Raw genomic sequence first — 72,089 nt, 5'->3', positions numbered from 1 at the left:
AGATGGGACAAAGTAAGTGTCGGACACATGAGATATTTCTCAGCAGCTTTGCTGGTGCTAAGGGCTTTCTGGAGTCGCCATTCGCCATCATGTAAATAACCTGCAGGTACCGGATCAATAGCTGCACTTAGCGGGCTCAATATCACAGCTGGTAACCTCGCTATAGATGTCACATTGCGTGCACTCCAGTGTAAATGCCACCGACACAACGCTTAAAATCATCATGGTGTCTCCAGAGCTGGAAGGAAGGCGACGCACATCAGGATCAGTAAATAAGAGATGAGCGTTTCAGAAGTTCACGTATAATTAATATCTGCGCGGGGGGGCGGGGGGGGAGGTAATCAGTGACTGCACCAGACGGGGGGGGGGGGGGGTTTGTGACCATACGCGGGGGCCGCCAGAGGTGATAAACATGTAGAACAGGACATAAATTATCCGCACCACGCCCGGTATTATATGGATGATTTTCTTACTGCAAGAATTCTGCACGTTCTAAAGGGTTAAAAGTCTCTGCCCCACCAAAAGATTAAAGGCGTTATCCAATTAGGTAAAATACATGCTGACATCCCCCCTCCTGGAGACAAAAAATTCCTTCCATACTTGTCATTATCCTATATGTCTCTTTCACCCAGTTCAGAGCTGCTGCTTTTTGCCGAAGACACAAAAAACTGTACATGAGCTGCTCTCTTTGTCTCCCCCAGGATGGCTGATATAAACAATACACCGTGCGAAGCCGGGAGGGTAATTTGAGGTTGTATTACTTGCGACCTTACTGTGATTATCCCCTCCTCCTGTACAGAGAGCAAAAAACATCTGTCCAGGAAGCTGTTTACATGAGCCGTCTCGGGAGTGGGAGACAGAGAGAAAAGCTCATGTACAGTTTTTTGTGTCTTCAGCAGAAAGCAGCAGCTGGGAACTGGGAGGAGACTGATAAAGTAATGACATGTATGGAATTAATTGTTAGTCTCCAGGAGGGGGCGATGGTTCAGCATATACACAGATGGGGAAGAATGGGATATACTGTGTTGTCTCCTGCATCAGGCTGGACTAATCTAACATGAGCCCCCAGGTGAGAGCCCCCACCTAGGGTTGGGTGATGGGGCCAAAAAATAAAATCTAAATTTTACCTATCCCTGACCTTCCCTACAGTAACCCCCCCAGCAACCCGGGTAGGGTAGCACCACACGGCTGGACATCAGGCTGGAGGGTAGCACACTTGTCATGGTAGCCAGGAGTGGGACCAGCTGGCCACCCCTGGATACACTCGCTCGGCTCCACACACTATTGAGCCTTGTAGTTGCTGCTCTAGTGCAAAGCAGTGAGCCTTGCACAACTTCAGGTGTTGGTGCAAGTAATACCAGAGGCACAGGTCAGTTCAACCAAAAATACTTTACTGTATCGCTTTTAAGGACAGTACAAAATCTCACAACTTCTGGAATCCAAAAGCCTCTTGTTCAAGGCGGCCATCCCTCCCGTAGGCGGCAACGCTGATAAAGGTTCTCACCCGCTTAGACAGATGCTGAGTCCACACAATACTCATAGGAGTATTAGGAGTTGAGATACACTTGAGAATATAGCAGCTGAGTTGGATACACATAGGAATACGCTGGTAGCTAGTTAGCATTGGTCATTAGTTGAGATAGACTTTAGTTGTAGAACGTGGGTGACTTGGGATACTGAGGGCTACGGAATCGGGGCCTATTCAGACACAGTGGTTCAGCTGGGGCTGTTAGAGACCTGAGTGCAGGTCCACCTAGTGGAAGAGCTAGCTGCCTGGTTGACCCTCTAGGGACATGCTGGCAAGTTGCAGTAGAGACTCGGCCTTTGCACTTGGCTAAACTACTGACTCGCTTGGTACCTAAACACACTTTAGAATCTTTCAGAGGTAGCAGAAGTAGAGAAGACAGTCCCCCAGCGTGAATAGGCCAGTCCCTTCTATGATAGGGCAGAGCTCATGAGGTAACTAGCTCAGGGATTGGTTATACACAATCAGTAATAGAGACTATCAGCCATGCAGTAAAGCAGTGACACCTAGTGGTGGGAGTTGCATACTACAGACTACAGTCTAAGAGGTTGCACATAATACTGTACCGACCTATACTAGGCCCCCCATACTGTATACCCCCTCTGTAACTAGGCCCCCCATACTGTATACCCCCTCTGTAACTAGGCCCCCCATACTGTATACCCGCTCCCTCCTCTGTAACTCGGCCCCCCCCATACTGTAACCCCCTCCCTCCTCTGTAACTCGGCCCCCCATACTGTACACCCCCTCCCTCCTCTGTAACTCGGCCCCCCATACTGTATACCCCTTCCCTCCTCTGTAACTCGGCCCCCATACTGTAACCCCCTCCCTCCTCTGTAACTCGGCCCCCCATACTGTACACCCCCTCCCTCCTCTGTAACTCGGCCCCCCATACTGTATACCCCCTCCCTCCTCTGAAACTCTGCCCCCCATACTTTATACCCCCTCCCTGCTCTGTAACTCGGCCCCCCATACTGTACACCCCCTCCCTCCTCTGTAACTCGGCCCCCCATACTGTATACCCCTTCCCTCCTCTGTAACTCGGCCCCCATACTGTAACCCCCTCCCTCCTCTGTAACTCGGCCCCCCCATACTGTACACCCCCTCCCTCCTCTGTAACTCGGCCCCCCATACTGTATACCCCCTCCCTCCTCTGAAACTCGGCCCCCCATACTTTATACCCCCTCCCTCCTCTGTAACTCGGCCCCCCATACTGTATACCCCTTCCCTCCTCTGTAACTCGGCCCCCATACTGTATACCCCCTCCCTCCTCTGTAACTCAGCCCCCCATACTGTACACCCCCTCCTTCCTCTGTAACTAGGCCCCCCATACTGTACACCCCCTCCCTCCTCTGTACCTTGGCCCCCCCATACTGTATACCCCTTCCCTCCTCTGTAACTTGGCCCCCCATACTGTATACCGCCTCCCTCCTCTGTAACTAGCCTAAACTAGCCCAGATGTCGGTTATCTAAGTGTCGCAGAATTCCAAGATTACCAGCTGCCTTGGACTGCGCAGTAGGATATGTAGACCTTTACTTTTGGTAGCTGTGTCCTACTGGGGTCAATTCCTCTTACTTTCAAGAGATCACCCTGCACATTTTTGAGAGGTTCCTGCCGTGGGGTAGGGTGATCCTAGGTGGCTTCTCTCCCCTACTTGGAACTTAGCACTGCATAACTTTAGTAAATGCTTGTATAAAAAAAAGTCTCACTTAGAGCTAGTCTCTTTCACATCTGTCACCTTGGACCTCCAACAACTAACTCCCTGTACTTCCTCCCACACGGAGCTTACTCCTCCTACAGGGCCATTTGTGTACTGTTCTGTGAGTGGTGGGGCTGAGTGTGTGTAAGAGAAGAAGAAGGAGAAGAGGATAGGACAGAAGGAAAGAGCACCTGTAACTGGTCAGCAGAGAAAACACATGACATAAACAAGCAACCCATTATCCTACAGCTGTGCATAGTAGACACAAAACAGTGGAGACATCTAGTGGGGAAAATAGAATACTTCATCCCCCACCTGTGTTACTGGGGTGCATACACAACACCCGTGGTGGAACACCACATATACCCCCTCCCTCCTCTGTAACTCGGCCCCCCATACTGTACACCCCTCCCTCCTCTGTAACTCGGCCCCCCATACTGTATACCCCCTCCCTCCTCTGTAACTCGGCCCCCCATACTGTACACCCCTCCCTCCTCTGTAACTCGGCCCCCCATACTGTACACCCCTCCCTCCTCTGTAACTCGGCCCCCCATACTGTACACCCCTCCCTCCTCTGTAACTCGGCCCCTCATACTGTATACCCCCTCCCTCCTCTGTAACTCGGCCCCCCATACTGTACACCCCCTCCCTCCTCTGTAACTCGGCCCCCCATACTGTACACCCCCTCCCTCCTCTGTAACAAGGCCCCCCATACTGTACACCCCTCCCTCCTCTGTAACTCGGCCCCTCATACTGTATACCCCCCCCTCTGTAACAAGGCCCCCCATACTGTACACCCCTCCCTCCTCTGTAACTCGGCCCCCCATACTGTATACCCCTTCCTCCTCTGTAACTCGGCCCCCCATACTGTACACCCCTCCCTCCTCTGTAACTCGGCCCCCCATACTGTACACCCCTCCCTCCTCTGTAACTCGGCCCCCCATACTGTACACCCCTCCCTCCTCTGTAACTCGGCCCCTCATACTGTATACCCCCTCCCTCCTCTGTAACTCGGCCCCCCATACTGTACACCCCCCTCCCTCCTCTGTAACTCGGCCCCCCATACTGTACACCCCCTCCCTCCTCTGTAACAAGGCCCCCCATACTGTACACCCCTCCCTCCTCTGTAACTCGGCCCCCCATACTGTACACCCCCTCCCTCCTCTGTAACTCGGCCCCCCATACTGTACACCTCTTCCTCCTCTGTAACTTGGCCCCCCATACTGTATACCCCCTCCCTCCTCTGTAACTTGGCCCCCCATACTGTATACCCCCCTCCCTCCTCTGTAGCTCGGCCCCCCATACTGTATACCCCCTCCCTCCTCTGTAACTCGGCCCCCCATACTGTATACCCCCTCTCTCCTCTGTAACTCGGCCCCCCATACTGTACACCCCTCCCTCCTCTGTAACTCGGCCCCCCATACTGTATACCCCCCCTCCTCTGTAACTTGGCCCCCCATACTGTATACCCCCTCTCTCCTCTGTAACTCGGCCCCCCATACTGTATACCCCCTCCCTCCTCTGTAACTCGGCCCCCCATACTGTACACCCCTCCCTCCTCTGTAACTCGGCCCCCCATACTGTATACCCCCCCCTCCTCTGTAACTAGGCCCCCCCATACTGTACACCCCTCCCTCCTCTGTAACTCGGCCCCCCATACTGTATACCCCCCCTCCTCTGTAACTCGGCCCCCCATACTGTACACCCCCTCCCTCCTCTGTAACTCGGCCCCCCATACTGTACACCCCCTTCGCCCTCTGGGGGGGCAGTTGGACAATGCACCCCCTTCTCCCTCTCCATGATGTCAGTGACGTCACGTGGCTGTAACTAGGGATTATTTTCAGGGTAGATCTTATATCCGCAGTTGCCCGGCCCATTTCACTGCAATGTAAGCTCTATCGGACCCCCTAGACGGCAGGACCCTGTGAGGGGCTGAGACCAGAGGCGTAATCTTTACTTTAATGCTTCATTATTATTACCGGGCTCCTCATACGGGGAAGAGAGACCTTGTGGGCCCCTCAGCTCCCCTTATAGCTACATCCCTGGCTGTGGCCCCCAGTAACAGCAGGGCCGAGAGCAGTGATATCCGCCATGTGGCTCTGCAGCCATCTGGGCATGATGGGAGTTGTAGTTCTAGGACAGCCACAGGATTATGACTCTAGGCCCCATTGTGACTGGGGGCCATTACAATGTTGGGGGTCACAGCCCACCACAGGGTCCTCCCGCCACCATCCATGCTTTCTACGTTTCTGAGAACCTGTGGTATTAGAAGGGTTAATGCAGAGACCCCCAGTCGGCTTTATCGGAGGTCTTCACGTCGTCCTCACAGGTCCAGGCCGTGAGTAATCAACAGCGTAAAGAGGACGCAGCGGAATCGCGGGCATCTGACCATCCAGCCTGTTGCTATGGAAACTACCTGCAGTATCCAAGATCCTTACGTATCTGAAAACAAGAGGAGATGAAGAGACTATGACAACTCTGCCTGCCAGAGAGCGGGGACAGCAATGCGTCAGGAGAGGCGCTCAGGGAAAGCTGGGTGATGTCCGCCAATACAGGCCAGGAGACCCAGTGGTGCAACGCTGCCACTCAGGGTTCCAGGAAAGCAGAGTGTCTGCTCGCAGCTGAGGTTTTGTTATAATCCTTTGTGAGGAATACATTGTAACAATGTAACATTACTGGGTCTGGGGGTCCTGTATATTGCGGTGGTATTTCTGGGGTTGGGGGGTTCTGTATATTGCGGTGGTATTTCTGGGTCTGGGGGTCCTGTATATTTCGGTGATATTTCTGGGTCTGGGGGTCCTGTATATTTCGGTGATATTTTTGGGTCTGGGGGTCCTGTATATTGTGGTGGTATTACTGGGTCTGGGGGTCCTGTATATTGCAGTGGTATTACTGAGTCTGGGGGTCCTGTATATTGCGGTGGTATTTCTGGGTCTGGGGGCCCTGTATATTGCGGTGATATTTCTGGGTCTGGGGGTCCTGTATATTTCGGTGATATTTCTGGGTCTGGGGGTCCTGTATATTGCCGTGATATTTCTGGGTCTGGGGGTCCTGTATATTTCGGTGATATTTCTGGGTCTGGGGGTCCTGTATATTGCAGTGGTATTTATTACTGGGTCTGGGGGCCCTGTATATTACAGTGCTATTACTGGGTCTTAGGGCCCTGTATATTGTGGTGGTTTTTCTGGGTCTGGGGGTCCTGTATATTGTGGTAGTATTTCTGAGTCTGGGGGTCCTGTATATTGTGGTGGTATTACTGGGTCTGGGGGCCCTGTATATTACAGTGCTATTACTGGGTCTTAGGGCCCTGTATATTGCGGTGGTATTTCTGGGTCTTGGGGTCCTGTATATTGCGGTGGTATTTTTGGGTCTGGGGGTCCTGTATATTGTGGTAGTATTTCTGGGTCTGAGGGTCCTGTATATTGTGGTGGTATTACTGGGTCTGGGGGTCCTGTATTTTGTGGTGATATTCATGGGCCCGGGGACCCTGTATATTGCAGTGATATTTCTGGCCAATATCTCCTGTACGTCACCCGTCTTCTTTCTCCTCTATACTCTTTACCGTCATCCCCTCCCCCCCTCCAGTAAGACGCAGTGAGAGGACATGGAAGTCACCAGTTACCATAGCAGCCAGGTGTCTGATGAGATCTCTGCCACCGCCAGCACGCTAATGAGAGCAAAGATATACCAGAGCCCAGGGCCCACAACATAGAGATACCACAGCTGGGGCCCCAATATAGAGATACCAGAGCAAGGGGCCCCCAACATAAAGATACCAGAGTCGGGGGCCTCAAACAGAAGGATACAAGAGCTGGGGCCCCAACATAGAGACACTAGAGCCTGGGGCCCCCAACATTCAGATACCAGAGTCTGGGACCCCTAACATAGAGATACCAGAGCTGGGGGAAGGGGCACCAATATAGAGATACCAGAGCCCAGGGCCCACAACATAGAAATGCCAGAAACGGGGGGCCCCATCATACTGATGCCAGGGCCCCAACATAGTTATACCAGAGCTAGAACCCCAACATAGAGATACCAGAGCCAGGCTTCCAACAAAGAAATACCAGAGCCAGACCCCCAATATGGAGATATGAGAGCCCTAACAGAAATGATGTGCTACTCTACCACTGTCCTCTCTAATGTACAATGTACTGTACCACTGTCCTCTCTAATGTACTGTACCACTGTCCTCTCTAATGTACTGTACCACTGTCCCCTCTAATGTACTGTACCACTGTCCCCTCTAATGTACTGTACCACTGTCCCCTCTAATGTACTGTACCACTGTCCCCTCTAATGTACTGTACCACTGTCCTCTCTAATGTACTGTACCACTGTCCCCTCTAATGTACTGTACCACTGTACTCTCCAATGTACTTTACCACTGTCCCCTCTAATGTACTGCACCACTGTCCTCTCTAATGTACTGCACCACTGTCCTCTCTAACGTACTGTACCACTGTCCTCTAATGTACTGTACCACTGTCCTCTAATGTACTGTACCACTGTCCTCCCTAATGTACTGTACCACTGTCCTCTAATGTACTGTACCACTGTCCTCTCTAATGTACTGTACCAATGTCCTCTATTGTACTTTACCACTGTCCCCTCTAATGTACTGCACCACTGTCCCCTCTAATGTACTGCACCACTGTCCTCTCTAATGTACTGTACCACTGTCCTCTCTAATGTACTGTACCACTGTCCCCTCTAATGTACTGTACCACTGTCCCCTCTAATGTACTGTACCACTGTCCCCTCTAATGTACTGCACCACTGTCTTCTAATGTACTGTACCACTGTCCTCTAATGTACTGTACCACTGTCCTCTCTAATGTACTGTACCCCTGTCCCCTCTAATGTACTGTACCACTGTCCTCTCTAATGTACTGTACCACTGTCCTCTCTAATGTACTTTACCACTGTCCCCTCTAATGTACTGCACCACTGTCCTCTCTAATGTACTGTACCACTGTCCTCTCTAATGTACTGTACCACTGTCCCCTCTAATGTACTGTACCACTGTCCCCTCTAATGTACTGTACCACTGTCCCCTCTAATGTACTGTACCACTGTCCCCTCTAATGTACTGCACCAATGTCCTCTAATGTACTGTACCACTGTCCTCTAATGTACTGTACCACTGTCCCCTCTAATGTACTGTACCCCTGTCCCCTCTAATGTACTGTACCACTGTCCCCTCTAATGTACTGTACCACTGTCCTCCCTAATGTACTGTACCACTGTCCTCTAATGTACTGTACCACTGTCCTCTCTAATGTACTGTACCACTGTCCTCTATTGCACTTTACCACTGTCCCCTCTAATGTACTGCACCACTGTCCCCTCTAATGTACTGTACCACTGTCCTCTCTAATGTACTGTACCACTGTCCTCTAATGTACTGCACCACTGTCCTCTCTAACGTACTGTACCACTGTCCTCTAATGTACTGTACCACTGTCCTCTAATGTACTGTACCACTGTCCTCCCTAATGTACTGTACCACTGTCCTCTAATGTACTGTACCACTGTCCTCTCTAATGTACTGTACCACTGTCCTCTATTGTACTTTACCACTGTCCCCTCTAATGTACTGCACCACTGTCCCCTCTAATGTACTGCACCACTGTCCTCTCTAATGTACTGTACCACTGTCCTCTCTAATGTACTGTACCACTGTCCCCTCTAATGTACTGTACCACTGTCCCCTCTAATGTACTGTACCACTGTCCCCTCTAATGTACTGTACCACTGTCCCCTCTAATGTACTGTACCACTGTCCCCTCTAATGTACTGCACCACTGTCCTCTAATGTACTGTACCACTGTCCTCTAATGTACTGTACCACTGTCCTCTCTAATGTACTGTACCCCTGTCCCCTCTAATGTACTGTACCACTGTCCTCTCTAATGTACTGTACCACTGTCCTCTCTAATGTACTTTACCACTGTCCCCTCTAATGTACTGCACCACTGTCCTCTCTAATGTACTGTACCACTGTCCTCTCTAATGTACTGTACCACTGTCCCCTCTAATGTACTGTACCACTGTCCCCTCTAATGTACTGCACCACTGTCCTCTAATGTACTGTACCACTGTCCTTTAATGTACTGTACCACTGTCCCCTCTAATGTACTGTACCCCTGTTCCCTCTAATGTACTGTACCACTGTCCCCTCTAATGTACTGTACCACTGTCCTCCCTAATGTACTGTACCACTGTCCTCTAATGTACTGTACCACTGTCCTCTCTAATGTACTGTACCACTGTCCTCTATTGCACTTTACCACTGTCCCCTCTAATGTACTGTACCACTGTCCCCTCTAATGTACTGCACCACTGTCCTCTCTAATGTACTGTACCACTGTCCCCTCTAATGTACTGTACCACTGTCCCCTCTAATGTACTGCACCACTGTCCTCTCTAATGAACCGTACCACTGTCCTCTAATGTACTGTACCACTGTCCTCTAATGTACTGTACCACTGTCCTCCCTAATGTACTGTACCACTGTCCTCCCTAATGTACTGTACCACTGTCCTCTAATGTACTGTACCACTGTCCTCTCTAATGTACTGTACCACTGTCCCCTCTAATGTACTGTACCACTGTCCCCTCTAATGTACTGTACCACTGTCCTCTAATGTACTGTACCACTGTCCTCTCTAATGTACTGTACCACTGTCCTCTAATGTACTGTACCACTGTCCTCTCTAATGTACTGTACCACTGTCCCCTCTAATGTACTGTACCACTGTCCCCTCTAATGTACTGTACCACTGTCCCCTCTAATGTACTGTACCACTGTCCTCTAATGTACTGTACCACTGTCCTCTCTAATGTACTGTACCACTGTCCTCTAATGTACTGTACCACTGTCCTCCCTAATGTACTGTACCACTGTCCTCTAATGTACTGTACCACTGTCCTCTCTAATGTACTGTACCACTGTCCTCTATTGTACTTTACCACTGTCCCCTCTAATGTACTGTACCACTGTCCCCTCTAATGTACTGCACCACTGTCCTCTCTAATGTACTGTACCACTGTCCCCTCTAATGTACTGTACCACTGTCCCCTCTAATGTACTGTACCACTGTCCTCCCTAATGTACTGTACCACTTTCCCTCTAATGTACTGTACCACTGTCCCCTCTAATGTACTGTACCACTGTCCCCTCTAATTTACTGTACCACTGTCCCCTCTAATGTACTGTACCACTGTCCAGGGCCGGCCTTAGGGTAAATGGCGCCCTGTGCAAAACCTTTTTTCGGCGCCCCCCCCCCTCCCCCCCCCCCCCCCCTTAATGTAACATAAAGCTCCTTCAGCCTCCCCCCCCCCCCTTAATGTAACATAAAGCTCCTTCAGCCTCCTCCCCCCCCCTTAATGTAACATAAAGCTCCTTCAGCCTCCTCCCCCCCCCTTAATGTAACATAAAGCTCCTTCAGCCTCCTCCCCCCCCCCCCGCCATTCACACATCTACCACCCCCAGCCCCCCCAAACAACTAACATAACGGTAACGATAATTATGACACGCCCCTTTTAACAAGCCACACCCTTTTTTGCAAGCCACATCCACTTAGCCATGCCAAAAAGGAACTTACTGAGCATCAACACAAGGCCGTGCTATTTAGTCTATAGCCATTATTATTATTGGTTATTATTAGGGGGTCTCAGCAGAAACCTGGATGAATATATACACAGGTATACAGCTATGCTCACACTACAGGAGTGTATATACAGGTATACATCCACTACAGGACATGTATATACAGGTATACAGCCACTACAGGACATGTATATACAGGTATACAGCCACTACAGGACATGTATATAAAGCTATACAGCCACTACAGGACGTGATACAGTTATGCAGTACATAGCTGTATACCTCTACATACAAGTCCTGTAGTGTGTACATAGCTGTATACGTATATGTACACATCCTGTATTGTACACACTACAAGCCGAGTATTTACATGTATACACCCATGTACACACTACAGCTGTAGGAGCAGTGCAGACTAGGAAAGCTGAGTGACTACCTCTGTAGAAGCAGTGCAGACTAGGAAAGCTGGGTGACTACCTCTGTAGGAGCAGTGCAGACTAGGAAAGCTGGGTGACTACCTCTGTAGGAGCAGTGCAGACTAGGAAAGCTGGGTGACTACCTCTGTAGGAGCAGTGCAGACTAGGAAAGCTGGGTGACTACCTCTGTAGGAGCAGTGCAGACTAGGAAAGCTGGGTGACTACCTCTGTAGGAGCAGTGCAGACTAGGAAAGCTGGGTGACTACCTCTGTAGGAGCAGTGCAGACTAGGAAAGCTGGGTGACTACCTCTGTAGGAGCAGTGCAGACTAGGAAAGCTGGGTGACTACCTCTGTAGGAGCAGTGCAGACTAGGAAAGCTGGGTGACTACCTCTGTAGGAGCAGTGCAGACTAGGAAAGCTGGGTGACTACCTCTGTAGGAGCAGTGCAGACTAGGAAAGCTGGGTGACTACCTCTGTAGGAGCAGTGCAGACTAGGAAAGCTGGGTGACTACCTCTGTAGAAGCAGTGCAGACTAGGAAAGCTGGGTGACTACCTCTGTAGGAGCAGTGCAGACTAGGAAAGCTGAGTGACTACCTCTGTAGGAGCAGTGCAGACTAGGAAAGCTGAGTGACTACCTCTGTAGGAGCAGTGCAGACTAGGAAAGCTGGGTGACTACCTCTGTAGGAGCAGTGCAGACTAGGAAAGCTGAGTGACTACCTCTGTAGGAGCAGTGCAGACTAGGAAAGCTGGGTGACTACCTCTGTAGGAGCAGTGCAGACTAGGAAAGCTGAGTGACTACCTCTGTAGGAGCAGTGCAGACTAGGAAAGCTGGGTGACTACCTCTGTAGGAGCAGTGCAGACTAGGAAAGCTGGGTGACTACCTCTGTAAGAGCAATGCAGACTAGGAAAGCTGGGTGACTACCTCTGTAGGAGCAGTGCAGACTAGGAAAGCTGGGTGACTACCTCTATAGGAGCAGTGCAGACTAGGAAAGCTGAGTGACTACCTCTGTAGGAGCAGTGCAGACTAGGAAAGCTGGGTGACTACCTCTGTAGGAGCAGTGCAGACTAGGAAAGCTGGGTGACTACCTCTGTAGGAGCAGTGCAGACTAGGAAAGCTGGGTGACTACCTCTGTAGGAGCAGTGCAGACTAGGAAAGCTGGGTGACTACCTCTGTAGGAGCAGTGCAGACTAGGAAAGCTGGGTGACTACCTCTGTAGGAGCAGTGCAGACTAGGAAAGCTGGGTGACTACCTCTGTAGGAGCAGTGCAGACTAGGAAAGCTGAGTGACTACCTCTGTAGGAGCAGTGCAGACTAGGAAAGCTGGGTGACTACCTCTGTAGGAGCAGTGCAGACTAGGAAAGCTGGGTGACTACCTCTGTAGAAGCAGTGCAGACTAGGAAAGCTGAGTGACTACCTCTGTAGGAGCAGTGCAGACTGGGAAAGCTGCGTGACAACCTCTGTATGAGCAGTGCAGACTAGGAAAGCTGGGTGACTACCTCTGTAGGAGCAGTGCAGACTAGGAAAGCTGGGTGACTACCTCTGTAGGAGCAGTGCAGACTAGGAAAGCTGAGTGACTACCTCTGTAGGAGCAGTGCAGACTAGGAAAGCTGGGTGACTACCTCTGTAGGAGCAGTGCAGACTAGGAAAGCTGGGTGACTACCTCTGTAGGAGCAGTGCAGACTAGGAAAGCTGGGTGACTACCTCTGTAGAAGCAGTGCAGACTAGGAAAGCTGCGTGACTACCTCTGTAGGAGCAGTGCAGACTAGGAAAGCTGGGTGACTACCTCTGTAGGAGCAGTGCAGACTAGGAAAGCTGGGTGACTACCTCTGTAGGAGCAGTGCAGACTAGGAAAGCTGGGTGACTACCTCTGTAGGAGCAGTGCAGACTAGGAAAGCTGGGTGACTACCTCTGTAGGAGCAGTGCAGACTAGGAAAGCTGGGTGACTACCTCTGTAGGAGCAGTGCAGACTAGGAAAGCTGGGTGACTACCTCTGTAGGAGCAGTGCAGACTAGGAAAGCTGGGTGACTACCTCTGTAGGAGCAGTGCAGACTAGGAAAGCTGCGTGACAACCCCTGTAAGAGCAGTGCAGACTAGGAAAGCTTCATTTAATATATCAGCTCAACTATCTCAGTGTGTGTGTGTGTGTATATATATATATATATATATATATATAGATAGATAGATAGATAGATAGATAGATAGATAGAGAGAGAGAGAGACGCTCATCTCAACAAAGCTAAGTGCTTGGCTTGCTCAGCGCTCTGCTCATCAAGCCGTTTGCCTGTCAGCGCTGCTCTGCTCCCGGCCACCCCTCCCAGGAAAAGCTGGATCCAATCCTGGGAAAATTCTCTTAGTTTTTCAGGATTGGATCCAGCTTTTCCCTGGCACCCAGCGTGAAGCAACGGGGAGCGGAGCAGCGCTGAATTGGCTTGATGAACAGAGCGCTGCGCCAGCAATTCGCTCATCTCTAATAAATATATACACACAGTATATACACATACATACAGTATATACACATACACACAGTATATACACATACACACAGTATATACACATACACACAGTATACACACAGTATATACACATACACACAGTATATAGACATACATACAGTATATACATGATGTGTGTAGAGGCCAGGCTTGTATATAAGGCCCCAGGCCTCCCCATCCCCCTGTTGCTGGGCCTCTCCCCTCCATCCATCCAGGCACAGCTCTGCTCCTCTATGAGAGGACGTCACATCACACACATCATGGCCGCCCTCAAAGTGATGTCCACACACACATCATACATAACACTGTCCCCAGCATCCTCCTCAGGGGGTAAGGGGAGCACTGCTGCATCACATTCAGGAGGCTGGGAAAGCTGGGTGACAGGTAATGATCAGCCAATATCCTCCTATATACACTCTGCCTGGTTGTTTAGTAAGAAAGGAACAACAGAATGGCCGTACAGAACACTAGGAAAGCTGGGTGACCGGCAGGAGTGGTCAGCAGACCCAAGAGAAAACATAGTATAGTAATTACTAGATGGATTTCATATTTCCTTCTCATATCTCAGCATGCCTGCAGCAGCCTGTATCTCAGCTTCCTCAGGCCTGCAGCAGCCTGTATCTAAGCTTCCTCAGGCCTGCAGCAGCCTGTATCTCAGCTTCCTCATGCCTGCAGCAGCCTGTATCTCAGCTTCCTCATGCCTGCAGCAGCCTGTATCTCAGCTTCCTCATGCCTGCAGCAGCCTGTATCTCAGCCTCCTCATGCCTGCAGCAGCCTGTATCTCAGCCTCCTCAGGCCTGCAGCAGCCTGTATCTCAGCCTCCTCATGCCTGCAGCAGCCTGTATCTCAGCTTCCTCATGCCTGCAGCAGCCTGTATCTCAGCTTCCTCATGCCTGCAGCAGCCTGTATCTCAGCCTCCTCAGGCCTGCAGCAGCCTGTATCTCAGCCTCCTCATGCCTGCAGCAGCCTGTATCTCAGCCTCCTCATGCCTGCAGCAGCCTGTATCTCAGCCTCCTCAGGCCTGCAGCAGCCTGTATCTCAGCCTCCTCATGCCTGCAGCAGCCTGTATCTCAGCTTCCTCATGCCTGCAGCAGCCTGTATCTCAGCTTCCTCAGGCATGCAGCAGCCTGTATCTCAGCATTCCTGCAGCAGCCTGTATCTCAGCTTCCTCAGGCCTGCAGCAGCCTGTATCTCAGCTTCCTCATGCTGCAGCCCTACCAGGGTGAGCTCCATCTCCTCCCTCCAGAACATGACTGTAGCGCCCCCTATGGGCCCGAGGCTCCTCCCCCACTGAGGATGGTGTACCTGGTGCTGAGCTGTGCAGTGCTGGGCACAGTGGTCCGTTGTTAGGAGCCCAGGCTGTGTGTATGGAGCGCTGATCCCCTCCTCCTGCCTCCTCACAGGAGGATGAGAGAGACATGATGCCGCCCCCGGCCTGCCACACACTGCCCCCCTGTGGTGGACACTCACTGCAGCTTCTGACACAGAGACCCGAGGCTGGGAGCTGTGCAGTGCAGCTCTCTGCCGGAGCGCCCCCTGCTGGCCGGGAGTGAGGCGCCCTGTGCAAGCGCACAGGTCGCACACCCCAAAGGCCGGCCCTGCCACTATCCTCTCTAATGTACTGTACCACTGTCCTCTAATGTACTGTACCACTGTCCCCTCTAATATACTGTACCACTGTCCTCTCTAATGTACTGTACCACTGTCCTCTAATGTACTGTACCACTGTCCTCTCTAATGTACTGTACCACTGTACTCTATTGTACTTTACCACTGTCCCCTCTAATGTACTGTACCACTGTCCCCTCTAATATACTGCACCACTGTCCTCTCTAATGTACTGTACCACTGTCCCCTCTAATGTACTGTACCACTGTCCCCTCTAATGTACTGTACCACTGTCCTCTAATGTACTGTACCACTGTCCTCTCTAATGTACTGTACCACTGTCCTCTCTAATGTACTGTACCACTGTCCTCTAATGTACTGTACCACTGTCCTCTAATGTACTGTACCACTGTCCCCTCTAATGTACTGTACCACTGTCCCCTCTAATGTACTGTACCACTGTCTCCTAATGTACTGTACCACTGTCCTCTAATGTACTGTACCACTGTCCCCTCTAATGTACTGTACCACTGTCCCCTCTAATGTACTGTACCACTGTCCTCCCTAATGTACTGTACCACTGTCCTCTAATGTACTGTACCACTTTCCCTCTAATGTACTGTACCACTGTCCTCTCTAATGTACTGTACCACTGTCCTCTACTGTACTGTACCACTGTCCTCTCTAATGTACTGTACCACTTTCCCTCTAATGTACTGTACCACTGTCCTCTCTAATGTACTGTACCACTGTCCTCTACTGTACTGTACCACTGTCCTCTCTAATGTACTGTACCACTGTCCCCTCTAATGTACTGTACCACTGTCCTCTAATGTACTCTACCACTGTCCTCTCTAATGTACTGTACCACTGTCCTCTAATGTACTGTACCACTGTCCCCTCTAATGTACTGTACCACTGTTCTCTAATGTACTGTACCACTGTCCTCTAATGTACTGTACCACTGTTCTCTAATGTACTGTACCACTGTCCTCTAATGTACTGTACCACTGTCCTCCCTAATGTACTGTACCACTGTCCTCTAATGTACTGTACCACTGTCCTCTATTGTACTTTACCACTGTCCCCTCTAATGTACTATACCACTGTCCCCTCTAATGTACTGCACCACTGTCCTCTCTAATGTACTGTACCACTGTCCCCTCTAATGTACCACTGTCCCCTCTAATGTACTGTACCACTGTCCTCCCTCATGTACTGTACCACTGTCCTCTAATGTACTGTACCACTTTCCCTCTAATGTACTGTACCACTGTCCTCTCTAATGTACTGTACCACTGTCCTCTAATGTACTGTACCACTGTCCTCTCAAATGTACTGTACCACTGTCCCCTCTAATGTACTGTACCACTGTCCTCTAATGTACTGTACCACTGTCCTCTCTAATGTACTGTACCACTGTCCTCTAATGTACTGTACCACTGTCCCCTCTAATATACTGTACCACTGTCCTCTAATGTACTGTACCACTGTCCTCCCTAATGTACTGTACCTAGTGGTACCACTGTCCTCTAATGTACTGTACCACTGTCCTCTCTAATGTACTGTACCACTGTCCTCTATTGTACATTACCACTGTCCCCTCTAATGTACTGTACCACTGTCCCCTCTAATGTACTGTACCACTGTCCCCTCTAATGTACTGCACCACTGTCCTCTAATGTACTGTACCACTGTCCTCTCTAATGTACTGTACCACTGTCCTCTAATGTACTGTACCACTGTCTCCTAATGTACTGTACCACTGTCCTCTAATGTACTGTACCACTGTCCCCACTAATGTACTGTACCACTGTCCCCTCTAATGTACTGTACCACTGTCCTCCCTAATGTACTGTACCACTGTCCTCTAATGTACTGTACCACTTTCCCTCTAATGTACTGTACAACTGTCCTCTCTAATGTACTGTACCACTGTCCTCTCTAATGTACTGTACCACTGTCCCCTCTAATGTACTGTACTACTGTCCTCTCTAATGTACTGTACCACTGTCCTCTCTAATGTACTGTACCACTGTCCTCTAATGTACTGTACCACTGTCCTCTATTGTACTTTACCACTGTCCCCTCTAAAGTACTGTACCACTGTCCCCTCTAATGTACTGCACCACTGTCCTCTCTAATGTACTGTACCACTGTCCCCTCTAATGTACCACTGTCCCCTCTAATGTACTGTACCACTGTCCTCCCTCATGTACTGTACCACTGTCCTCTAATGTACTGTACCACTTTCCCTCTAATGTACTGTACCACTGTCCTCTCTAATGTACTGTACCACTGTCCTCTAATGTACTGTACCACTGTCCTCTCTAATGTACTGTACCACTGTCCCCTCTAATGTACTGTACCACTGTCCTCTCTAATGTACTGTACCACTGTCCTCTAATGTACTGTACCACTGTCCTCCCTAATGTACTGTACCACTGTCCTCTAATGTACTGTACCACTGTCCTCTAATGTACTGTACCACTGTCCTCCCTAATGTACTGTACCACTGTCCTCTAATGTACTGTACCACTGTCCTCTCTAATGTACTGTACCACTGTCCTCTATTGTACCTTACCACTGTCCCCTCTAATGTACTGTACCACTGTCCCCTCTAATGTACTGTACCACTGCCCTCTAATGTACTGTACCACTGTCCTCTCTAATGTACTGTACCACTGTCCTCTAATGTACTGTACCACTGTCCTCTAATGTACTGTACCACTGTCCTCTCTAATGTACTGTACCACTGTCCTCTAATGTACTGTACCACTGTCCCCTCTAATATACTGTACCACTGTCCCCTCTAATATACTGTACCACTGTCCTCTCTAATGTACTGTACCACTGTCCTCTAATGTACTGTACCACTGTCCTCCCTAATGTACTGTACCACTGTCCTCTAATGTACTGTACCACTGTCCTCCCTAATGTACTGTACCACTGTCCTCTAATATACTGTACCACTGCCCCCTCTAATGTACTGTACCACTGTCCTCTAATGTACTGTACCACTGTCCCCTCTAATGTACTGTACCACTGTCCCCTCTAATGTACTGTAGCACTGTCTCCTAATGTACTGTACCACTGTCCTCTAATGTACTGTACCACTGTCTCCACTAATGTACTGTACCACTGTCCCCTCTAATGTACTGTACCACTGTCCTTCCTAATGTACTGTACCACTATCCTCTAATGTACTGTACCACTTTCCCTCTAATGTACTGTACCACTGTCCTCTCTAATGTACTGTGCCACTGTCCTCTCTAATGTACTGTACCACTGTCCCCTCTAATGTACTGTACCACTGTCCTCTCTAATGTACTGTACCACTGTCCTCTAATGTACTGTATCACTGTCCTCTAATGTACTGTACCCCTGTTCTCTAATGTACTGTACCACTGTCCTCTAATGTACTGTACCACTGTCCTCTCTAATGTACTGTACCACTGTCCTCTCTAATGTACTGTACCACTGTCCTCTAATGTACTGTACCACTGTCCCCTCTAATATACTGTACCACTGTCCCCTCTAATATACTGTACCACTGTCCTCTCTAATGTACTGTACCACTGTCCTCTAATGTACTGTACCACTGTCCTCCCTAATGTACTGTACCACTGTCCTCTAATGTACTGTACCACTGTCCTCTCTAATGTACTGTACCACTGTCCTCTAATGTACTGTACCACTGTCCCCTCTAATGTACTGTACCACTGTCTCCTAATGTACTGTACCACTGTCCTCTAATGTACTGTACCACTGTCTCCACTAATGTTCTGTACCACTGTCCCCTCTAATGTACTGTACCACTGTCCTTCCTAATGTACTGTACCACTGTCCTCTAATGTACTGTACCACTTTCCCTCTAATGTACTGTACCACTGTCCTCTCTAATGTACTGTACCACTGTCCTCTCTAATGTACTGTACCACTGTCCCCTCTAATGTACTGTACCACTGTCCTCTCTAATGTACTGTACCACTGTCCTCTAATGTACTGTACCACTGACCTCTAATGTACTGTACCACTGTCCTCTAATGTACTGTACCACTGTCCTCTAATGTACTGTACCACTGTCCTCTCTAATGTACTGTACCACTGTCCCCTCTAATGTACTGTACCACTGTCCCCTCTAATGTACTGTACCACTGTCTCCTAATGTACTGTACCACTGTCCTCTAATGTACTGTACCACTGTCCCCTCTCATGTACTGTACCACTGTCCCCTCTAATGTACTGTACCACTGTCCTCCCTAATGTACTGTACCACTGTCCTCTAATGTACTGTACCACTTTCCCTCTAATGTACTGTACCACTGTCCTCTCTAATGTACTGTACCACTGTCCTCTCTAATGTACTGTACCACTGTCCCCTCTAATGTACTGTACCACTGTCCTCTAATGTACTGTACCACTGTCCTCTAATGTACTGTACCACTTTCCCTTTTAATATACTGTACCACTGTCCTCTCTAATGTACTGTACCACTGTCCTCTCTAATGTACTGTACCACTGTCTTCTCTAATGTACTGTATCACTGTCCTCTAATGTACTGTACCACTGTTCTCTAATGTACTGTACCACTGTCCTCTAATGTACTGTACCACTGTTCTCTAATGTACTGTACCACTGTCCTCTCTAATGTACTGTACCACTGTCCTCTTATGTACTGTACCACTGTCCCCTCTAATGTACTGTACCACTGTCCCCTCTAATGTACTGCACCACTCTCCTCTTTAATGTACTGTACCACTGTCCTCTTTAATGTACTGTACCACTGTCCTCTAATGTACTGTATCACTGTCCTCTAATGTACTGTACCCCTGTTCTCTAATGTACTGTACCACTGTCCTCTAATGTACTGTACCATTGTTCTCTAATGTACTGTACCACTGTCCCCTCTAATGTACTGTACCACTGTCCCCTCTAATGTACTGTACCACTGTCTCCTCTAATGTACTGTATCACTGTCCTCTAATGTACTGTACCCCTGTTCTCTAATGTACTGTACCACTGTCCTCTAATGTACTGTACCACTGTTCTCTAATGTACTGTACCACTGTCCCCTCTAATGTACTGTACCACTGTCCCCTCTAATGTACTGTACCACTGTCTCCTCTAATGTACTGTATCACTGTCCTCTAATGTACTGTACCACTGTCCTCTAATGTACTGTACCACTGTTCTCTAATGTACTGTACCACTGTCCCCTCTAATGTACTGTACCACTGTCCTCTCTAATGTACTGTACCACTGTCCTCTCTAATGTACTGTACCACTGTCCTCTCTAATGGACTGTACCACTATCCCCTCTAATGTACTGTACCACTGTCCTCTCTAATGAACTGTACCACTGTCCTCTCTAATGTACTGTACCACTGTCCTCTAATGTTCCGTACCACTGTCCTCTCTAATGTACTGTACCACTGTCCTCTCTAATGTACTGTACCACTGTCCTCTAATGTTCTGTACCACTGTCCTCTCTAATGTACTGTACCACTGTCCTCTCTAATGTAATGCACCACTGTCCTCTCTAATGTACTGTACCACTGTCCTCTAATGTTCTGTACCACTGTCCTATCTAATGTACTGTACCACTGTCCTCTCTAATGTAATGTACCACTGTCCCCTCTAATGTACTGTACCACTGTCCCCTCTAATGTACTGTACCACTGTCCTCTAATGTACTGTACCACTGTCCCCTCTAATGTACTGTACCACTGTCCCCTCTAATGTACTGTACCACTGTCCCCTCTAATGTACTGTACCACTGTCCCCTCTAATGTACTGTACCACTGTCCCCTCTAATGTACTGTACCACTGTCCTCTAATGTACTGTACCACTGTCCTCTCTAATGTACTGTACCACTGTCCTCTCTAATGTACTGCACCACTGTCCCCTCTAATGTACTGTACCACTGTCCCCTCTAATGTACTGTACCACTGTCCCCTCTAATGTACTGTACCACTGTCCCCTCTAATGTACTGTACCACTGTCCTCTAATGTACTGTACCACTGTCCCCTCTAATGTACTGTACCACTGTCCCCTCTAATGTACTGTACCACTGTCCCCTCTAATGTACTGTACCACTGTCCCCTCTAATGTACTGTACCACTGTCCTCTAATGTACTGTACCACTGTCCTCTCTAATGTACTGTACCACTGTCCTCTCTAATGTACTGTACCACTGTCCTCTAATGTACTGTACCACTGTCCCCTCTAATGTACTGTACCACTGTCCTCTCTAATGTACTGCACCACTGTACTCTCCAATGTAAAAAGTATGATAAAAGTATAGTCCCTGATAAGGGATCTGGCCTAAGTCTGGCCGGCTTAGTCACCGCAGCAGGAACTCTGGTCTCCGGTCTGTCTCACTTAGACACAAACTCTGAAGAAGTGAAGAACTAATGCATGACAGGAAATCCCTACCTTATATAGGGTGGTGTGACAGGAAGTGAGAGAGAGGGGTAGACGTGTACAGAGTGTCCGCATAGCTAAACCTTTTACATACACTGCAGCAGTGCACATAGAGAGTGAGACACCTAGTGGCTGCAGAGGAAATCACATAGTGAGACATCTAAGAGAGGTCCTTATATTTTTTTTTTTATTGTATTTTTATTAGACATTTTATACAATACAAACATTTAGAGAAAACTAACAGTCAGAAGGCAGAGGAAACAATGCCCGTAATTCAATCCTGCAAACAATGTATTGCATTGTTAACTCGAAGGCACCATAAGATTGTTTTTAAAAATCTAAAAATGAATTTAATCTCAAACATTGTGTGTTTAACGAACAGTAATAACAAAAATAAAATAAGGAAGACAAGGGGTGGGGAGACAAGACAAGAGATCCTGGATACATAAGGGAAGGGAATGGCACAACGGGTCATACCCTCTATGGCTGCCCGGCCCGTGGGACCCTAACATGAGCTGACTCTCTTTCCGCCCAGTATATGTCCCATAGAGACCAGACCTGTGTAAGATAGTCCAACCTGTTGTTGAGCATAGCAGTCAGCTGTTCCATATTCCTAACATCTAGAATACGAGTATACAGGTCATTCCTGGTGGGCACTACTATTCTCTTCCAGAATCGGGCCGCCATGCCTCTTGCCGCTGTGAGGATATGGAGCAGTAATTTCATGGTCTTGCGACCAGAGGACACGTCCAATATATATGTTGGAGAGCGCCCACTCCCCCTCCGCACCTCCAGCATGTCTTGGGTAGTGGCGGATTCATGGCATGTAGGACTTCGGCCGTGTGCTACCAGAATAAGATTAGCTTGTATTGGTTCTCTTTATAGGTCGTACATATAGACGTCTTGGCTGCCCTGTCCCATATCACTTGCCAAACAGATTGGGGCAATCGCCTCCCACCGCGACACATATGGATATCTAACGTCATCATGGGGGGGGGGACCCTTCAGGATGCGATAAATGTCGGAGATAAAACCTTTAGTGGAAACTCCTGCCTTGCATAATCTCTCAAACGCTGTAGGTAGGGAGACCGTAGTGGAAGAGAAAAGTGTAATCATATGGAGATACTGATACTGCGCTGCGGGAGGTAGCTCATGATCGGAGCTTAAAGAGGACCAATCACCTAAATTTAACTGTCCCTGTTGTAAAAGTTCCTCTCTCCCTAAGTCTATCTCTGAAGATACAGACTGTCTTTACAGTCTGTATCTTTCTAATTTACCTAATCCACCCTAGCGGCGCAGTAAGGCCGGGCGCGGCCATCTTGATTATGTCCCTTGCGATCCAATGGTGCGTTCCACCGTCGGACCGCAAGTGACGTCATCAACATGGCGCCCGGCTTTACAGCACCGCTACAGAGGACTGGGTAAAGTATAAGATACAGACTGCAAAGGCAGTCTGTATCTTCATAAAGTCTATTCCTGAAGATACAGACTGCTTTTGCAGTCTGTATCTTATACTTTACCCAGTCCTCTGTAGCGGTGCAGTAAAGCCGGGCCCCATCTTGATGACGTCACTTGCGGTCCGACGGTGGAACGCACCATTGGAACGCAAGGGACATAATCAAGATGGCCGCGCTCGGCCTTACTGCGCCGCTAGGATGGATTAGGTAAAATATAAGATACAGACTGCAAAGGCAGTCTGTATCTTCAGAGATAAACTAAACTGTCAGTTAGGACATTCATACACAGTGATCTCGCACTGTATAGCGCGGGATCACTGTATTTACAGAGCCGCGGGCAAAGGCTCATGGGAGCCCTTCCCGCCGCTCGGCATGCCGGGAGTTTCCTGTCGCGCGCCGGCTCTTTTGAAAAGAGCCGGCGCGCGACAGTGAACGGAAATGCAAATATATTAAAAACCCGGCAAAAAAATTGATTAATTATATTTACAAAAATGTATTAAAAATTAAATGTTATTAAATGGAGCAATAAAAAAAAAACAACATTTGCCCGTGATTGGTTCTCTTTAAGGTTGAGAATGGTAGGAGGGTTCTTTACCTGGCTGGTATAAGAACTTAGGGAACCACCTGTGGCTGGACACTTATTCTGTATTTATATACAGTGCACAGTACCACTTCTCCTGTCCTGTATACAGTGGTGCCTTGGATTACAAGCATAATTCGTTCCGGGGTGGCGTTTGTAATCCAAATCCACTCTTAAACCAAAGCAAATTTTCCCATAAGAAATCACTGATCTGCAGACAATTGGTTCCACACCCTAAATATAATGATTATTATTCTGAATAACATGTAGAAGAGATAAAACAATGAAAAGCAGATGGATCTGTGATATTATAAGTTACTGTACAGTATAGCAGCATGTGGTGTATAATATATAGTAACTGTATAACCCTGATAACACAGCAGCTGGATATGTGATATATAAGTTACTGTACAGTATAGCAGCATGTGGTGTATAATATATAGTAACTGTATAACCCTGATAACACAGCAGCTGGATATGTGATATATAAGTTACTGTACAGTATAGCAGCATGTGGTGTATAATGTATAGTAACTGTATAACCCTGATAACACAGCAGCTGGATATGTGATATATAAGTTACTGTACAGTATAGCAGCATGTGGTGTATAATATATAGTAACTGTATAACCCTGATAACACAGCAGCTGGATATGTGATATATAAGTTACTGTACAGTATAGCAGCATGTGGTGTATAATGTATAGTAACTGTATAACCCTGATAACACAGCAGCTGGATATGTGATATATAAGTTACTGTACAGTATAGCAGCATGTGGTGTATAATGTATAGTAACTGTATAACCCTGATAACACAGCAGCTGGATATGTGATATATAAGTTACTGTACAGTATAGCAGCATGTGGTGTATAATGTATAGTAACTGTATAACCCTGATAACACAGCAGCTGGATATGTAATATATAAGTTACTGTACAGTATAGCAATCAGCATGTGGTATATAATGTATAGTAACTGTATAACCCTGATAACACAGCAGCTGGATATGTGATATATAAGTTACTGTACAGTATAGCAGCATGTGGTGTATAATATATAGTAACTGTATATAACCCTGATAACACAGCAGCTGGATATGTGATATATAAGTTACTGTACAGTATAGCAGCATGTGGTGTATAATATATAGTAACTGTATATAACCCTGATAACACAGCAGCTGGATATGTGATATATAAGTTACTGTACAGTATAGCAGCATGTGGTGTATAATGTATAGTAACTGTATAACCCTTATAACACAGCAGCAGCAGGATATGTGATATATAAGTTACTGTACAGTATAGCAGCATGTGGTGTATAATGTATAGTAACTGCATAACCCTGATAACACAGCAGCAGCTGGATATGTGATATATAAGTTACTGTACAGTATAGCAGCATGTGGTATATAATTTATAGTAACTGCATAACCCTGATAACACAGCAGCTGGATATGTGATATATAAGTTACTGTACAGTATAGCAGCATGTGGTGTATAATGTATAGTAACTGTATAACCCTTATAACACAGCAGCAGCTGGATATGTGATATATAAGTTACTGTACGGTATAGCAGCATGTGGTGTATAACGTATAGTAACTGTATAACCCTGATAACACAGCAGCTGGATATGTGATATATAAGTTACTGTACAGTATAGCAGCATGTGGTGTATAATGTATAGTAACTGTATAACCCTGATAACACAGCAGCTGGATATGTGATATAAAGGTTACTGTACAGTATAGCAGCATGTGGTGTATAATGTATAGTAACTGTATAACCCTGATAACACAGCAGCTGGATATGTGATATATGTTACTGTACAGTATAGCAGCACGTGGTATATAATGTATAGTAACTGTATAACCCTGATAACACAGCAGCTGGATATGTTATATATAAGTTACTTTACAGTATAGCAATCAGCATGTGGTATATAATGTATAGTAACTGTATAACCCTGATAACACAGCAGCTGGATATGTGATATATAAGTTACTGTACAGTATAGCAATCAGCATGTGGTGTATAATGTATAGTAACTGTATAACCCTGATAACACAGCAGCTGGATATGTGATATATAAGTTACTGTACAGTATAGCAGCATGTGGTGTATAATGTATAGTAACTGTATAACCCTGATAACACAGCAGCAGCTGGATATGTGATATATAAGTTACTGTACAATATAGCAGCATGTGGTGTATAATGTATAGTAACTGTATAACCCTGATAACACAGCAGCAGCTGGATATGTGATATATAAGTTACTGTACAGTATAGCAGCATGTGGTGTATAATGTATAGTAACTGTATCACATGACAGCAATGGGGAAGGGGGTGTGTTCAGCATGCACCAATCAGGAAGTGAGAATCACAGAGCTGTGCAGGAGGATAGTGACAGAAACTTTTCTATACAGCAGTGTGAATGGCTGTGTGTTTTATGAAGGCACATTATAGCAGCAGTGTAAATAGCTAAGTGTAAGTGCAGGCACATTATAGAAGAAGTGTGTATAGCTGAGTGTAAGTGCAGGCACATTATAGCAGCAGTGTGTATAGCTGAGTGTAAGTGCAGGCACATTATAGCAGCAGTGTGTATAGCTGAGAGCAATTGTAGGCACATTATAACAGCAGTGTGTATAGCTGAGTATAAGTGTAGGCACATTATAGCAGGAATGGAGAGGATGGGAAACACAAGGACTGACAGAAACTGCAGGGAGCATGAAGGAATGAGCAGGACAGATGTGGGCACAGTATAAGAGCACGTTATAGCTATAAAAATATTACCTCTACAGTCCTGTCCCCTGATGTAAGCCCCAGCCTGAAGCGGATCTGCTATGATTTGGAAGGTGAGGGAGACTTCCTGGGTCAGAATACAGGGTTGTAGACCCTGATATGCAGACTGCGCCACAGGCAATAAATAATGTAGAGGAGTTTAAGGAGTGGAGCTGGGATGTGCAGAGCCGAGTGCACCTGCTGGTCAACACATCATACATACACACAGTGTGAGGATACATACACATCATACAGATACACACAGTGCAAGGACACATGTACACATCATACATACACAGTGCGAGGACACTTATACACATCATACATACACACAGTGGGAGGACACATATACACATCATACATACACACAGTGGGAGGACACATATACACATCATACATACACACAGTGGGAGGACACATATACACATCATACATACACAGTGCGAGAACACATATACACATCATACATACACAGTGCGAGGACACAAACACAGAACCTTTCGGATCGGCACAAAAAGCTGCAAAAATGAAGAAATCACCACTCCGTAAGGGACCGCATGTTACGCTACGGGCGTAAGTTACGGAATTTTCGTCCGCAAACAATGGTCTGGTTCATTTTTTACGGCGCCGCTTACGATCCGGGCGTAAGTTCTTACATAGTGTGAACTGTGCAGCCGTACTTCGTATACTTTCCATTATACGCAAACTACGTAAGTCTCCGGCCGCTTATTCACGGAACGCACTACGGCCGGAAACTTACGTAGTGTGAACATAGCCTTAAAGTAAAAAACAGACACACATAGTCAAAGACCAATGACCATACATGCGGCTTCATGCTGGTTTATATGGAGTCTTGTGTTTGTGATCAGCGAGTGTGAGTGATTTCTGGTCTGATCTCCGGCCGTGTACGCGGGTGATGTCCTCATCTCTTCCTCCTCGCCCCTCAATCATCTTCTTCCATATTGGAAATCAGTCTCAGCATTCGCCTTCAAAGTGGCATTTGGCCACACACCGGGTGGTGCAATGAAAGGGGGGGGGGGGGGGGCTGATGGTTTGTCGCCTGGACCCCCCTCACCCCAAACCTTATCCCAGAATACAGAGTCAATGGGGGCAGATCCGGGACCTCATCATTAATGGCGCTTTAACCCCTGTCATCTGTTATGCATGGAAATTACTCCCCCTCCCCCAAAAAAGTATTGGCTACTAGACACAGCAAGGGAGGGCAGGGCTTAGTGAGTGCAGAGACTAAACACAGAAAGGGAGGGTGGGGCTTAGTGAATGCAGAGACTGAACACAGGAAAGGAGGGTGGGACTTAGTGAGTGCAGAGACTAAACAGGAAGGGAGGGTGGAGCTTAGTGAGTTCAGAGACTAAACACAGGAAGGAAGGGTGGGGCTTAGTGAGTGCAGAGACTAAACAGGAAGGGAGGGTGGAGCTTAGTGAGTTCAGAGACTAAACACAGGAAGGTAGGGTGGGGCTTAGTGATTTCAGAAACTAAGCACAGGAAGGGAGGGTGGAGCTTAGTGAGTGCAGAGATTAAACACAGGAAGGAAGGGTGGAGCTTAGTGAGTGCAGAGACTGGACACAGAAAGGGAGGGTGGGGCTTAGTGAGTGCAGAGACTAAACACAGGAAGGGAGGGTGGGGCTTAGTGAGTGCAGAGACTAAACACAGGGAGGGTGGGGCTTAGAGAGTGCAGAGACTAAACACAGGAAGGTAGGGCGGGGCTTAGTAAGTGCAGAGACTAAACACAGGAAGGGAGGGCGGGGCTTAGTGATTTCAGAAACTAAACACAGGAAGGGAGGGTGGGGCTTAGTGAGTGCAGAGACTGGACACAGAAAGGGAGGGCGGGGCTTAGTGAGTGCAGAAATGTATGATGAGTGTATAATGAGTGTAAAATGTATAGTGAGTGTATAATGTATGATGAGTGTATGATGAGTGTATAATGTATAGTGAATATATAATGTATGATGTATGATCAGTGTATAATGTATGATCGATCAGTGTATAATGTATGGTGAGTGTATGATGTATGATCAGTGTATAATGTATGATCTGTATAATGTATGATAATGCTGTATGATGATGATTTTATGTTTAGCTCACAAAGCATTGCCTAGACTGTAATAGAGGAGAGTGAACATGGCGGAGGACGGGCGCTTCACCTCCCGGGGCCATCGCTCTCAGGCTGGGTGACACCTTTGCACAGGTATGTGGGGGTCGCTGTGTCTTGTGTCACTTTCGCTCCGGGCAGCCGTCCATGACACAGGAGACACGTTCCAGCCTCGTCATCTGGGCTTTGGCTTCCTGGGAGCAGGAAGTCTGGGAGTACACAATGTCTCGGCCGTCACCTCCTCCCCTGTTTATAGTGAGAAGGAGCTGGGAAAACGGCCGTCTAATCTAAACCCTTCACCCGCCGTGAGAAAGTGGTTGTGACACGAGAAGCAACGTCAGACCTGTGAGGAGGGAGGGGGAGAATCCCGGGCCAGTGCACACATGGAGCTGCCCTTTAAATAATTTAACAGCTGTAGAAATCGCGGCTAAGGGACATGATAAACATGTCCTCCTTAAAGGGGACACACACTATTAAAAGGGGAAATCCACAGGTCTTTTACTGAGGAGGCAATCTCCTTCCCTGGAGGGTCCAGGGTTTCACGACTGCCCCCCCCCCCCCTCCGTGCACACGCCCGAAAACTCTACAACCTTGTTGGGACGCTGTGTTCTCATTGGTCCTCTCTGTCATCGAGGCTCCGCCCCTCTCTAAGAAACACAGCAAAGACAATAAAGATGCAGACGACTCAACTGTATCAACAATTTATTGCAATAAAAACAGCAGTAATATATGATAACTGTTTCAAGTGCCTCTCAGCCCCGCCCCCCTGACAGTTACACAATTTAACCCCTTCAATGGCGGAGGTTTTGCCCCAAACACAATTAAGAGGTACAAGGAAAATAAAAAGCAGTAATATAACGGTCAGATCCAAAGCAATGTCACGCCGACTCTGGCTCCGCCCCCTGCCCGCATTATCTGCAACCAGCCCTGCGACGCAGCTCCAGCATGACGGAAGAGGTGAACACTAGCACCAAAGTCGTATCAAAAAGAGTGCTTGTCCGTGAACTTCACCTTGTGCAAGATTTGGAGCGGTTCTCCAGCGCACGTCCTGCAAAAGTAAAGGCCCCGGCAGGGTTGTTCGCAGCTCGAATCTCATTGTCCATGTATATTACGCTTTCATAGACTTATAAAGAACAGCCAGAGTGTTATAATGGATGCAGAGCAGACCTACTGTATAAGAGACGGGTGTAAAGATATAGAGACTGCGGCCCCTTACAGATCTATGAGAGACGGGCACCAAGATATAGAGACTGCGGCCCCTTACAGATCTATAAGAGACGGGCACCAAGATATAGAGACTGCGGCCCCTTACAGATGTATAAGAGACGGGTGTAAAGATATAGAGACTGCGGCCCCTTACAGATCTATGAGAGACGGGCACCAAGATATAGAGACTGCGGCCCCTTAGAGATCTATAAGAGACGGGCACCAAGATATAGAGACTGCGGCCCCTTACAGATCTATGAGAGACGGGCACCAAGATATAGAGACTGCGGCCCCTTACAGACCTATAAGAGACGGGCACCAAGATATAGAGACTGCGGCCCCTTACAGATCTATAAGAGACGGGAGCCAAGATATAGAGACTGCGGCCCCTTACAGATCTATAAGAGACGGGAGCCAAGATATAGAGACTGCGGCCCCTTACAGATCTATAAGAGACGGGCACCAAGATATAGAGACTGCGGCCCCTTACAGATATATAAGAGACGGGCACCAAGATATAGAGACTGCGGCCCCTTACAGATCTATAAGAGACGGGCACCAAGATATAGAGACTGTGGCCCCTTACAAATCTATGAGAGACGGGCACCAAGATATAGAGACTGTGGCCCCTTACAGATCTATGAGAGACGGGTGTAAAGATATAGAGACTGCGGCCCCTTACAGATCTATAAGAGACGGGCACCAAGATATAGAGACTGCGGCCCCTTACAGATCTATAAGAGATGGGCACCAAGATATAGAGACTGCGGCCCCTTACAGATATATAAGAGATGGGCACCAAGATATAGAGACTGCGGCCCCTTACAGACCTATAAGAGACGGGCACCAAGATATAGAGACTGCGGCCCCTTACAGACCTATAAGAGACGGGTGTAAAGATATAGAGACTGCGGCCCCTTACAGACCTATAAGAGACGGGCACCAAGATATAGAGACTGCGGCCCCTTACAGATCTATGAGAGACGGGCACCAAGATATAGAGACTGCGGCCCCTTACAGATCTATGAGAGACGGGCACCAAGATATAGAGACTGCGGCCCCTTACAGATATATAAGAGATGGGCACCAAGATATAGAGACTGCGGCCCCTTACAGACCTATAAGAGACGGGCACCAAGATATAGAGACTGCGGCCCCTTACAGACCTATAAGAGACGGGAGCCAAGATATAGAGACTGCGGCCGCTTACAGATCTATAAGAGACGGGCACCAAGATATAGAGACTGCGGCCCCTTACAGATCTATGAGAGACGGGCACCAAGATATAGAGACTGCGTCCCCTTACAGATTTATAAGAGACGGGCACCAAGATATAGAGACTGCGGCCCCTTACAGACCTATAAGAGACGGGCACCAAGATATAGAGACTGCGGCCCCTTACAGACCTATAAGAGACGGGTGTAAAGATATAGAGACTGCGGCCCCTTACAGACCTATAAGAGACGGGCACCAAGATATAGAGACTGCGGCCCCTTACAGATCTATGAGAGACGGGCACCAAGATATAGAGACTGCGGCCCCTTACAGATATATAAGAGATGGGCACCAAGATATAGAGACTGCGGCCCCTTACAGATCTATGAGAGACGGGCACCAAGATATAGAGACTGCGGCCCCTTACAGACCTATAAGAGACGGGCACCAAGATATAGAGACTGTGGCCCCTTACAGATCTATAAGAGACGGGCACCAAGATATAGAGACTGCGGCCCCTTACAGATATATAAGAGACGGGCACCAAGATATAGAGACTGCGGCCCCTTACAGATCTATGAGAGACGGGCACCAAGATATAGAGACTGCGGCCCCTTACAGATCTATGAGAGACGGGCACCAAGATATAGAGACTGCGGACCCTTACAGATCTATGAGAGACGGGCACCAAGATATAGAGACTGCGGCACCTTACAGATCTATGAGAGACGGGCACCAAGATATAGAGACTGCGGACCCTTACAGATCTATGAGAGACGGGCACCAAGATATAGAGACTGCGGACCCTTACAGATCTATGAGAGACGGGCACCAAGATATAGAGACTGCGGACCCTTACAGATCTATGAGAGACGGGCACCAAGATATAGAGACTGCGGCCCCTTACAGACCTATAAGAGACGGGCACCAAGATATAGAGACTGCGGCCCCTTACAGACCTATAAGAGACGGGTGTAAAGATATAGAGACTGCGGCCCCTTACAGACCTATAAGAGACGGGTGTAAAGATATAGAGACTGTGGCCCCTTACAGATATATAAGAGATGGGCACCAAGATATAGAGACTGCGGCCCCTTAGAGATCTATAAGAGACGGGCACCAAGATATAGAGACTGCGGCCCCTTAGAGATCTATAAGAGACGGGCACCAAGATATAGAGACTGCGGCCCCTTAGAGATCTATAAGAGACGGGCACCAAGATATAGAGACTGCGGCCCCTTACAGACCTATAAGAGACGGGCACCAAGATATAGAGACTGCGGCCCCTTACAGATCTATAAGAGACGGGCACCAAGATATAGAGACTGAGGCCCCTTACAGACCTGTAAGAGACGGGCACCAAGATATAGAGACTGCGGCCCCTTACAGACCTATAAGAGACGGGCACCAAGATATAGAGACTGCGGCCCCTTACAGACCTATAAGAGACGGGCACCAAGATATAGAGACTGTGGCCCCTTACAGATCTATAAGAGACGGGCACCAAGATATAGAGACTGCGGCCCCTTACAGATATATAAGAGACGGGCACCAAGATATAGAGACTGCGGCCCCTTACAGATCTATGAGAGACGGGCACCAAGATATAGAGACTGCGGCCCCTTACAGATCTATGAGAGACGGGCACCAAGATATAGAGACTGCGGCACCTTACAGATCTATGAGAGACGGGCACCAAGATATAGAGACTGCGGACCCTTTCAGATCTATGAGAGACGGGCACCAAGATATAGAGACTGCGGACCCTTACAGATCTATGAGAGACGGGCACCAAGATATAGAGACTGCGGCACCTTACAGATCTATGAGAGACGGGCACCAAGATATAGAGACTGCGGACCCTTACAGATCTATGAGAGACGGGCACCAAGATATAGAGACTGCGGACCCTTACACAGATCTATGAGAGACGGGCACCAAGATATAGAGACTGCGGACCCTTACAGATCTATGAGAGACAGGCACCAAGATATAGAGACTGCGGCCCCTTACAGACCTATAAGAGACGGGCACCAAGATATAGAGACTGCGGCCCCTTACAGACCTATAAGAGACGGGTGTAAAGATATAGAGACTGCGGCCCCTTACAGACCTATAAGAGACGGGTGTAAAGATATAGAGACTGTGGCCCCTTACAGATATATAAGAGATGGGCACCAAGATATAGAGACTGCGGCCCCTTACAGATCTATAAGAGACGGGCACCAAGATATAGAGACTGCGGCCCCTTAGAGATCTATAAGAGACGGGCACCAAGATATAGAGACTGCGGCCCCTTAGAGATCTATAAGAGACGGGCACCAAGATATAGAGACTGTGGCCCCTTAGAGATCTATAAGAGACGGGCACCAAGATATAGAGACTGCGGACCCTTACAGACCTATAAGAGACGGGCACCAAGATATAGAGACTGCGGCCCCTTACAGATCTATAAGAGACGGGCACCAAGATATAGAGACTGCGGCCCCTTACAGATCTATGAGAGACGGGAGCCAAGATATAGAGACTGCGGCCCCTTACACATGACTGTAAAATACGACCGGTATACTGTTCGCAGACAGTATCTATGGACCAATGCAGTGGATTCCACTCCTGGACCACAAAATGAACAGCCATGTTCTCATACGGAGCGGATTTGCCGTCTTTTCCTATTGGCCCCGAGTTTCATCTACGCAGTATGGATCCGTGTGCAGGAGGCCTTAAAGTGATACACCTCCATTTAGCGAGATGAGGGATGAGTGACAGGAGGCGACAGTCATGTCTGTCAGTCTGGCTGCTCCACCAAACACAGACGTTCTAGTACAGATGGGACTTCCCTAGCAACCACTTTGATGACTAGGGGGCTATTTACGTCACGTTTTGGCTCTACGCCCCGGGGATGTGTTGAGTATTATGACAGATTTGGCTCTATCATGTTACTGTAACGTATGGCAAAAAGATCCGAATACCTCGTTTTACATACATGATGTAAATAGTGCCCAGAATAAGTGACAGAACGGGTAGGTTGCTATGGGCAACAGCGGTAAAAAGAAAACTAAATGGAGGCTGAGCTCTAATAACTTGGTATGGGTAACAAGGTTTATAGCGTACCTGCCAGCACAGCCTCTGCTGAACGTCTCTTTATCCGGAACGTCGGGTATCCATGGTTACGAACCACATGTGAAGGCATTTCCATCACTGGCAGGTGTGCTTTAAAAATAAAAAACTGTTCTCTGGTTGCTATGGGCAACAAAACTGTAAGTGAAGGCCAAGATCTTATTGGTTCCAAGGGAGGAACTGAAGCCGAGTTCTGATGCGGCCATTTTGAAACCCTACTTCTCCCATAGTCCATGACATAGCATCCATTATGAATACCCAGGCTGTTTTTTATAGTGTCCACCATGTTAGCAGCCATGTAAGCCCTGACTATTATAGACACAGTCCACCATATAGCAGCCAATTGACATCCTGACTCTATTATGACAAAGAGTCCATCATAGCAGCCTTTTTTTTTTTTTTAATCATGACTTTGTCCGCGTAAATCGCTGTCGCAGGTAAGCAACGCATGACATCATCACCATTGTTATTATAGGAGCAGCTTTCAGAATCCATTTTAGATATTGAAGCAAGACCACTGGGGGTTGTAGTTCAACAATGTACGTTGCTTACATGCGACTTAAAGCTTGGGTAGGAATGCACCATGAAAGACGCTCCGCAAATCATCTCAAGAAACTCAAGATTATCTATACGAATCCACTTCATATAGCTACGAAATCGCCCCCCAACCCACATGGTCCCGCACCCCCCTCCATTTTATACAATAAATCTGTACTGTAAATCCTGAGCCATGCAGATAACATATTCAGTGCTATTTAAAGTGTACACACACTGGTAGCTGCCATTTTGTGAGCATTCACGTCACATGATGCCATTTTAAAGCAATGACCGCAACAAACGGCACGGCTGTGATACAAGCGAATGGGGCATCTATTCCCACATCATGGCGGAAAGCAGAGACAGAAGTAGCAGTCACTTTCTTGCTGACTTATTTAGGCTGAATATGGCTCCTGCTCACAAAATGGCTGCCCCTTATGGTCTGTAGAGGACAGAATCCCTTAAAGGGGATCTCCACTGGATCCCACCAGCATTGTGAACACATAATACAGTCCCGTTTGCTTCATTTATTAAAGAAAAAGATATATATATATATATATATATATATATATATATATATATATATATATATATATATACACATCATCTAGAATCGTAAGGAAGAACATAGGAGTGCAGGATATTGTGACCATCTCAGCAGCTCGGAAGGATATATATAAATATATATATATACACACTTACACACACACATACACAATGCAACTCAAAATGGTGGACAAGAAATCAAATAGCAGAAAAATCTTTCCTGAAATTAGATATATGAAAATAAACCACTGGACCGACACCATCGCGAGGGGTGACCCTGCCGCCATACCAGTCCTCTAACTTCAAAAACAAGCAGAAACATGGACATAAGGGACTGAGGGCGACCTACTACAAGTCCCAGCCTGCCCTACATGTGCCCCCATTAGCTTGGGGGCCGTCCCAGAATGCACTGGGGCAGAGCCTAGACCTGAATATGCAGGATATGCAGAAGTCGCACAGAAATTTGGCACTCACTTTTTAAAAAATATTTTTTATTACAGAACTATGGGGGCCAGGAAGGTGACTATTCTTATTTAACCTCTTCATCACCGATCAGCCCCTCCCCCCCATTTTCTGGTCATCCCCAGCATCGGATACAATGTATCAAATCTATAACATCTTAAAGAGACAGCTCCTCCAAAAATATTCAAAAGAGAAAGGGGAGGGTTATAGCACATGCATACAGGAAGTAAACCGTAAAAAAAACTATATAACAAAGTGGCCTGCTGGCGCAGAGAACGGGTGAGACCAGAGCAGGAATACAATTGTCTTTCTCTTAAAAAAAAATACAAATGATAATTCTCTCTCCTTTAAGTTCCTTTTTTTTTTTAACAAAACAATAATCAAGGAACACGCGATATTGCACGGCTAAAAAGAATTCCATTCGTCAAAGAATGTCACATGTCAAAACGATATTTGCATGCAAAGGTGCACAGTTTGTCACATATATATGTATCTATATATGTTCATTTTTTGCAAGATTAAATCATGTAAACAGTATTTAGAGCGGAGCAGTTGGGACGGCGACCCTCCCCGCGCTCCGCCAGGAAATCACACATACAATGTTACTAACAGCAGGTTCACGTTGATTTTTTGTTTTGGGTCAGGATTAAAATCCTGGGGCGCCCGGGAGGCGTTCTGGCGGTTCGGAGCTGCGGCTGATGAGCGTCACCATTCACAATGGGGAGAAAAATGCCTGTGATGATGGGAAGATTTTCCAGGGATATTAACCCTCGTGTAAATGGAATGACCAGCCGACGCATAACAGGGGCCCCGTGCAGGAGGAGATGGACGACAGTTTTAGGCCTTATTCCCACGTTTTGTGCAAACACCATGTATACGGATAATCAGAACTCCCGGCATCATGTATCATTATGATGTCGGGAGCACCGAAACAGATTAAATCTTTGTGGTACTGTACCGACACAGCCGCACGGCCATCATAATGATAGGTGATGCCAGGCGCTGGGACAATCCGATGCACACCACCCCTATATTTGGTGTGTGCTCGGAAGGCAAGGCCTTACTCCGGGCTGCTTCTTGCCGCTGTCTTTACCCTACTGCTTTTACTCCTTCTAACAGTAAAAAAGATGGAGGCCTATAGTTGTCATGACTACCGCACCCCCTAATTTCAGAGGTTTTGGGTATTGGTTAGGGGCCGGGGTGTATTACACTTCTACCTGTCTCTACAGGGATGTAATCCTGTGGCCCCTCACCCTAATACTGCCCCCTAGCTACAATTTTTATGAATCACTAACGTTAGTCGTCCAAATGTTGGAAAACCAGTGGGTTTTTTTTTTGTAGAATGTGTCGGTCTTGAGGACATGCTGAAACTTCTCGGTCGGTCTTCATTGTTGGGGGTCCATTCTGTGGTGGACATTAGATGACTACACTGTCTAACCCCCTTGTGTTGTGAGATCAAAAACCTACTGGACCCATCAAGGTGTCAGCAGAAAACCAGACCCTCCCAAGATAAAAACGTCCCTTTTGACCAACTGGGTCTTAATATGTGCGCCTTGATCATTGGTCTGGAGTGCAGAAGAATTCGGACCTGTGATCCCAGTGACTTGTGATGAGGCATTGGTACTCGCTGTATGAACCGATGGCCTGTCCACAAAGGAGTACCATTATAGAAGGTGTAATATCCGCTGTGTTATCGGCCCGTCCACATAGGAGTACCAATGTCCGCTATGTTATCGGCCCGTCCACATAGGAGTACCATTATAGAAGGTGTAATATCCGCTGTGTTATCGGCCCGTCCACATAGGAGTACCAATGTCCGCTATGTTATCGGCCCTTCCACATAGGAGTACCATTATAGAAGGTGTAATATCCGCTGTGTTATTGGCCCGTCCACATAGGAGTACCAATGTCCGCTATGTTATCGGCCCGTCCACATAGGAGTACCATTATAGAAGGTGTAATATCCGCTGTGTTATCGGCCCGTCCACATAGGAGTACCTTGATAGGAAGAGTAATATCCGTTGTGTTATTGGCCCGCCCACATAGGAGTACCATTATAGAAGGTGTAATATCCGCTGTGTTATTGGCCCGCCCACATAGGAGTACCTTGATAGGAAGAGTAATATCCGTTGTGTTATTGGCCCGCCCACATAGGAGTACCATTATAGAAGGTGTAATATCCGCTGTGTTATTGGCCCGCCCACATAGGAGTACCTTGATAGGAAGAGTAATATCCGTTGTGTTATTGGCCCGCCCACATAGGAGTACCATTATAGAAGGTGTAATATCCGCTGTGTTATTGGCCCGCCCACATAGGAGTACCTTGATAGGAAGAGTAATATCCGCTGTGTTATTGGCCCGCCCACATTTAAGTACCTTGATAGGAGGAGTAATATCCGCTGTGTTATTGGCCCGCCCACATTTAAGTACCTTGATAGGAGGAGTAATTTCCGCTCCACAATCTCTGGGATCTACACTAATTTGGCACTGTGAAAAAAATAAATAAAAATTCACAAAGTGAAGGATCCAGCATAGGAAGGTCCTGAAGGTGATGGAGACTTCATCCGAGAGTGGAAATAATAGTGATCTGCCCCCAATGATGATGAGGGTGACGCTCAGCTGTTGCCAGGTGTTTAGTGTCCTGGTCTACGTCCCCTTCATCTCTTATCGTTCTCCCAGGACCCCTCCCCCCCTCAGATAAGTTCTTTGATGGTCCAGGATGAGCAGTAATGTTGTTGATGGCAGCCGCAGATCCGCTTTATGGGGTTGATAGGTTGGGCGGTAAGATCCTTGAAGGGTGCAGACGTGGAGGTTTACACAGCAGGTGGAGCTTTCTCGGACATTGTGAGAACGGCTTCAATCCGCTCGTCTTCTATCACCACTGTGGAGACAAGGACACGTTTAGAGCAATGGCGCAACTCAAGGAAAGACAGAAAGACGGATATAGTATGCCGTCCGCTAGGGCCAGGATACACAAAAATATTTACTAGAAACCACAATATACATAGTTATTGATAATCATTGGCTGCTGATGACACCATTTACAACCAAGAGAGGCTGATGACATCATATACAACCGTAAGAGGCTGATGACATCATATACAACCAAGAGAGGGTGATGACATCATACACAGACAAGAGAGGCTGATGACATCATATACAACCATAAGAGGCTGATGACATCATATACAACCATGAGATGCTGCTGATGACATCATACTTAATCATTACATGTCAATGACATTACATAATGCTGGGAGCTTCATATATGAATCGGGAACAGATAAAATCCTCTATAGGCTGAAATCTTATGTAACAGTGTTCTCACTAAATATAGGAGCAGGCAGTGATATTATGGGGTACACATCGCTGTATATAGGAGCAGTGATATTATGGGGTACACATCACTGTATATGGGGGCAGGCAGTAATATTATGGGGTACACATCGCTGTATATAGGGGCAGGCAGTAATATTATGGGGTACACATCGCTGTATATAGGAGCAGTGATATTATGGGGTACACATCACTATATATAGGGGCAGTAATATTATGGGGTACACATCACTGTATATAGGGGCAGGCAGTGATATTATGGGGTACACATCACTGTATATAGGGGCAGGCAGTAATATTATGGGGTACACATCACTGTATATAGGAGCAGTGATATTATGGGGTACACATCACTATATATATGGGCAGTAATATTATGGGGTACACATCACTGTATATAGGGGCAGGCAGTGATATTATGGGGTATACATCACTGTATATAGGGATAGGCAGTAATATTATGGGGTACACATCACTGTATATAGGGGCAGTAATATTATGGGGTACACATCGCTGTATATAGGGGCAGGCAGTAATATTATGGGGTACACATCGCTGTATATAGGGGCAGGCAGTAATATTATGGGGTACACATCGCTGTATATAGGAGCAGTGATATTATGGGGTACACATCACTATATATAGGGGCAGTAATATTATGGGGTACACATCACTGTATATAGGGATAGGCAGTGATATTATGGGGTATACATCACTGTATATAGGGATAGGCAGTAATATTATGGGGTACACATCACTGTATATAGGGGCAGGCAGTGATATTATGGGGTACACATCGCTGTATATAGGGGCAGTAATATTATGGGGTACACATCACTGTATATAGGGGCAGTAATATTATGGGGTACACATCTCTGTATATAGGGGCAGGTAGTGATATTATGGGGTACACATCGCTGTATATAGGAGCAGTGATATTATGGGGTACACATCACTATATGGGGGCAGGCAGTAATATTATGGGGTACACATCGCTGTATATAGGAGCAGTGATATTATGGGGTACACATCGCTGTATATAGGGGCAGTAATATTATGGGGTACACATCACTATATATGGGGGCAGGCAGTAATATTATGGGGTACACATCGCTGTATATAGAGGCAGGCAGTAATATTATGGGGTACACATCGCTGTATATAGGGGCAGGTAGTGATATTATGGGGTACACATCGCTGTATATAGGAGCAGTGATATTATGGGGTACACATCACTATATGGGGGCAGGCAGTAATATTATGGGGTACACATCGCTGTATATAGGAGCAGTGATATTATGGGGTACACATCGCTGTATATAGGGGCAGTAATATTATGGGGTACACATCACTGTATATAGGGGCAGTAATATTATGGGGTATACATCGCTGTATATAGGGGCAGGCAGTGATATTATGGGGTACACATCACTGTATATAGGGGCAGTAATATTATGGGGTACACATCACTGTATATAGGGGCAGGCAGTGATATTATGGGGTACACATCACTGTATATAGGAGCAGTGATATTATGGGGTACACATCACTGTATATAGGGATAGGCAGTAATATTATGGGGTACACCGCTGTATATAGGGGCAGGCAGTGATATTATTGGGTATACATCACTGTATATAGGGGCAGGCAGTAATATTATGGGGTACACATCACTGTATATAGGGGCAGGCAGTAATATTATGGGGTACACATCACTGTATATAGGGGCAGGCAGTGATATTATTGGGTATACATCACTGTATATAGGGGCAGGCAGTAATATTATGGGGTACACATCACTGTATATAGGGGCAGGCAGTGATATTATGGGGTACACCGCTGTATATAGGGATAGGCAGTAATATTATGGGGTACACATCACTGTATATAGGAGCAGGCAGTAATATTATGGGGTACACATCACTGTATATAGGGGCAGTAATATTATGGGGTACACCGCTCTATATAAGGGCAGTATTTTTATGGGGTACACATCACTGTATATAGGGGCAGGCAGTAATATTATGGGGTACACATCACTGTAAATAGGGGCAGGCAGTAATATTATGGGGTACACATCACTGTATATAGGGGAAGTAATATTATGGGGTACACATCACTGTATATAAGGATAGGCAGTAATATTATGGGGTACACATCACTGTATATAGGGATAGGCAGTAATATTATGGGGTACACATCACTGTATATAGGGATAGGCAGTAATATTATGGGGTACACATCACTGTATATAGGGATAGGCAGTAATATTATGGGGTACACATCGCTGTATATAGGGGCAGGCAGTGATGATATGGGGTACACATCGCTGTATATAGGGGCAGTAATATTATGGGGTACACATCGCGGTATATAGGAGCAGGCAGTAATATTATGGGGTACACATCACTGTATATAGGGGCAGGCAGTAATATTATGGGGTACACCGCTCTATATAGGGGCAGGCAGTAATATTATGGGGTACACATCACTGTATATAGGAGCAGGCAGTAATATTACATGTGGTGTATGCAGGCAGGATTCAGGGGTACATAGGGCATAAATCTTGGGGGTACATGTGGTGCATATATGTGGTGCAGACAATGTTAGGGTACCCACCTCTCTTGCTACGGCCAATCTGCCCCAGTTTGGGGGGTCTCTTGCCCCCCGCTTGGCCGGAGCTTCCGTAGAAGTTGCCGGTGTCCTGCAGGCGGCAGGTGAGGGGGATCTGTCCGGCCATGTCGCCTCCTCCATCCGCATAGTGCCCCCGCTGCTCGGCCTCGCTGAAGGGCAGCACCTCGGACATGGTGAGACTGGACACCGATCACTGCCCACTCCGGAGGACGCTGATCACTCACCGGGAGACCCCGATCACATCCTCCAGCTGGGGGTGCGGAGGGACCTGGGGGGACAGCAGCCACATGAGGAGGGGGGCTCCTGATATATGGGGGGGGGCAGCGGCCACATGAGAAGGGGGGCTCCTGATATATGGGGGGGGCTCCTGATATATGGGGGGCAGCAAGCACATGAGAAGGGGGGCTCCTGATATATGGGGGGGGGGGCAGCAGCCACATGAGGAGGGGGGCTCCTGATATATGGGGGGCTGCAGGCACATGAGAAGGGGGGTTCCTGATATATTGGGGGGGCAGCAGTTACATGAGGAGGGGGCTCCTGATATATTGGGGGGGGCAGCAGCCACATGAGGAGGGGGCTCCTGATATATTGGGGGGGGGGGCAGCAGTTACATGAGGAGGGGGGCTCCTGATATATTGAGGGGGGGCAGCAGCCACATGAGGAGGGGGCTCCTGATATATTGGGGGGGCAGCAGTTACATGAGGGGGGCTCCTGATATATTGGGGGGGCAGCCACATGAGGAGGGGGGCTCCTTATATATTGGGGGACAGCAGCCACATGAGGGGGGCTCCTGATATATTGGGGGGGGGCAGCAGTTACATGAGGAGGGGGGCTCCTGATATATTGAGGGGGGGCAGCAGCCACATGAGGAGGGGGCTTCTGATATATTGGGGGGGGCGCAGTTACATGAGGAGGGGGGCTCCTGATATATTGGGGGGGCAGCCACATGAGGAGGGGGGCTCCTTATATATTGGGGGACAGCAGCCACATGAGGAGGGGGCGTCTGATATATTGGGGGGGGGCGCAGTTACATGAGGAGGGGGGCTCCTGATATATTGGGGGGGCAGCCACATGAGGAGGGGGGCTCCTTATATATTGGGGGACAGCAGCCACATGAGGAGGGGGCTTCTGATATATTGGGGGGGGGGGCGCAGTTACATGAGTAGGGGGGCTCCTGATATATTGGGGGGGCAGCCACATGAGGAGGGGGGCTCCTTATATATTGGGGGACAGCAGCCACATGAGGAGGGGGCTTCTGATATATTGGGGGGGGGGCTCCTGATATATTGGGGGGGGGGTCAGCCACATGAGGAGGGGGGCTCCTTATATATTGGGGGGCAGCAGTTACATGAGGAGGAGGGCTCCTGATATATTGGGGGACAGCAGCCACATGAGGAGGGGGGCTCCTGATACATTGTGGGGGGGGGGGGCAACAGCCACATGAGGAGGGGGCTCCTGATACATTGTGGGGGGGGGGGCAGCAGCCACATGAGGAGGGGGCTCCTGATATATTGGGGGGAGGGGGTAGCAGCCACATGAGGAAGGGGCTCCTGATATATTGGGGTGGGGGGCAGCAGCCACATGAGGAGGGGGCTCCTGATATATTGGGGTGGGGGGCAGCAGTTACATGAGGAGGGGGACTCCTGATATATTGGGGGGAGGGGGTAGCAGCCACATGAGGAGGGGGCTCCTGATATATTGGGGTGGGGGGCAGCAGCCACATGAGGAGGGAGCTCCTGATATATTGGGGTGGGGGGCAGCAGCCACATGAGGAGGGGGCTCCTGATATATTGGGGTGGGGGGCAGCAGTTACATGAGGAGGGGGACTCCTGATATATTGGGGGGGGGGGGCAGAAGCCACATGAGGAGGGGGGGTCCTGATATATGGTGCAGGAGGAGCAGTATGGTGCAGAGTGACAGGTCTGTGGGAGGTGGTTGTGTTGCACACAGGAGCTGGGGCAGGAGATTGTGTTGCATGAAGGAGCTAAAGCAGGAGAAGGTTGTGATGTCGGAGCTGGGGCAGGAGGAGGTGTTGTGTTGCATGCAGGAGAAGGTTGTGTTGCATGCAGAAGCTGGAGCAGGAGAAGGAGGTCATGTTGCATGCAGAAGCTGGGGCAGGAGAAGGAGGTTGTGTTGCATGCAGGAGCTGGGGAAGGTGGAGAAGGTTGTGTTGCATGCAGGAGCTGGGGCAGGAGGAGGTGGTTGTGTTGCACACAGGAGCTGGGGCAGGAGGTTGTGTTGCATGCAGGAGCTGGGGCAGAAGAAGGAGGTTGTGTTGCATAGAGAAGCTGGGGCAGGAGGTTGTGTTGCATGCAGAAGCTGGAGGAGGTGGTTGTGTTGCATGCAGGAGCTGGGGGAGGTGGTTGTGTTGCATGCAGGAGCTGGGGCAGGAGGTTGTGTTGCATGCAGGAGCTGGGGCAGGAGGTTGTGTTGCATGCAGAAGCTGGAGGAGGTGGTTGTGTTGCATGCAGGAGCTGGGGCAGGAGGTTGTGTTACATGCAGGAGCTGGGGCAGGAGGTTGTGTTGCATGCAGGAGCTGGGGCAGGAGGTTGTGTTGCATGCAGGAGCTGGGGCAGAAGAAGGAGGTTGTGTTGCATAGAGAAGCTGGGGCAGGAGGTTGTGTTGCATGCAGAAGCTGGAGGAGGTGGTTGTGTTGCATGCAGGAGCTGGGGGAGGTGGTTGTGTTGCATGCAGGAGCTGGGGCAGGAGGTTTTGTTGCATGCAGGAGCTGGGGCAGGAGGTTGTGTTGCATGCAGAAGCTAGAGGTGGTTGTGTTGCATGCAGGAGCTGGGGCAGGAGGTTGTGTTACATGCAGGAGCTGGGGCAGGAGGTTGTGTTGCATGCAGGAGCTGGGGCAGGAGGTTGTGTTGTATGCAGGAGTTGGGGCAGGAGGTGGTTGTGTTGCATGCAGGATGATGTTGTGTTGCATGCAGGAGGGGTTTGTGTTGCATGCATGAGCCAGGCAGGAGGTTGTGTTACATGCAAGAGCTGGGCAGGAGGAGGGGTTTGTGTTGCATGCAGGAGCTGGGGCAGGAGGAGGTGGTTGTGTTGCACACAGGAGCTGGGGCAGGAGGTTGTGTTGCATGCAGGAGCTGGGGCAGGAGGTTGTGTTGCATGAAGGGACAGGAGGAGGAGATTGTGATGTATGCTGGGGCAGGAGGAGGGGTTTGTGTTGCATGCAGGAGCTGGGGGAGCAGGTTGTTTTGCATGCAGCAGCTAGGGCAGGAGGAGGTTGCGTTGCACACAGGAGCTGGGGCAGGAGGAGGAGGTTGTGTCGCATGATGGAGCTGGGCAGGAGGTTGTGTTGCATACAGGAGCTGGGGCAAGAGGTTGTGTTGCATGCAGGAGCTGGGGCAGGAGGAGGAGGTTGTGTTGCATGCAGGAGTTGGGGGAGGAGGTGGTTGTGTTGCATGCAGGAGTTGGGGCAGGATGTTGTGTTGCATGCTGGGGCAGGAGGAAGAGGAGGTTGTGTTGCATGCAGGAGCTGGTGCAGGAGGAGGTGGTTGTGTTGCATGCAGGAGCTGGCGCAGGAGGTTGTGTTGCATGTAGAATCTGGGGCAGGAGGAGGAGGCTGTGTTGACATGCAGGAGCTGGGACAGGAGGTTGTGTTGCATGCAAGAGCTGGGGCAGGAGGAGGTGGTTGTGTTGCATTTAGGAGCTGGGGCAGGAGGTGGTTGTGTTGTATGCAGGAGCTGGGGCAGGAGGAGGTGGTTGTGTTGCATACAGGAGCTGGGGCAGGAGGAGGTGGTTGTGTTGCATGCTGTGGAAGAGGTTGTGTTGCATGCAGGAGCTGGGGCAGGAGGAGGTGGTTGTGTTGCATGCTAGGGCAGGAGGTTGTGTTGCATGCCGGAGCTGGGGCAGGAGGAAGAGGAGGTTGTGTTGCATGCAGGAGCTGGGGCAGGAGGAGGTGGTTGTGTTGCATGCAGGAGCTGGGGCAGGAGGAGGTCGTGTTGCATGCATGAGCTGGGGCAGGTGGTTGTATTGCATGCTGGGCAGGAGGTTGTGTTGCATGCAGGAGCTGGGGCCGGAGGAGGTGGTTGTGCTGCATGCAGGAGCTGGGGCAGGTGGTTTTGTTGCATGCAGGAGCTGGGGCAGGAGGAGGTGGTTGTGCTGCATGCAGGAGCTGGGGCAGGAGGAGGTGGTTGTGCTGCATGCAGGAGCTGGGGCAGGAGGAGGTGGTTGTGTTGCATGCAGGAGCTGGGGCAGGAGGAGGTGGTTGTGTTGCATGCAGGGGCAGGAGGATGTTTGTTGCATGCAGCAGCTGGGGCAGGAGGTTGTGTTGCATGCAGGAGCTGGGGCATGAGGAGGTGGTTGTGCTGCATGCAGAAGCTGGGGCAGGAGGAGGTTGTGTTGCATGCAGGGGCAGGTTGTGCTGCATGCAGGAGCTGGGGCAGGAGGAGGTTGTGTTGCATGCAGAAGCTGGGGCAGGAGGAGGTGGTTGTGTTGCATGCAGGAGCTGGGGCAGGAGGAGGTTGTGTTGCATGCAGAAGCTGGGGCAGGAGGAGGTGGTTGTGTTGCATGCAGGAGCTGGGGCAGGATGGAGGTTGTGTTGCATGCAGGAGCTGGGGCAGGAGGTGGTTGTGTTGCATGCAGGAGATTGGGCAGGAGGAGGTTGTGTTGCATGCAGGGGCAGGTTGTGCTGCATGCAGGAGCTGGGGCAGGAGGAGGTTGTGTTGCATGCAGGAGCTGGGGCAGGAGGAGGTGGTTGTGTTGCATGCAGGAGGTGGTTGTGTTGCATGCAGGAGCTGGGGCAGGAGGAGGTTGTGCTGCATGCAGGAGCTGGGGCAGGAGGAGGAGGCTGTGTTGCATGCAGGTGGAGCAGGTTGAGGTGAAGCACGGATAACAGCTGGGTGACAGGTCCAGGAGGCTGCTGGGGGTGATCTATTACCTGGTGGTGACCGGCTAGAGGAGCGGGGTCTCAGGCTGCAGGTGGAGCAGGATCGGGTGCTGCATGCAGGAGATGTGACCCGGGGGGCAGGAGCTGCTGTCTGCTGGAGGGATCGGGGCTGCAGGTGGAGCAGGAGATGCAGCGGATGATTGACAGCTCGGTGACAGGTGCCGGGGGGGGGGGGGGAGATATCGGGGGACAAGGAAACAGAACCTACCGGAGGAGAGAGAGAGAGGAGACAGAGCCTGCTGCTGCTGCTGGGAGCGGAGACAGGAGGGGAGGAGTGACCGAGAGCTGAGAGAGAGAGAGGGGGAGAGGGAGGAAGAGAGAGGAGAGAGAGAGAGGGAGAATAGGGAGAGAGAGAGAGGGAGAGGAGGGAGGGAGGGAGAGAGAGGAGAGAGAGGTTGTGTTGCATGCAGGAGCTGGGGCAGGAGGTGGTTGTGTTGCATGCAGGAGCTGGGGCAGGAGGAGGTTGTGTTGCATACAGGAGCTGGGGCAGGAGGAGGTTGTGTTGCATACAGGAGCTGGGGCAGGAGGAGGTTGTGTTGCATGCAGGAGATGGGGCAGGAGGAGGTGGTTGTGTTGTGTTAAGGTTAAATTTATATGTTGACCTCTCTCTATGGAGAGAAGCCAAAAACCCAGGTAAAGGATGGTTTTTAAATTATATCTAGAGTTGGAATCCTGCAGTATTACCAGCTCGTTACTTATACGTCATGGACACAGATAAGACAATGTATCATGATTATAAGCCTGGAGAAAATGGCCCAAGTTTTATTATGGTCATCACATTTTATAGACAGATAAAATATAGGGTGGTAACAAATGCTAATAAGACATAGATGAGGCGGTGCTAGTGATTTAGATATTCAGTCATGCGCAATGGCATCTATATTAGTATTCATTATTATTATTCAAAAAGGTTAAAACAATACATTCTCTGCAATGATACTTTCACATTATTCCCACTGTAACAGACAGGCAGCTTTCCTCTGAGAACGGCCTTGAACGCTGATAAACATGTCTCTGAGGGAAATAGTTCTTGAGACAAAACATTCTTTCTAGTGTCCATATCAGAAGTTTTCCAAGGTAAGAAATGGTCCAACTATAAGTTAACCCTATCAGGGACTCTCTAATGTGCTGGAGCTTCTGAGCAAGAGGCCTATATATATGTGTAGTCATATAGGTACGGTGCAGGTAGGTAAAATCGTATGGCTGGCCTTATCATTCCCCCATTTGACATCCGTGGAGCATGGATATGGTTCATCACTGGTGGTTGGGTCGTAGCCGGAGGTTTTAAGGACTCTACCCTCAGCCGCAGGTTGATCAAGGGACCACAGGTGAAAACATCCTCCAAGTACTAGTACAGCATCCAACCTCCAGAAATGTCCAGGCGGCACAGATTCAAGAGAACCGATAAGAGAAAGAAAGCATAGTAACGTTAGTCTCTTATATGAGGGTGAAGCTTCTTCCTGTTTGTCGAGGTTTTATACGAGAGAAAATACACATGAACACTTTTACTGAAAAACAGATCAGTATTATGCATAAGACCACTTGGAAGAGACCCTGAAGGACTCCCATTAGTTTATGGGCATCACCATAGGATAGACAAAAATAGTACCATACGTTTTATTGAAAGTTATAGATGGCGGAACAAACTTACAGCAGATGTGGTAGTAAGATCTGCAATAACCGAAAGAAAATACTAAACAATGGGCGAGTCTGTACAGTATACATCAATATACAGCTTAGTTACAACAAAACAAATAAAAGCTTATTATCAATACCCAAACTAATATATGTATATGACAAATACCTCTCTGGATTTTATCAAAATAACCAAACCTTATTGTCTCATCACTCCTGTCCCTAAGATTTGTCCCTAATCTTGACTACAGATGTAGCCCCCTTCTCTAGGTCCCTTTACCGTAGGACTGCTTTAAAGGTAAGACAATCCTCCGTCCCGAACCTAACTAGTCTCCTGTCACTCCTACGTCTCCCTGTGACACTGAGTGATCAGACAATAAGTTCTTCACTGTATATAACAGACGTGACTCTATCACAAGGACTCTACCACTTCGGTATCATGTGGGTATTGGAAAGTCACAAAAACTAACTTTAAAAAGTTTCTGAAAATAAAAAGTTTAGATGTGAGAAAATCTTATCTCATGGCAAAAGCAAAATGAAAAGTTGATTGATACATAAACCAAAAACAGCATAACAGGTAAATGCAATAAAATCTCCACAATGTGACCTACTATGTAACCACTAGATTCACTTATAATAACCAATTAGTGAATTCACAATCTTTAGTAAGGGATTCTCAAAATTTCCACTTCTTTTTAGTCTTTTTACTTCATTTTGTACCTAGAAAACGTCTTTATGATTAGATCCCACAGGACTAATGACTGGTCGCATGGTCACATCTCTTCCTGTACATAATCATATAGTATAATACATACACCAATAATATGAAGTAACTGGGCGCTTAATACCGATATAATATTTGGATCCTACTGAATTGTCTCTTGTCTGACTGAGATCATCATATATTACACATAAAATAACCACCATAGAAATAACAGCAAAGTGTAAACGATACATCACCTAAGGTTTCAAAGCCTTTTTATGAGAATAATATATCATATGATCCTTTTTGTAATAGTAGCATTGGTATGGATCCTTTATCCTTAAACCCATCTTTTGACTGACAGGCCTCTTTACAGACACTTGGACTCTTGGCCTCAGTTATATATAGGCCACTCGTATAACCTCAGACATTGGCTTTGTTGTCTCCCATAGTTTTGGCTTGACCTGTAAAGAAGACACCAGTACAGACAAGGACATACCTATATGGACCACCTGTGGCAGGTGGATGACGTCCACTTACATTCCCTGAAACAGGCAGGAAGATGACAGACTATGCAGACAGGCACTTTACGGTGTTACTTACAGTAGGTTATGACAGGTGTAGATAATACAGCCCTACACAACCCTCTTTGCTATATTTGTTGTCCCCTGGGCCGCCCAATGTGAGGATACTACACCACATTACACATGGCTTCCTTCTGCTGGTTTTGTCAGATAACTTACAGTGGGATACAAGGCAGGCGGCAAACACAGTTAGTTACTTACTTACTGTCTGACTGCCATCTTTACCCTGTACCTCTTCTCCATCCGCTGGTCTCACAGCTTGTTGCTGATTGTCTCTGGAAAAGACTTAAAAACAAACAGATCCACATCTCCCCCTCCACCTGTACACTATGTACGATTACCTCAGGAAGAGACTGGAAACATCTCCCCATTCCCTTGTACGCTTTGTACACTGTTACCTTGGGAAGAGCACAGAAACCACCGCATCACCAGCTTCATCCATCATCCATCACCCTTTAGGCATCAGGGTTTGTCAGCGTGAACGTTGTGTCAGCCGCTCTATGGCAGCTTTTCTTCTTCTTTGAACAGTTTTTTTTTTTTCTACAAGTGTTTTTGGTAAGCCCAGGGACCAAACAAATCTCTAATTTGCCAATTAACCCATAATGGTGGGCTTCATATAGACATCTGCACAGTTACCTTCAACCATCCTACATGTCTCAGTGATTGTCCTCACCTCCACCTTATAGCAGGAGCGGTTTCTGCAGTGGAACGTCACACTGCATGGCGGTCACCATATATCCTTGCGTCTTGTGTCATCCATCTTTGAAAAGTCTGGGATAATCTACAATGAAAACTTTTAAACTTTCATTAATATTTGGGCTTTCAATTACATTTTCATCTTTCACAATTTAAAATATCAAACACAATAAGTAACAAAAACATCCTTATTCAAAAATAAAAAATTTGTACGGTGTTTAAAAAAATTTAAAACATCAAAATTGGCTACTCCATCAAAATGGGCTGCTCCCATTTCCATTCACCTCTATCCCCTCCCCCATTTGAATCTACATCAATAGGCAACAGAGATGCTGGATTCAATGCACTTAGCACAAGATATATATATATTGGGGGGGCATAAGGAGTGCAGACTGGAGCCATGGACATGGGTTTGGTTTTTACTAGGGATAAAAGTACATATATATTCATGAGCTAAGTCTGCTATAATCATCACAAAACTGTTACTCCTAAAAATAAAAACATTAAAAAAATTAAATGAATTCGCTGAAATGAATATTCCTTCCATACGCTGCTCTTATCAGTAAACAGAACGCTCTGTACCTCACTTCTAACCTTGAGCAGTGAGCAGTAAAATCATAGATACAAGAGTTAAAATTTCTTGGAAGTTTTTTTTTTTTTTTTTTTTTTTTTTTTTTTTTCTAACATCCTTGAAGTTACAGAAGATATCAGCGCTGTGCTCTTATGCACCAGACTGTAACCTTGGACAGTGGCACACATACTTATAACTTAGTAGGAAAAAAAAAAACAATTTGCATAGAACTTATTAGGATAGTTGTGTACACATATATACACATATATATATATATATAAACACTTGTTAAATAAAGTTACATAGAAATATATATATTACAGTAGTAAGTTACTACTCCTTAGAAATATATATATTTTACTGTAGTAAACTACTTCTTCTTTGAAATATCATACATTGGGGACACACACTTAAAGAAAATCTGCTTACAATATATATTGGGATACATATATATACCTACAACATACTTTTTAAATACAAATGTGTAAGTTACAGTAATAAGTTACTACAGGCTCCTTATACCATTGGGTTCTTAATAAGTGCACAAAATTCTGCGTTTGATCTTTACCAATTATCACTTTTCTCTTGACATTCCTAATAAAACGTACTTTTTCTCTCTGACTCCTACTGACACTTCCGTATAACAATCTTATACACTAGCAGGTCTACTAGACCTGATTCCTTCAAACAGTCTCTATGCTTTTCCTTTCAACAAACCTTTGTCTAACTTTCTTCACCATCTGGTAATAACATTCATTATTAAATGTGCAAAACAGTTGTTAGACTCTATCGGAAAGTCCTGTGCCCGCCCCCTCAGTGACACTAAGCAGTATGGGCGGAGGACAGAAATGCCAGGAGTTAAAATGGCCACCGGACTAGATAACCGGATGTAGGGGTGTTGGCTTAGGGCATGGTTTTGAGACGTCACAATTATAATACAGACGTGGATGATATGTGGGAGTGGTTGGCTTTCCGTCGCCATCTTTGAGGGCTGATTACAGAAAAGTGGCGTAGCTAAATAAGCAAATGTTCCACGGTCGGGACAACAGAAAATGATCAACATTTTGTAACACGTAACATACTTCTAAAGGGGAACACCAGCTTAGTAAGACTGGCTGAAATACAGTATAATGTAGGAGCGTACATTACATTACACTAACAGCTCTGATTCTTTTTCTCTAACTCTGCTTGCATGTGATCTGCAGCCCTCAGAGCTGGTTGATGGCCTTGTACAAAACATAACAAATAACACACATTATGTACTTTGTATGCTGCTTCACTACGCAGCATTAATTAACCTCTTCAGCTCTCTCAGTACTGTATCTAGCAATGAGCTGGACTGTTCTCCTTGTCTGAGTACGTGGCTTTGTACTTAGACACTTACATGGCACTGTACACTATTTGAGGTTAGGCTGCCCACCTCCACAAAGGCATTGGTCTTACTATCAGGTCAGGGGCACTTTAAATCAAAGTAACTACTTCAACAGCCGACCAGGGGGAAGATTCCTGCAGAACAAAGGGTCTATACGCCACCATTGGACGTAGGTTGGCTTTTCGCAGGATCTGGGGTTTGTATACAGATATAAATTGGGTACAATGATGTAACATAATGATGTGGCTTAGGTCTGCCACACACACTACAATATTCTGTCTTATCTAGATATTGTTGGTCACCGGCACATGTCCACCCAGCTGGACCTGTGCTTCCCACCCATTATCCTGAATGTTTTCCTTCTGTCTGACCCTCTGGCTCTCATCTATCTACTCCACACCCTCCCCTCTTAGAACTCTAATCCTTGATTCCCCCTTAGGGATAGTACTTCGATTAACCCCTAAGATTCCTGGAAATTCCAAGGACCCATTTGCCCTGCATGTTACATGTAGGTCTGGTTACCTACCCACAAGGCAAAAATAAGTGTGCACAGGAGTGTAAGGGGTTTCCCAGGTGTTGGTCAGAGAGCCAGAGGTTGGTGGGGCTAAGGCATGCATCTGCCTTCATATCAAACCTCCTAAAGATCTGTTCTAGATCTTGCACTGCATCTTCTCATGCCCATCGCTAACTATATCTTCCTTAGCTTCACATCAGCTTCACATAAACTTCTTGTGGAGACTGGGGATCCCTTTTTTTAGAGAATAACTGTCTCATCCTTGCTCAGCTAATCCCTAGGTAGCGTATTGGGGAACGAAACCTAAACCTTAGGTTTTAACAAGCACAGCCGCTATAGGCCCAGCCGTCACAGTGACACACTATGGCGACGCACTACAGCAACCTTGCTATAGGCCCAGCCGTCACAGTGACACACTATGGCGACGCACTACAGCAACCTACTGTCCCTCGTTGCTAATTCCTCCTAGGGGGCAAGGGGGTAAGTCACAGATCTTCTGACCTGCTCTCTACCACAGTACAAGCACAAATAATGGGATCAATACAAGTATTGTTCCCGCTGCTCGAGACAGATATCACTTATCAGGAACCCGTTCACTCCTCTGAGAACGGCCTTGAACGCTGATAAACATGTCTCTGAGGGAAATAGTTCTTGAGACAAAACATTCTTTCTAGTGTCCATATCAGAAGTTTTCCAAGGTAAGAAATGGTCCAACTATAAGTTAACCCTATCAGGGACTCTCTAATGTGCTGGAGCTTCTGAGCAAGAGGCCTATATATATGTGTAGTCATATAGGTACGGTGCAGGTAGGTAAAATCGTATGGCTGGCCTTATCATTTGCATGCAGGAGCTGGGGCAGGAGGAGGTTGTGTTGCATGCAGGAGCTGGGGCAGGAGGTTGTGTTGCATGCAGGAGCTGGGGCAGGAGGAAGAGGAGGTTGTGTTGCATACAGGAGCTGGGACAGGAGGTTGTGTTGCATGCAGGAGCTGGGGCAGGAGGAGGTTGTGCTGCATGCAGGAGCTGGGGCAGGAGGAGGTTGTGCTGCATGCAGGAGCTGGGGCAGGAGGAGGTTGTGCTGCATGCAGGAGCTGGGGCAGGAGGTGGTTGTGTTGCATGCAGGAGCTGGGGCAGGAGGAAGAGGAGGTTGTGCTGCATGCAGGAGCTGGGACAGGAGGAGGTTGTGCTGCATGCAGGAGCTGGGGCAGGAGGTGGTTGTGTTGCATGCAGGAGCTGGGGCAGGAGGAAGAGGAGGTTGTGTTGCATGCAGGAACTGGGGCAGGAGGTTGTGTTGCATGCAGGAGCTGGGGCAGGAGGAAGAGGAGGTTGTGTTGCATGCAGGAGCTGGGGCAGGAGGAGGTCGTGTTGCATGCATGAGCTGGGGGCAGGTGGTTGTGTTGCATGCAGGAGGTAATTGTGTTGCGGGCAGGAGGTTGTGTTGCATGCAGGAGCTGGGGCAGGAGGTTGTGTTGCATGCAGGAGCTGGGGCAGGAGGAGGTGGTTGTGTTGCATGCAGGGGCAGGAGGAGGTGGTTGTGTTGCATGCAGGAGCTGGGGCAGGAGGTTGTGTTGCATGCAGGAGCTGGGGCAGGAGGAGGTGGTTGTGTTGCATGCAGGAGCTGGGGCAGGAGGAGGTTGTGTTGCATGCAGGAGCTGGGGCAGGAGGAGGTGGTTGTGTTGCATACAGGAGGAGGTTGTGTTGCATGCAGGAGCTGGGGCAGGAGGTTGTGCTGCATGCAGGAGCTGGGGCAGGGGGAGGTTGTGTTGCATGCAGGAGCTGGGGCAGGAAGTTGTGTTGCATGCAGGAGCTGGGGCATGAGGTTGTGTTGCATGCAGGAGCTGGGGCAGGAGGAAGAGGAGGTTGTGTTGCATGCAGGAGCTGGGGCAGGAGGAGGTCGTGATGCATGCATGAGCTAGGGCAGGTGGTTGTGTTGCATGCAGGAGGAGGTTGTGTTGCATGCAGGAGCTGGGGCAGGAGGTTGTGTTGCATGCAGGAGCTGGGGCAGGAGGAGGTGGTTGGCCCTAATGCAGGAGCTGGGGCAGGAGGTTGTGCTGCATGCAGGAGCTGGGGCAGGAGGAGGTTGTGTTGCATGCAGGAGCTGGGGCAGTAGGTGGTTGGGTTGCATGCAGGAGATGGGGCAGGAGGAGGTTGTGTTGCATGCAGGAGATGGGGCAGGAGGAAGAAGAGGTTGTGTTGCATGCAGGAGATGGGGCAGGAAGTTGTGTTGCATGCAGGAGCTGGGGCAGGAGGTTGTGTTGCATGCAGGAGCTGGGGCAGGAGGTTGTGTTGCATGCAGGAGCTGGGGCAGGAGGTTGTGTTGCATGCAGGAGCTGGGGCAGGAGGAGGTGGTTGTGCTGCATGCAGGAGATGGGGCAGGAGGAGAGGGAGAGGGAGGGAGAGGGAGGAAGAGAGAGGAGGGAGAGAGAGGAGAGAGGGGGGGAGAGAAAGAGAGAGTGAGGGAGAGAGAGGAGGGGGGAGGGAGAGAGAGGAGAGGAGTGAGGGAGAGGAAGGGAGAGAGGAGAGAGGGAGAGAGAGGAGGGGAGAGAGGGAGGAGAGGGGAGAGGGAGAGAGAGGAGGGGAGAGAGGTAGGGGGGAGAGGGGGGGGAGGTAGGGGGGAGAGGGGGGGGAGGTAGGGGGCAGAGGCAGAGGGAGAGGGGGAGAGAAAGAGAGAGGGAGAGAGAGAGAGAGAGAGGGGGGGGAGACAGGAGGGGCAGAGAGAGAGGGGGGAGAGGAGGGAGGGGGAGAGAGAGAGGAGGAGGAGAAAGGGCAGGTAGAGAGAGGGGAGGGAGAGAGAGGGGGAGGCAGAGAGAGAGCAGGGAGAGAGAGGAGGGGAGAGAGAGGGCAGGTAGAGAGAGGAGAGAGAGAGAGAGGGGGCAGGGAGAGAGAGAGGGGGAAGGAGAGAGAGAGGAGAGAGGGGGAGGCAGAGAGAGAGAGAGGAGGGGAGAGAGTTGGGAAGAGAGAGGGGGAGGGGAGAGAGTTGGGAAGAGAGAGAGGGGGAGGGGAGAGAGTTGGGAAGAGAGAGAGGGGGAGGGGAGAGAGGGAAAGAGAGAAAGAAAGAGGGAGAGAGAGGGGGCAGGGAGAGAGAGGAGGGGAGAGAGAATTGGGAAGAGAGAGGGGGAGGGGAGAGAGTTGGGAAGAGAGAGAGGGGGAGGGGAGAGAGTTGGGAAGAGAGAGAGGGGGAGGGGAGAGAGGGAAAGAGAGAAAGAAAGAGGGAGAGAGAGGGGGCAGGGAGAGAGAGGAGGGGAGAGAGAATTGGGAAGAGAGAGGGGAGGGGAGAGAGGGAAGAGAGAGAGAGAGAGAGAGAGAGAGAAAGAAAGAGAGGGAGAGAGAGGTGGGGAGAGAGAGGGAAAGAAAGAGAGCAGAGAGAAAGGGAGAGAGGGAAAGAGAGATGGGAGAAAGCTGCCTGCACAGGGGGACCCCGAGCTGCTTTACATATGTCTAAACTACCACCACCATCATCTTCCTCATCATCATCACCACTCTCATTATACTTACCACTACCACCATCCTCACCATTACCACCACCATCATCATCCTCACCATTATCACCACCATCATCATCCTCCTCACCATTATCACCACCATCATCATCCTCCTCACCATTATCACCACCATCATCATCCTCCTCACCATTATCACCACCATCATCATCCTCCTCACCATTATCACCACCATCATCATCCTCACCATTATCACCACCATCATCATCCTCACCATTACCACCACCATCATCATCCTCACCATTACCACCATCATCATCCTCACCATTACCACCATCTTCATTCTCACCATTACCACCACCATCATCATCCTCACCATTACCACCACCATCATCATCCTCACCATTACCACCATCATCATCCTCACCATTACCACCATCATCATCCTCACCATTACCATCATCATCATCATCCTCACCATTACCACCACCATCATCATCCTCACCATTACCACCACCACCATCATCCTCACCATTACCACCATCATCATCATCCTCACCATTACCACCACCATCATCATCATCATCCTCACCATTACCACCATCATCATCATCATCATCCCCACCATTACCACCACCATCATCCTCACCATTACCACCACCACCATCATCATCCTCACCATTACCACCATCATCATCATCCTCACCATTACCACCATCATCATCCTCACCATTACCTCCATCTTCATCCTCACCATTACCACCACCATCATCATCCTCACCATTACCACCATTATCATCCTCACCATTACCATCATCATCATCCTCACCATTACCACCATCATCATCATCCTCACCATTACCACCACCATCATCATCCTCAACATTACCACCATCATCATCCTCCTCACCATTACCACCATCATCATCATCCTCCTCACCATTATCACCACCATCATCATCCTCCTCACCATTATCACCACCATCATCATCCTCACCATTATCACCACCATCATCATCCTCACCATTATGACCATCATCATCCTCACCATTATCACCACCATCATCATCCTCACCATTACCACCACCATCATCATCCTCACCATTACCACTATCATCATCACCATTACCACCACCATCATCATCCTCACCATTACCACCATCATCATCACCATTACCACCACCATCATCATCCTCACCATTACCACCATCATCATCCTCACCATTACCACCATCATCATCCTCACCATTACCACCATCATCATCCTCACCATTACCACCATCTTCATTCTCACCATTACCACCACCATCATCATCCTCACCATTACCACCACCATCATCATCCTCACCATTACCACCATCATCATCCTCACCATTACCACCATCATCATCATCATCCTCACCATTACCATCATCATCATCCTCACCATTACCACCACCATCATCATCCTCATCCTCACCATTACCACCACCACCATCATCATCCTCACCATTACCACCATCATCATCATCCTCACCATTACCACCACCATCATCATCATCATCCTCACCATTACCACCATCATCATCATCATCCCCACCATTACCACCACCATCATCATCCTCACCATTACTACCACCACCATCATCATCCTCACCATTACCACCATCATCATCATCCTCACCATTACCACCATCATCATCCTCACCATTACCTCCATCTTCATCCTCACCATTACCACCACCATCATCATCCTCACCATTACCACCATTATCATCCTCACCATTACCATCATCATCATCATCATCCTCACCATTACCACCATCATCATCATCCTCACCATTACCACCACCATCATCATCCTCACCATTACCACCATCATCATCCTCCTCACCATTACCACCATCATCATCCTCACCATTACCACCATCATCATCCTCACCATTACCACCACCATCATCATCCTCACCATTACCACCACCACCATCATCATCCTCACCATTACCACCACCATCATCATCATCATCCTCACCATTACCACCACCATCATCATCATCATCATCCCCACCATTACCACCACCATCATCATCCTCACCATTACCACCACCACCATCATCATCCTCACCATTACCACCACCATCATCATCATCATCCTCACCATTACCACCATCATCATCATCATCATCCTCACCATTACCTCCATCCTCATCCTCACCATTACCACCACCATCATCATCCTCACCATTACCACCATCATCATCCTCACCATTACCACCATCATCATCCTCACCATTACCACCACCATCATCATCCTCACCATTACCACCACCACCACCATCATCATCCTCACCATTACCACCATCATCATCATCCTCACCATTACCTCCATCTTCATCCTCACCATTACCACCACCATCATCATCCTCACCATTACCTCCATCCTCATCCTCACCATTACCATCATCATCATCATCCTCACCATTACCACCATCATCATCATCATCCTCACCATTACCACCATCATCATCATCCTCACCATTACCACCACCATCATCATCTTCACCATTACCACCACCACCACCATCATCATCCTCACCATTACCACCACCACCACCATCATCATCCTCACCATTACCACCATCATCATCATCCTCACCATTACCTCCATCTTCATCCTCACCATTACCACCACCATCATCATCCTCACCATTACCTCCATCCTCATCCTCACCATTACCATCATCATCATCATCCTCACCATTACCACCATCATCATCATCCTCACCATTACCACCACCATCATCATCCTCACCATTATCACCACCATCATCCTCACCATTATCACCACCATCATCCTCACCATTACCACCACCATCATCATCCTCACCATTACCACCACCATCATCATCCTCACCATTACCACCACCATCATCATCCTCACCATTACCACCACCATCATCATCCTCACCATTACCACCATCATAATCATCATCCTCACCATTACCACCATCATCATCATCCTCACCATTACCGCCACCATCATCATCATCCTCACCATTACCACCACCATCATCATCCTCACCATTACCACCACCATCATCATCCTCACCATTACCACCACCATCATCATCCTCACCATTACCACCACCATCATCATCCTCACCATTACCACCACCATCATCATCCTCACATTACCACCACCATCATCATCCTCACCATTACCACCATCATCATCCTCACCATTACCACCACCATCATCATCCTCACCATTACCACCACCATCATCATCCTCACCATTATCATCAATAGTGGAGGCTATGGAGGGGGCACATATACGCTCAACATGGCAGCCACTGCAGGCACCTGCTGCACAGGGAAGTAGGGAGGGGGTGCACTGCACATAGAGTTCTGCTGCACAGTGACGGGGTGAGAGTGAGGAGGTGTGTGACACTGGTGGGTGTGCAACAAGGTGTGTGTGCAGCTGTGTAGGTGGCCTCCCAGCTGTTACATTGTGTGTGTAATAATGTTACTAGTTGTGTGTATTTGTATATCTTATTCTGTCAGGGTTTCAATGTTGCTATCTGTGTTATATTACATACGTGTCTCTGTGTGTTATATTACATACGTGTCTCTGTGTGTTATATTACATACGTGTCTCTGTGTGTTATATTACATACATGTCTCTGTGTTATATTACATACATGTCTCTGTGTGTTATATTATACATGTCTGTGTGTTATATTACATACGTGTCTCTGTGTGTTATATTACATACGTGTCTCTGTGTGTTATATTACATACATGTCTCTGTGTTATATTACATACGTGTCTCTGTGTTATATTACATACGTGTCTCTGTGTGTTATATTACATACGTGTCTCTGTGTGTTATATTACATACATGTCTCTCTGTGTGTTATATTACATACATGTCTCTGTGTGTTATATTACATACGTGTCTCTGTGTTATATTACATACATGTCTCTGTGTTATATTACATACATGTCTGTGTGTTATATTACATACATGTCTCTCTGTGTTATATTACATACGTGTCTGTGTGTTATATTACATACATGTCTCTGTGTGTTATATTACATACATGTCTCTGTGTTATATTACATACATGTCTGTGTGTTATATTACATACATGTCTCTCTGTGTTATATTACATACATGTCTCTGTGTTATATTACATACATGTCTCTCTGTGTTATATTACACACGTCTCTGTTATACTACATACATGTCTGTGTGTTATATTACATACATGTCTGTGTGTTATATTACATACATGTCTCTGTGTGTTATATTACATACATGTCTCTGTGTTATATTACATACATGTCTCTGTGTGTTATATTACATACGTGTCTCTGTGTGTTATATTACATACATGTCTCTCTGTGTTATATTACATACGTGTCTCTGTGTGTTATATTACATACATGTCTCTGTGTGTTATATTACATACATGTCTCTCTGTGTTATATTACATACATGTCTCTGTGTTATATTACATACATGTCTCTGTGTTATATTACATACATGTCTCTGTGTGTTATATTACATACATGTCTCTGTGTTATATTACATACATGTCTCTGTGTGTTATATTACATACATGTCTCTGTGTGTTATACTACATACATGTCTCTCTGTGTTATATTACATACATGTCTCTGTGTGTTATACTACATACATGTCTCTGTGTGTTATATTACATACATGTCTGTGTGTTATATTACATACGTGTCTCTGTGTGTTATATTACATACATGTCTCTGTGTGTTATATTACATACATGTCTCTCTGTGTTATATTACATACATGTCTCTCTGTGTTATATTACATACATGTCTCTCTGTGTTATATTACATACATGTCTCTCTGTGTTATATTACATACATGTCTGTGTGTTATATTACATACATGTCTCTGTGTGTTATATTACATACGTCTCTCTGTGTGTTATATTACATACATGTCTCTGTGTGTTATATTACATACATGTCTCTGTGTGTTATATTACATACATGTCTCTCTGTGTGTTATATTACATACATGTCTGTGTGTGTTATATTACATACATGTCTCTGTGTGTTATATTACATACATGTCTCTCTGTGTGTTATATTACATACATGTCTCTCTGTGTGTTATACTACATACATGTCTCTGTGTTATATTACATACATGTCTGTGTGTTATATTACATACATGTCTCTGTGTGTTATATTACATACGTCTCTCTGTGTGTTATATTACATACATGTCTCTGTGTGTTATATTACATACATGTCTCTGTGTGTTATATTACATACATGTCTCTCTGTGTGTTATATTACATACATGTCTGTGTGTGTTATATTACATACATGTCTCTGTGTGTTATATTACATACATGTCTCTCTGTGTGTTATATTACATACATGTCTCTCTGTGTGTTATACTACATACATGTCTCTGTGTTATATTACATACATGTCTGTGTGTTATATTACATACATGTCTCTGTGTGTTATATTACATACATGTCTCTCTGTGTTATATTACATACGTGTCTCTGTGTGTTATATTACATACATGTCTCTGTGTTATATTACATACATGTCTGTGTGTTATATTACATACGTGTCTCTGTGTTATATTACATACGTGTCTCTGTGTTATATTACATACGTGTCTCTGTGTTATATTACATACGTGTCTCTGTGTTATATTACATACATGTCTCTGTGTTATATTACATACATGTCTCTGTGTTATATTACATACATGTCTGTGTGTTATATTACATACATGTCTCTGTGTTATATTACATACGTGTCTGTGTTATATTACATACATGTCTCTGTGTTATATTACATACATGTCTCTGTGTGTTATATTACATACATGTCTCTGTGTTATATTACATACATGTCTCTGTGTGTTATATTACATACGTCTCTCTGTGTGTTATATTACATACATGTCTCTGTGTGTTATATTACATACATGTCTCTCTGTGTGTTATATTACATACATGTCTGTGTGTGTTATATTATATACATGTCTCTCTGTGTTATATTACATACATGTCTCTCTGTGTGTTATATTACATACATGTCTCTCTGTGTTATATTACACGCAGACGCTGTGGAGAAAGTGTGTCATGTGCCCCTAGTGGTCTCAGCCTCTACAGGGTAATGTCACTTGGGGTACAGTATATAGTGGGTGATAGTGGATGGGCTGTATATAGTGGGGGTAATAGTGGATTGGCTGTATATAGGGGGGATGATAGTGGATGGGCTGTATATAGGGGTGATAGTGGATGGGCTGTATATAGTGGGGGTGATAGTGGATGGGCTGTATATAGGGGGATGATAGTGGATGGGCTGTATATAGGGGGTGATAGTGGATGGGCTGTATATAGTGGGGGTGATAGTGGATGGGCTGTATATAGTGGGGGTGATAGTGGATGGGCTGTATATAGGGGGGATGATAGTGGATGGGCTGTATATAGGGGGTGATAGTGGATGGGCTGTATATAGTGGGTGATAGTGGATGGGCTGTATATAGTGGGTGATAGTGGATGAGCTGTATATAGGGGGGGTGATAGTGGATGGGCTGTATATAGTGGGGGTGATAGTGGATGGGCTGTATATAGTGGGGGTGATAGTGGATGGGCTGCATATAGTGGGGGTGATAGTAGACAGGGTGACTCTCTGCAGTATATACTCTGTGCAGTCTTGCATAACACCTCTGCAGTGCTGGAGCTTTATTCCATGGCCATACTACAGAACAGCAGTGTAGCAGGGGCGGCTTCATTGCTGTCTAGTGTGGGGGGTGTATGTAGCCCACCCCCATATCTGCTGGCAGCCATCTTCCCCTCTCTACTCTAGATGTAGATACTAGTGATGAGCAATGTCCTCTGAGCTGGAGAGCAACTGCATGGCTGCTCCTATGTGTCAGGAGAAGAGAGCAGTGCAGATGAGCGGAGGCCGCCCGGACCATTATATCGCTGGATAAAGCCGGGTAATTCCCTCCATAATCCCCCAGCCTGTTATTCCTGCACACAGGGGGAGGGGCACATGAGTCACCATGGCCGCAGCATCTCTATTGTCCATGACAGTTACCCATAGCAACCAATAAAGATTTCAGCGATATACAATATAATGAATCGATAAAGTGCCGTAAAGTTGTATTTCAACTTATCACCATGGAGAAAAGTGTAACTCCAACAATATCATGACAACAAGTGCAGGAATGGACCTATTATTAAATCACTAAAATATCATCCAAGATACAGCAAATATCACTTATACTGGAAGAAGCTTTCTATTGTGTCACCCCCTGCTGACTAAAACCATTATTACCACTATAATACTGCCCCCTATATACAGGAATATAACTACTATAATACTGCTCCTATATATAGGAATATAACTACTATAATACTCCTCCTATATACAAGAATATAACTACTATAATACTGCTCCTATATACAAGAATATAACTACTATAATACTGTCCCCTATATAGAGGAATATAACTACTATAATACTGCCTCCTATATACAGGAATATAACTACTATAATACTGCTCCTATATACAGGAATATAACTACTATAATACTGCCTCCTATATACAGGAATATACTACTATAATACTGCCCCCTATATACAGGGATATAACTACTATAATACTGCTCCTATATACAGGAATATAACTACTATAATACTGCTCCTATATACAGGAATATAACTACTATAATACTGCTCCTATATACAGGAATATAACTACTATAATACTGCTCCTATATACAGGAATATAACTACTATAATACTGCTCCTATATACAGGAATATAACTACTATAATACTGCTCCTATATACAGGAATATACCTACTATAATACTGCTCCTATCTACAGGAATATACTACTATAATACTGCTCCTATATACAGGAATATAACTACTATAATACTGCTCCCTATATACAGGGATATAACTACTATAATACCGCTCCTATATACAGGGATGTAACTACTATAATACTGCTCCTATATACAGGGATATACTACTATAATACTGCTCCTATATACAGGAATATAACTACTATAATACTGCTCCCTATATACAGGAATATACTACTATAATACTGCTCCTATATACAGGAATATAACTACTATAATACTGCTCCTATATACAGGAATATAACTACTATAATACTGCTCCTATATACAGGAATATAACTGCTATAATACTGCTCCTATATACAGGAATATACTACTATAATACTGCCCCTATATTCAGGGATATACTACCATAATACTGCTCCTATATATCTGTCCTCCCTCACCTATGGATTGAAGTCGCAATAAACTCAGCTTGGAAGCCTGGTGAGTGCCCCAGTCTCTCTTTTCTACTACTCGCATTGCATACGCTGTCCTGTTTCCCTGGGAGCACCCCTTTGCACAAGCACATACAGGTCCGATTTCTGGCAGTCAGCTCCAATACGCTATCATCGCCGGCAGTGCCGATCGCACTCTACCTCTGCATTATAACTACTATAATACTGCTCCCTATATACAGGAATATAACTACTATAATACTGCTCCTATATACAGGGATATAACTACTATAATACTGCCCCCTATATACAGGAATATAACTACTATAATGCACGGAAACTGGAGAGAAAGGAACGGCTGCACATCCCATCTATGGCTGATACTAATGCCGCTAGGCCTATATTAAAAATCAACACCAGAGTGTCTGTATATGAATTGATCAAGCCATATTGCCCCGTGTACCACTGCGCAGGTCCTCTGGTCCACACGGGTCCCTACGCTAACTCCACACCGTGTCGGTCAGCGACCACCAACCCCGCAAAGCGTGCACATGCAGGGAAGGGAGGCCATGGAACGGCCCTGCAACCCCAATGTCACAGGACCAGAACCAAAAAGCCCCACCAAAACCCAGCCAGCACCACCGGCGGGGAAGGCTGCCCCCAAACTTGGGGTTGCAGGGCCGTTCCATGGCCTCCCTTCCCTGCATGTGCACGCTTTGCGGGGTTGGCGGTCGCTGACCGACACGGTGTGGAGTTAGCGTAGGGACCTGTGTGGACCAGAGGACCTGCGCGGTGGTACACGGGGCAATATGGCTTGATCAATTCATATACAGACACTCTGGTGTTGATTTTTAATATAGGCCTAGCGGCATTAGTATCAGCCATAGATGGGATGTGCAGCGGTTCCATTCTCTCCAGTTCGTATAACTACTATAATACTGCTCCCTATATACAGGAATATAACTACTATAATACTGCCCCCAATATACAGGAATATACTACTATAATACTGCTCCTATATACAGGAATATAACTACTATAATACTGCTCCTATATACAGGGATATACTACTATAATACTGCTCCTATATACAGGAATATAACTACTATAATACTGCTCCTATATACAGGAATATAACTACTATAATACTGCCCCTATATACAAGAATATAACTACTATAATACTGCTCCTATATACAGGAATATAACTACTATAATACTGCCCCCTATATACAGGAATATAACTACTATAATACTGCTCCTATATACAGGGATATAACTACTATAATACTGCTCCTATATACAGGAATATAACTAATATAATACTGCTCCTATATACAGGAATATAACTACTATAATACTGCTCCTATATACAGGAATATAACTACTATAATACTGCTCCTATATACAGGAATATAACTACTATAATACTGCTCCTATATACAGGGATATAACTACTATAATACTGCTCCTATATACAGGAATATAACTACTATAATACTGCTCCTATATACAGGAATATAACTACTATAATACTGCTCCCTATATACAGGAATATACCTACTATAATACTGCTCCTATATACAGGAATATAACTACTATAATACTGCTCCTATATACAGGAATATACCTACTATAATACTGCTCCTATATACAGGGATATAACTACTATAATACTGCTCCTATATACAGGAATATAACTACTATAATACTGCCCCCTATATACAGGAATATAACTACTATAATACTGCTCCTATATACAGGAATATAACTACCATAATACTGCTCCCTATATACAGGGATATAACTACTATAAGGGTATATTCACACGGACGGGCTCGCTGCGAGCCCGGCAGGTCCTGGCAGTTCCCATACACTACATACTTGCTGCGGTCTAAACGACCGCAGCGAGTATGTAATTATACCGCCCTTAACCCCTTCTGCTCCCCCGCTGTAAGCATACTTTACCTGTCCTCGCTGCACGGGTCCGGCGTCCTGCTCTCCCGCCCGGCCAATCAGTGGCTGCGGCTGGGCAACACACTGATTGGCCGGACAGGAGAGCAGGACGCCGGACCCGTGCAGCGAGGACAGGTAAAGTATATACACAGCGGGGGAGCAGAAGGGGTTAAGGGCGGTATAATTACATACTCGCTGCGGTCGTTTAGACCGCAGCAAGTATTTAGTGTATGGGAACTGCCAGGACCTGCCGGGCTCGCAGCGAGAATCTCGCTGCGAGCCCGTCCGTGTGAATATACCCTAATACTGCTCCTATATACAGGTATATAACTACTATAATACTGCCCCCTATATACAAGAATATAACTACTATAATACTGCTCCTATATACAGGAATATACCTACTATAATACTGCTTCCTATATACAGGAATATAACTACTATAATACTGCTCCTATATACAGGAATATACTACTATAATACTGCCCCCTATACACAATATAACTACTATAATACTGCTCCTATATACAGGGATATAACTACTATAATACTGCTCCTATATACAGGTATATAACTACTATAATACTGCTCCTATATACAGGAATATAACTACTATAATACTGCTCCTATATACAGGAATATACTACTATAATACTGCCCCCTATATACAGGAATATAACTACTATAATACTGCCCCTATATACAGGGATATACTACTATAATACTGCTCCTATATACAGGAATATAACTACTATAATACTGCTCCTATATACAGGAATATAACTACTATAATACTGCCCCTATATACAGGGATATACTACTATAATACTGCCCCCTATATACAGGAATATAACTACTATAATACTGCTCCTATATACAGGGATATACTACTATAATACTGCTCCTATATACAGGGATATAACTACTATAATACTGCTCCCATAGTTAGAGTAAAATACACACTAGCAGAATATTTGCCCCCTCTGGGGGTGTTTGGTTGGATTCTGAGTCTCTTGCTCCTTATGATAGGGAATGGATGAGGGATTAGTCATCAGATAGTGAGGTGCCCCCTGGAGTGGCCAGTATGGGGGGATTCTCTCTTCTCCGCGGCTGTCAGATCATTGATGGGACGTCTTCTCTACTTAAGATGTTGGGAAATAGATGGGAGATACTCACCTGGGATACAAGGCAAATAAACACCCCCCAGATCCCCCCGGGCGGCAGCACAACCTGAGACTCCTGTCATCTATGTCTTATAGGATTACATTGCACTGGAAAAGATGAGACCACAATTCCCCTGGCGGCGGCTTCTCCCCAGATGAGCAGGTGGGCTGTATACAAGGCCGGGAAGCAGATCGGCGCCCGTTTACATTGCTGATCGGCTCTAAGACTCCTAGATGGAGTGAAACACTGAGGGGGACATTTATAAACCTGGAGTCTTTGACGCCGGACATATAAATGTCCCCGCATCTCCGGCGCTACGGAGATTTATGTAGAGGCGGACTGCGCGTCCCGTGCGCGTCGGTGCACACAGGGAGCGCAGGGATGCGTCTGCATCCGAATTCAGAGACGCTAAAGATCATCACTGCAGTACCGGCCAGGTCACGGAACGCTGCTCTCTTACAAAGTCTGAACATAGCCTGGAGCAGGAATGGCCTTTAAAGAGGAGGGCCGGGAAAATCAACTTTACCCACCGCTTTAAGGCTTCACACATCTTTATGACGGACTTTCCATAGAACTAAAATCCCTTTGACCCTTTCAGTGATAAAATCCTTAGGGGTTCATATCCGTATGACCTTGTCCTTAAAGGGCCGGTGTTAGGAAGCAATGAAGGTATAGTCAGATGTGGAGCCCATACGTATAGGTGCTGTGCTTAGTATAGAAGCTTACACCCCACCACCATCTTACTTCTCTGTATTCAATCACTTCCTGGTTTCCTCTCTGAACTCTGACCCTTCAGTTGCCTGGCAACAGTGCAGACACTTTCCCACAATCCCCCCGACTGCTAATACTAATCAGACAGATCATGTGACTGGGATTGAACTGAGCATGTGCGACACAAGATAGTGGATGCCTGGTGGCCGTAACCAAGTGTGGTGAGCCCCGGATGGTGTTATAGCGGTGGGACGGCCGGTCACTTGCTAGATGGAAGTGTGACGCCTCTTCTTATGGTGGATGGCCGAGATACAGCCGGACCTTAGGCTTTTGTCACGTGACGCCAGTGCCTGGTGGGCACACGGGTGTGAGGGCACGCCTGCTTTTAGAGTGTAAGGCCGGTTGTACCCTTCTCCCCTGTGGTCGGTGTCCTGTCGGGTTGCTGCCGGGTCCCTTGGGATAGTGTAGTCACAGGTGATATAGTTACAGGTGGCCAGAGCGGTGTAATGACCCTCCCGAGTAATAGTAGGACCCGCCACCCACAGAAAGGGGAGATGTCCCAAGGTTGCGGTGTATATGCTGTGCAGGTGGTGGTGAATAATCACAGACTCTGTTGATAACATTGACCTGGTTTACTATTGGCAAATGTGCAACAGGTAATACAGATGAGCTCGGATATATATATATATATATATATATATATATATATACACTTTGACAAAGTCCCAATAAATACTGAGACGTAAAACCACCAGATCTGTGTGATAAGTGCTGAGTAGGATGTAGTAGAGGTGATAAGGTTGTACTGAGATAGCGTAGTAGAGAGGAGGCTGCCGTGAGAGTCTAAACCCAAGTAGTAATGTGCTCTGCTGGGATGTTGGAGTGTAGAGAAGAATACTTGTAGAAGAAGAAGAAAACCTGTGCCTGCGTATTGACTTTCCTATTGTCTTCACACCACCGTATGCCCACTAGCTTTGGCTGAACCGTACTAATGGGTGACACAGGCCCAAGATCTTGTTACCTGGGATGAGGAGAGTGCTGAGGGTTTCCTGCTGACACTCGCCCTGCAAGATGGAGTTCCTAGACTTTGCAGTAACTTTGGATCAGTTCCTAGCTCTTTGGCTTTTATAATGGATACTGTCCTGCACTGTAACTCCTAGTCCTCGGCGTGGGTTGAGATGATCTGTTGGTTAATCCTCTCCTGAAGGGTTTAGCATTGCATCACTCGGAGTACAGGCACTTTAAGAAAGAAGTTTGTAAGAGAGCTCTGTCCTGCGCCCTACCCATGCGGGGGACTGACTAAGACTAGGACTTCTCTGTCGATCGCACCTGGCAGAGGGCCAGGGCCCAGGTAGGACCACTGTGGAAAGCTATCTGAGCTGTGTCCTTTCTCCACAGAAGCTCAGATAAGATTACTTCCTCACCCAAGGGACTAACTTCCTAACCAGCGTGTAAGGTGCGCTGTGGTTGGCTGGAAAGAGTGCAACAAAAGAGTAGAAAGGCAAGAGGTGATAGGACAGAAGAAAGTAAAGATCCTACTGGTTCACAGAATCTGGTAAATACAAACACAATAACCCTTTTGAGACACTTCAGCTGTGCAGCTTCCATATATACAATACAGCGACATCAAGTCGTCATCTTTAAATACTACTCTGGCTATAATAAGACTACAAAAGTACAGACTTTTACAAAGGGTGTGAATGACAGTAACACCCCTAGTGGGACACCAGACAAGGGCAACAGGTTATGTAACACAGCAGCACATGTGGGATAAGTGAGTCTATAGCTCTCATACATTGTGAGAGATGCTTGTACATAGCACATAGGCTTCTTCTTACATGATGCTTCACTATAGACCTGGCTTTCTTTGTGACACTGCCCCTTTAAGTTTCTTTCTTTCAGACTGGCCCCATTACCCTTGTCCTTTCAGCTGTCTATGGGGCTCCATAAGGCTAAGAAGGTGCTTTTCCACGCTTAGGGGGGCACGGGTCTGCCAGACTCCAAAAGATATCCCAGGCCACGTTCCTTTCTGGGCCCATCGGGCAGTGTTGTTCTTCTGACTGGACCCAATAACGCCACTGATTTCCCGCCTGCAGTCAGGACTGTGCTACACGTGTGGTGATCTCCCCTTCTGGATGAAAGTCTTTACTGTCAAGTATGTAGAGGTCTCCCCCTGCACTGGACTCCTATCCATGATTGCCAGACCCCTGAAAACTGCAAAAAAAGGTCTCCGCCACCTCCGCCTGAATGGTTATTCCTCATCATTGGAGATCAATTACAACTCCCACTCATGATGAATGGGTTAATGAGGTCAATGCATACAGAGGATCTGGTGTCTGATGATTCAGGTGATGTGTCTGGCTTTGCTAGCACCTGGTTGTCCGGGATGAAGTTCAGGGATGGGGATGCACTGATCGCCGACCGGGATCATTTATATTTCATATGTTCCCTCTCTTCTCTGACTTCACATGTACATGGCATTGCATCACTTTGTCTTGGAAAAACCTGTCACCGCCACATGGGCTCCTCAGCACCATCACCGCCACATGGGCTCCTCAGCACCGTCGCCGCCACATCGGCTCCTCAGCACCGTCACATGGGCTCCTCAGCATCGTCACCGCCACATGGGCTCCTCAGCACCGTTACCACCACATGGGCTCCTCAGCACCGTCGCCGCCACATGGGCTCCTCAGCACCGTCGCCGCCACATGGGCTCCTCTGCACCGTCGCCGCCACATGGGCTCCTCTGCACCGTCACTGCCACATCGGCTGCTCAGCACAGTCACCGCCTACATGTGTGTTGACCCAGGAGCTCTCTGCTATAAGGGCACCAGGCTCGGCTCTCTGCTGTTAGTGCACCAGGCTCGGCTCTCTGCTGTTAGTGCACTAGGCTCGGCTCTCTGCTGTTAGTGCACTAGGCTTTCTACTGTTAGTGCTCTAGTCTCGGCTCTCTGCTGTTAGTGCTCTAGGCTCGGCTCTCTGCAGTTAGTGCACCAGGCTCGGCTCTGTGTGGTTAGTGCACCAGGCTCGGCTCTCTGCGGTTAGTGCACCAGGCTCGGCTCTCTGCGGTTAGTGCACCAGGCTCGGCTCTCTGGCTCTTTTTGAGTTATTGTTTATTTTACCTGTTTTGAAGTAAATTAAACTAGTTGCGGCCATTTGCCTACTACTTGATTGCAGTGGACTGTACTTTGTGCCATCTAATCCAGGAGAAGGTGATGCGGCGAGCTAATGCCTGCACAGTAGATAGAAGGCCCCTTCTAGTAGCTCTGCCTGTCACCAGTATTATGGGGTCCTCTGTGCTCTATCTGGGCCCCCGCTGTACCATCTTGTCAGGGCTTAGTTCCCCTTTAAGGCCTATCTGTTTAGAGGAGACTCCGCAGTGGTTTCCAGCTGGTTCCTCTGTGTCTCCAGGAGGTTTATTACGCATGATCGGGCGCTGAGAAAGGTGACATTGTTACAAGTGGGTCAGATGTAAATAAACATTCCGCTCAAAGGGTTCCCCATGATGGGGGTCAGCTGACACCGCCTGCACACATCCCACCACCCAGCACCGCCACACAGCAGACCCCCACCTAGCACCACCGCTCAGCAGACCCTCAAGCACCACCACACAGAAGGCCCCCCCAGCACTGCCTCACAGCAGACCCCCCAACACCGCCGCTCAGCAGACCCCGCAGCACAGCAGACCCCCCAGCACCGCCACACAGCAGACCCCCCCCCAGCACCGCCGCTCAGCAGACTCCACAGCACCGCCGCACAGCA

General features: G+C 47.3%; 1 protein-coding gene across 2 annotated transcripts; it reads right to left on the bottom strand.

Annotated features, from left to right (window-relative positions):
- Positions 1-37,443: 37,443 nt before the first annotated feature.
- Positions 37,444-46,945, bottom strand: CAMK2N1 (calcium/calmodulin dependent protein kinase II inhibitor 1). 2 transcript variants are annotated; one of them, XM_069948089.1, is made up of 3 exons: positions 46,878-46,945; positions 41,758-42,040; positions 37,444-38,683 (listed from the first exon to the last, which is right to left on the bottom strand). In XM_069948089.1, exons 2-3 carry the CDS (start codon positions 41,942-41,944, stop codon positions 38,616-38,618), a joined length of 255 nt encoding a protein of 84 aa, XP_069804190.1. In that variant the 5' UTR covers positions 41,945-42,040; positions 46,878-46,945; the 3' UTR covers positions 37,444-38,615. The 2 variants fall into 2 exon arrangements, with proteins under 2 accessions (XP_069804190.1, XP_069804191.1); XM_069948090.1 differs by lacking the exon at positions 46,878-46,945 and adding an exon at positions 46,661-46,796.
- Positions 46,946-72,089: the final 25,144 nt, after the last annotated feature.

The sequence above is a fragment of the Dendropsophus ebraccatus genome, chromosome 12 (genome assembly GCF_027789765.1).
Source record: "Dendropsophus ebraccatus isolate aDenEbr1 chromosome 12, aDenEbr1.pat, whole genome shotgun sequence".
Lineage (NCBI taxonomy): Eukaryota > Metazoa > Chordata > Amphibia > Anura > Hylidae > Dendropsophus > Dendropsophus ebraccatus.
Note: the sequence above shows the minus strand (reverse complement) of the source record. Positions and strands in the feature narration are given on the sequence as shown.

Coding starts and splice junctions, on each gene's coding strand:
- CAMK2N1 (XM_069948089.1), bottom strand. CDS start 41,944: ATGTCCGAGGTGCTGCCCTTCAGCGAGGCCGAGCAGCGGGGGCACTAT. Junction 38,684..41,757: donor GATTGGCCGTAGCAAGAGAG/GTGGGTACCCTA, acceptor TTGTCTCCACAG/TGGTGATAGAAGACGAGCGG.